The sequence below is a fragment of the Ictidomys tridecemlineatus genome, chromosome 3, assembly GCF_052094955.1.
Source record: "Ictidomys tridecemlineatus isolate mIctTri1 chromosome 3, mIctTri1.hap1, whole genome shotgun sequence".
Lineage (NCBI taxonomy): Eukaryota > Metazoa > Chordata > Mammalia > Rodentia > Sciuridae > Ictidomys > Ictidomys tridecemlineatus.
In genome coordinates, this window is record NC_135479.1 from 200,233,585 (window position 1) to 200,305,673 (window position 72,089).

General features: G+C 36.5%; 1 protein-coding gene across 2 annotated transcripts; it reads right to left on the reverse strand.

The window, feature by feature from the left end:
* Positions 1-22,361: 22,361 nt before the first annotated feature.
* Positions 22,362-55,598, reverse strand: LOC120890441 (uncharacterized). 2 transcript variants are annotated; one of them, XR_005734664.2, is made up of 5 exons: positions 55,289-55,597; positions 39,699-39,753; positions 29,949-29,993; positions 28,696-28,818; positions 22,362-22,729 (listed from the first exon to the last, which is right to left on the reverse strand). XR_005734664.2 is itself a non-coding variant. In XM_078041325.1 (4 exons), the coding sequence occupies exons 1-4, from the start codon at positions 55,345-55,347 to the stop codon at positions 22,640-22,642; spliced, it is 327 nt and encodes a 108-aa protein (XP_077897451.1). In that variant the 5' UTR covers positions 55,348-55,598; the 3' UTR covers positions 22,362-22,639. The 2 variants fall into 2 exon arrangements, 1 of the variants encoding a protein (XP_077897451.1); XM_078041325.1 differs by lacking the exon at positions 29,949-29,993 and having other exon boundaries at positions 55,289-55,598.
* Between the last annotated feature and the right edge of the window lie 16,491 nt (positions 55,599-72,089).

The following is a 72,089-nucleotide window of genomic DNA, read 5'->3' on the forward strand; positions in this document are numbered from 1 at the left end:
GAACCGTGACTTAGTGGGTCTAACGGAATCCAACTTGTAGTGACTGTTTTGGGACAGCTCTTCATTTGATAGCCCTCCCATCATTGAGCATCCCAATGATGTGACAGGACTCAGTAGTATGTCAAAAACTGTCTTTTCAAAGACGATAATTCTCTGCTGCAGATGATAGGCTCTAGTGTCAGAATCCTAGGGGCCCGTGTAGTGTCACTCATATGGGAGCTTGTCCTAAGTTCCATACTGCATCTCTTAGTAATGACATCTCCAGGACCACAAGGCTAGTGCAGTGCCATTTTCTGCTCTACGTCCAATTAAAAGCTGGCAGCCATCTAGGTTTCCCAGAGAAGGATTTATTGTTTCCAGAGTCCAAAGAGTTCCCCCAGGTGCTATGCTTCCTTCTTTGCTGTAGGGGCTGTGAGAAGGAGCAATTGGTCTTCTACTTCTAGCCTAGGCATGCTCCTGGCCACTGGACCCCTAACCATTTCACTGACGTGCCTAGTACCTGCATCTTAGTAGAGTTTGTATCCCATCTTCTGGAAAACACAGTACTTCCCCAAGCGTCCAGTATACTATCCACTTCTTGCTTTTTTGTTCCATGAATATGACATTTATGTGGTGATAATTGTGGTGCTTAGAGGCATGTCTGCACAGCCCAGATCTCTTTGTACCATATAATGACAGAGGGCAGGAGAGTTAACATACCTTGAGGGAATACTGCAAATAAGCAGTGTTATCTGTCCCATAAAAATATGAATTATTTCTAACCCTGTCAAAATTGAAAAAGCAAAAGAATGTGATCTCCTAATCAGTGTCTGCATGTCATCATGTCATGTACCTGAGGTTTTATTAATTTGCACTGGTAATTAAATCACATCCAGCAAAGCAACAAGATAGCTGCTGCTACTTGTTTTACTAGCATCTCTCTGGTGATTTGATTCTACTTTTGATTAACTATCTTTGCTAGTGCCACAAGGGTAGAGTTGGAGTGGGACGTTTCAGTAACACAGTGATTTTGACCTTCCCCCATATGGTAGCTACTTCTTCACCAACAAAAGATTCTTCATAGGGATTACTTACTCCAATCGCCATATATAACAATAATGGTGCATACAGGGACTAGAAATGAGTTCCTAGTGGATTTGCGGATACAATGGGCACACTTTGAGACAGATTTTAGCCAAAATTCTATATATTACGTGGACTCATAGGTTTCTCACTCTAATTGGGGACCATGATGAATCTGTGAACATCCATAAGAGTCCAGGGGGCTTGGATTGTGGCTCTGCAGTAGAGTGCTCATCTAGCACAGGCGGGACTCAGGTTTCATCCTCAGCACCACATAAAAATAAAGGCATTGTGTTGTGTCCACCTACACCTAAAAAATAAATAAATAAATATTAAAAAAATAATTCAGAGCCTGTGTTCAATAGTTCTTTTAATGCTGGTATATTTTCTTTCTCCAACATAAGACTACCCAAGTAAATGGCCATAAGTCCCTGCAGGTGCAAACTCGGGAATAGTCATGGTTCCTATGTGCCATGGTACTACAAGGTCCTTTCCCCTCTTAGTATCTGCTCACCCATTTTTTTTCTTTTTTTTTTTTAACTTTCTTCACTCTCTGCTCCTTTGGTTATTGGTGAGGCCCAGCATCTTGCTGGGCCTGTCTCTTTTGCCTCCAGAGGCACCTTCCTCTGTTAAATGGCTCCACAACTCCCAGGGCTTAAGTCCCCTCAGCAGCTCCTTTGACACTGCTGCCTAGTTTGCTAATCATGACTTCCTGGTTTCTGTCCATCAGGGCTGCCATCTGGTCTCTATTCCTTCAGTGCGCCATGTCTCCTGTGGATGTTAATGATCCTCACGCAGTGACCATATCTCCTATCATCATCCCTGGCTTGCAGAGGAAGCTACAAATAAACCTATCAATTCTGGTGCTCCTCTTGCCAGCATCTTCCTAATGGCCTTGGTAAATGATGTGCCCTCTGTGTCTTCTCCCTGGTAGGTCTTCTGGAATTTCATTATACAGCCACTCCATCCTGCCCATTGCCCTCAGCCACCTTGTTGCCTCCAATAACGTCTTTCAGGGATATTAGACATTTTCATTTCATTTATCTTTGGCTATTATTTCATACCAGAATTCTAAAAGTAATCCTATCAATTAGTTTACCCTACCTCTGGTGTAGTTGGTTGTATGTCCAGTATCAAGTCTTGACAGCAAGGGCCTTCAAGTCAACAAGTTCTTGCTTATTCAGTCTTATATCAAAATTCAATCCCAGTTTATGCCTCTGTCACTGATCAGTATATTTCAGCTAATATCTGCAATTCTTCAATAAATATAGTCTTTCTCCTCCCTCACCAGGACCATCATGTACCCAGCATTATTAGGTTGCAATTTGGCAGTAATCATTGGCCTGGTAGATGGGGTTAGAAGATGTGGGCACCTGTTATATTGTAGTGAAAAGGCTTATCCACCATATTTTAGCAAATCAGTTCTCACCAAGAAAGGATAGACTACCTCTTCAAGACCTGAAAGTTCAGGGAAGTACTCTTAGTAAATATCTCCTGAAGTATCCATTTAGATGTTTCTGTCTATGATTTGGGATTCCAGAATTCTTCCACCAGGCCATTGACCTTCTTAGAGCACCCTGTCTTGACTGTGGGTTCCAACCTCTCTGAAGCTCAGAGACTTAAATAATCAGGTCTTCAGCCTGCAGCAATATTGTATTTGTCCTTCCACTCTAACAGGGAATAAGGTCTCTTATATGAGCTACCAACTAGACTCTGGCTCTCACACTAAGCCATTAACTGCTTGTTGGCAGTTCTCAATTTCTCCTTATCCTTCTGTAAAGAATCAATACACCTATCAGTGGCCAACCCCAAATTTGCCATCCTATTGACATCACAAATGTTGTTTCACCATATTTTTCAAATGATGGCACCACCACATGCGTCTCACTGTTCTGTGTCATCAAGACATCATCCCTGGTCACCAGGGAGTTTCTGTACTCTATCTGCCAGGATGCATCTTCTCATCCACTGAGCGATAGGAAGCAGGTACCTGATGCTCCTCTTATCACTTCTTTTCTCAGACCACATCTAATACCACTTTTATTAGCTCAGATACTCCAAAATTCACTTCCCAAGGATTTTACTAGGAAAGATCCAGTGAGGGGAAAAAAGAAAGAAGCAGAGAGAATGGGAGAGTCATCAGACTCCAGGAAAGCTTGACCTTGAGTAAAGGAGAGGATGAGATGTTTGGGCAGAAGCATCTGAGACTAGTAGGGAGTCTAACGGAAGTTCTGTAAGATCACCAGGCAGTGTATGAGGCAAAGTCATGCAACAAAAGAGTTCTTTGCATCCCAGGATTAGAATTGCCATGGCATCACTGATACAAACCAGGAAAAATTTGATTTCTTTTGAGATAACCATAACTCCCAGAGGACACAGGAAATACAGACATATATATGATTATGAAAAGGGTACCTTATTTTCTGACACCTTGTTAATAGCCTGTCAGAGATTAATAAATCCTGATGGAATCTGATGATGGAAAAATTACCAGTAAAATTACCAGTAGAATCAAAGTAAACTCCTCATTTCTCATAGCTCCTCTTAACACTAAACCACCTTTGAAGAAGGTAGCATAATATGCTTGTCTTGCCATGTATGATCTCCTAGAAATGGGGAAAAAAATACTTGATCTTAAAAACCCAAAACCTTCTTCAGAACATACTTTAAGGAAATCTCAAGTGGTATATAAAAACTCTAATGTAAAATACATAAAACTTTTACAAAGAATATGTTGAAATCTATAATGTCTCATAGAAAGGAAGAAAGATTTTTTTAAGAGGGTAAAGCTGAAAAAAAAAATGTGAGGTCTCATATATAAAGGATGGGAGAGAAGAGCTAGAATTTTGGTAAGTAGTTGAAAAACTCTTACATCTTATTTATTGTGCAATGCAGTAGACTTCAAGAGCTCTTATGTACATAAGTAATACACAGCACAGATTCCATTCTCAAGAGGCTTCATAAAAGTTAGGACACTAAACAAAGACAGGTTGAAAAACACATAAAAATGCTTCCAGAACAATTAGGAGTTCAATAGAACTGAGACCCTGCAGGAAAAGCAAAAGAGGAAACCTTGCAATTCATCACTTGCAAACCAGGAGCTGATTGAACTAGAAGACTCTAGCACATGGACGAGGGCTCTTTGGGGCATGGAAGTTTATTTTATCCTCTTCTGAGAATGGTCTTAACTGACTTAGTTTCCTTAATTCATAGGTTCTCTTGTAGAAGCTCTTTTAAACAGTCCTCCCTATTTATTCACTTCTATGTTATTGGATTGCCATTACTTGGATTTGATCTTGATTTTACTTCCTCTGAGAATCTCAGTTTGGTAGATCATGTGGATGAATGTGTTCCCTATGTTGAAGCCCTAACCCTAGTGTGATGGGTTCATTGGGAAGCCTTTAGGGCTAGATGAGGTCAGAAGGGTGGACCCTCCATGATGGGATTGAGGCCCTTTTAAGAGGAGACATTAGGAGAGCTTGCTGTTTCTCTCTCTGTGTCACAAGAGGGCACAACAAGGTGGCTCGCTGCAACCTGGAAAGACCTCACCAAGGTCTTCTCCCCATGGACCATCTCAGACTCCCAGGCTCCTGAATTATGAGAAAATAAGTGATGATTTGCTTAAACCACCCTGTCAGGTAGTATTTCGTTATGGTAGCCCAAGCTGACAAATACAGGAGACTTCCCCACCATTCCTTTAAAAAAAAATACTTTTCAGATATTCAAGTAATTAGCTATGGTAAAAATAAATGAATATTGATAAAATCAAATCGTTAAAAAGTGTCTGCAAAAAAAACCCATAATTATTGTGTCTAAATTTTGATAAAATTCCAGTCATGAGGGTGTGTCTTGGTCCATCTTTTCTACTTTACATTATATACCTTGATGGTTTGCCAATAGTTAGCAATTAATTGGATATTTGATTTTTTTTAAATAGAGATGAGGAAAAGTATTTCCCTGCATGATGTCTGCTTGTCTTCATTTTCATAAAATGGGAATGATCTGAAGAAACAAAGGTTTCTCTATCTTGGTGTTTCTAAAACATTAATACCATTTTGAAAATTCATCTCAAGAATACCTTTTCTATGCATATCAAACTGTACTTATTTTAGTAGTCAGTATCAAGTCATTTTTTAGAAATCTATTTAAATAGTTTCATGAATATTTTTTTTCTGTGTGTGTGGTAAATGAACATGGCAGGCACACAGGGAGATCTCATTCTTAGAACTTGGGTCTTCTGTTACATGATGAGTTTTTCAATTGTCTTTGATGTGCATCTGGCCACAAAGGCTAGGAACCCTTTGGGGAATAAGCCCATGTTTGTTATACTCCACAGTCAGCTGCTTTCAGTCATCATTTAAGTGTAGAAGAGGCTGGTCCTGCCTACAGGTCTGCATTCACGTATCCTGGCATTTCAAACAGAGCTTAGTTTCCAAAACTAAGAAACTTGAACTGCAGTCTCCAATTAAATGTAGAATAAAACCTATTTCTCTAGTCACGATTACAATTATGAAATAATTATAATCATAAAATTATAATAGAAAAAAAAAGTATGTTTCCAGCAGGTACTTTAGGAGACAATCTGTATGGCCAGTCTTCTAAGTAATTTAAATGTAATCTTTGGGTAAAAACATGTGCCATGACTATATAGGTCAAGCATAGTTCTTGGACCTATAAAAGATAAGGCTTCACTGAACTTTATAAATGTGCTTCTTTGGACTTACTATCAAAGCATACAAAACCGGGAACTGAATTTTTTATAAAATTACTTTTATGAACATTGTGTTTTGCACAACACAACTCTGTAGCTCCAACTTCACGTCCCTAGAGAAATGTATCTGAGCATCTGGGATATCTGAAGCCTTGTAGGCACTAAAGAACTGATGTATTTCCTCCTCTAAAATAGTTATTTCACATTTTCCTGTTCCCTTTGGATTCTAGGGTGCATAGTTAGAATTTGTATTGATGCTAACTTAAAATGCTTGTCTTCTATTGTTTTATTCTTTTTCCGTTATGTTCATTGTGCAATACACTTTTCCATAACTCTCTTTAATATAACCTGAGTTTCAGGTGGCAAAGATTTTCTCCCATTCTGTAGACTCTTTCTTCACGTTATTAATTGTTTCCTTTACTGAGAAGAAGCGTTTTAGTTTGAATCCATTGCATTTATTCATTCTTGATTTTACTGCTTACTCTTTAGGAGTCTTGTTAAGGAAGCCAGGTCCTAAGCCCAAATGATTTAGGCCTACTTTCTTTTCTATTAGGCACAATGTTTCTGTTCTAGTGCCTAAATCTTTGATTCACTTTGAGTTGAGTTTTGTGCAGGTTGAGAGAGAGAGGTTTAATTTCATTTTGCTACATATGAATTTCCAGTTTCTAGCACCATTTGTTGAAGAGGCTATTTTAATCCAGTGAATATTTTCAGCACTTTTGTCTAGTATAAGTGTGTTTCTGTGGGCTTTTCTCTGTCTCTTCTATTCTGTACCATTGGTCTACATGTCTATTTTGGTGCCAATACCATGCCTTTTTTGTTACTACGGCTCTATAGGATAGTTTAAGGTTGATATTGTGATACTTCTTGCTTCACTGTTCTTGTTAAGGATTGCTTTGGCTATTCTGGGTCTCTTATTTTTCCAAGTGAATTTCATGATTTATTTTTCTATTTCTATGAAGAATGTCATTGGGATTTTAATAAGAATTGCATTAAAACTGTATAATGCTTTGGTAGTATGGCTATTTTAGCAATATTAATTCTGCCTAAAGATTGATTTGTTAATGTAGAAAATTTATTGTTTTCCCCCAACTGCCTCACAGTTATTTGCTTTGTTGAGTAGAGTTGGTGTAATAAAAATATATTTTTATAACTTGTCATCTTTATCCATTTTGACAATTTTCCCATAACATCTAAAATGTTGAAATAGCATAGGAGTGATCAGTCAGAGTTGTCTTTCCAGAAATCTGGGGCATTTTGGTGCAGAGCTTTCCTGTACTGACATTGTCATTAAGATTGAGATTTATAGAAAACTCAATATAAAGTAAAAGACTTGAGTTTACTTAGAAGACCTCTGACTGCTGAAAGAGTATTGAGCTCTATGCTCTCCTCTTCATCTTGGTTTGACATCTCTATTCTGGATTTTCTTTCTATTCCCCCCAAATACTTATTCTCTGTGACAAATCCTGACTCACAGATGAGTTCAGAGCCCTTCTCAGCAGAGGAGCTAGCTGCCAGGTGGTGAAGGTTTTTAAATAGAAAGCCAGACATCAGAGAGTTTATTTTCAGAATAGACCAACCAAGCTCCACCATACATGAGAATAAAATAGGCATGGGAGAAACTTTTTTATAATTTTCATATATATTGATGCTAGATGGATGCTTAGATTATATATATATATATAACCATATATATATATATATGGTTAGTGGGACTTAAGGCCATGTTAATTTGATGTAGAAAAATGAATGTGACATTCTTAGCTCAATTATTGTGGGTTAAGTTTAGATATGTGCTTTCAAATCTGGAGCCACATTTGAATTTAATTCAACTTTTTTTTTGGTGGATGACAAGTGCATTCCTAATGATACCATCAACATGAGCAAAGAGCAAATGGAGTAAATTAGTTATAAGGGCTCTAAGCTCCCCTTGGTTTTGGACTCGTTATCATTGAAATAGCCAAAAGAAATTGCAGAAATATTCTTGATTATAGCATTTTTTTAACTTTCCCAAGGAAAAAATCATGATATCTAGTTTATCTTTCACTGATTTTCAGGAGAATATGCAACTTTAACAGAGGAAGCAGAGAATCCCCCAAGCTATTCCCACACTGAAGTCGGAAACTATAATATGGAGACACTAAACAGTTAAGCAATATATATCAAGATTTTAAAAATCTTATTTGTATGTTTTTGCAGAATAGTTCTGCTTTTTGAAATCTTTGTAAAAATTATGCAGAAGATATTATTGCATAATTATTGATATTTGACAATCATTGGGAAGAACATCAATATCCAAAGATACAAAATAAGTACCTACATCATCTAGGGAACTGTTTTCTCCACTTTTTATGTAGGATAACTCTTTTCCTGGATCTATGTTGTTCTCTTTCATGGTTATTCTTCTTTTTTGCTCACTCAGATAGTCAGATATTCCGGTAGCTTTTTGAGAAAGAGTGCAAAGAAAAGATAAAATGATTTTTAAGATTTATTTGTGTGTCTGAAAATAATTTCAATCCACACTTGAATGCAATAGTTTAATTAGATTTTTGAATGTAGACTGCAAGTAATTTTCTCAGTTTTTTGAATGTATCATGCGATTGACTTGCAACTTCAGATGTTGCTCTTGAAAAATCCAACAGCATTATAATATTTCATCATTTATAGGAAACTTTTATGTCCAGAATTCTGAAATTTCACAGCAAGATGCCTTGGTATAATTACTCTTACATTTACTTTGCTTAACTTATTGACAAGTTCTGCAATTTCAGGTCTTTCAGTTGCACAGCGTTTTCTTGCATTATTTTCTAATATTTTCTTTCTCTTTTTCTCCCTCTCTTACAAAGAACATTTGCCTTTCCAGACTGAATATCTAACTTTCTTAACTTTTCTTTACAACTTTATATCTCCTCTATGTGTTATCTGATGAGAAAATTTTATTTTATTAGTTCAACTATTTTATTGAATTTTTTATTCTTGCTATCATGTCTTTGAATTCCCAGGAGCCCTTTCTTTCTTTAAATATCTTTTTATTACTTCATATATTTAATATTGTAGTACTTATATTCTTCTTATCTATGAATTTTTCTTTTATACTTTCCTACTTCTTAAATCAATAGCTATAGCTGTTTTTTGTGCAAATTTCTTAGTATATATGGGATAAAAAGGAAAGTGAACTTTCATCATGTTTATCTTTTCTATTGTATGTTTGGTACTACTTATTAATTTCTGGTCCTTTTCTTTGTCTTTCTATTTATTTTCCTTTTCTTTCTCTTATATTTTTGAGGTGTAACTAATTTAATTAATTAGTTCATTAACATCACCTTTAAATGAACTGATAGTGAAATTAGCTCATTAAATTTCATCCATTCATTAAAAGAAATTCTCCTGATGAAATGCAAATAATAAGAAACCCCAAATTGACTTCAAATACATATCATCACTTTAGTTGATGCAGAAGTGGTGGTGAAATCAAGATGAATCAGTGCTTAAAAATAAAATAGATTTACAAGAAGAAGACAACATCTTCTACCTGGAATACCATATGAATTACCATTTAACAAAAATCTTTGCTAATGGGGATATGTGGAAAGCATATTCTGAATATCAGCAACAATGCAAGAGTGACAACTAGCCCTACTTATATTTAATGCTGTTAGGGAAAGTCAGGGGAAGAAAGTCCTAAAAAATACCAACTGAAGCAGAGTAAAAAGAAGAAAGTCATTCAAACCTTACGCCTTACACTTAAATAATCTGGAAATGGATCAAATGTGTAAATAAACAAAATATAAAATTTTGAAAAATGAGAGTTTCTTTGTGACTTCAGAGTGAAGAAGGACTTTAAGCCTGGGTTTTAAACTCAAGGACAACAAATTAATTAGTAATTTCAACTACATTAAAATAAAAATCTTCTGTGACGTTAAAAAGCATTTGTGCTTCTGGGAGTCTATCCTATGGTGTGTCTGTTCTCCATGTAACATTATGACATTATTCACAAGATCAAGTGATGGACGTATCCATCGATGATGAAATTATCATTAATATTATTATAATTACTGAATAATAGTTAGCTTAAAAAAGAATGTGAATGCTTCCTGATAACATGATAGCCAGGACAATTTACCAAGTGAATAAACCAAGATATAAGACAAGATAAGCCATTTTTTTTGTAGCGCGCAAGAAATGCAAAAATCAAGATACATTTATTTGTGAAATTATATTTCTTACAAATAAACATTGAAAAAATACACAGTAATAAAAGTAGTTCCCTAGAGAAGCTGCAAGAAGGAAGAGCCTAGAAATGGACAGACTTATCAGTGTATATATGTTTATATAGTTTGATTTTTTACCATATAAATTATATCCTACTCATTAAGTAACACCAATACAAATAAAATAGAAGTGCCACTAAAATTCTAACCAATATGCACACAAACTATACATGGAGAAAGTTATAGAAAATATTAAAAGAAATAAATGAGACCAACTGTATTCATGTAAAACTCAGTATCAAAGTTAGTTCTCAAAATGACTCATTAAATCAATTTACTCTCAAAATATAAGTGAAATAAGTGTTTTAGTGGAAAATGTCCAGCTGATTATATCATTATGTGTTAGTACAGAAGTATATAAATAAGTAAGATAACCTTGAAGAATAACAAACTGAGAAGACATGTTTTCTCAAATATGTGAACTTATTTTAAAGTAATAATAATAAATATAAGTAATCTCTGATTTATAATGGTTCAGGTTATAATTTTTTTTCTTACTTCATGATGGTAAAAAAAAAAGTTGTATGAATTCAGTGGAATCCACACTTTGAATTTTGATTTGGATCTTTCTCTGGAGTTGTGATAGGCAGTGTGATTTTCTCTTGATGCTGGGTAATGGCCATAACTAGTGAGACACAGCCTCTTTGTGAGTTGAGGATCATCTAATATGGTACAGTCATAGAGGAAGGACAGACTTATAGACCATCAGAATAAGTAGCAAACCAGAAACACATTATGCCCAGCATGTACTTAGCCTCTTGTAGTGTGGCAGGGATGGTAGGATTCACCAAGCACCATGTACTCCCATTCCTCACATGACTTCACTTTGGCTGAAACCATCTGTGTAGTTCTGACCAATGGGCCATAAATGGAAGTCATGTACCACTTCCACAACAAAGCTAATAGTTAATATCTATTGAACAGGCAAATAAATAAATAGCTAATATCTATTGAACAGGCAAATAAGAGTTTGCTAGGATTTGGTACTATTCAGTTTCTTGGTCTAAAGAAAATGTATAAAGATTTTGTACTTTTGTTTTTCTTTAAAATGTACATATAGCATTTTATATATTATTTTTCTTGGGTATGCTTTTTTCACAATTGTACAGTTAAAGAATAAGTAAGAAATGTTTTTTCACCAATATTCTAGATAAACAAAAATTTTTAAATAAATCACTATTTACACAGTACACTGTCGTATTTTACTACTTAGTACATGGAAAAAAAAATTAAACTATGGTGTTTTCATTGATTTAACCTTCCCTCAATGTAAAATGCCTTGCTTATTCCTCTTAATGATTTTAATGATTTTCAACTTAAAATATTTTATGTCTGATATTATTTTGACCTCTGCTTTCCTTTTTTAGTATTTTCCTAGTAAACATTTAGCTTGTTATCTTATGTCTAAATTGTGTGTATAATTTTAAGTTAAACACATGCTCTAAGAAGTATTTAATATCATTTCAAAAGCCTCACTCTGAAATTTTATTCCTTTAAATGGGCCACATATACCACAACCCAAATTTAATATCAAAACAATATAGTTGACTTTATTTGTCATCTGTCTTTCACTGCCTGGAGTTTTATGCTTGTTTGTTTGTTTGTTTTTTTCTTTTTTTGTCAGTTTCTGCTCTTATAACCTATTTAGTTTACTATTGTTTGAAAGGCAGATGTACTACTCTAAATTTTACAACTTGTTCTTTATGGTTTTCAAATCTGTGTGTGTGTGCATGTGTGTGTGCCCAAAGATGGAATAATAAAATTCCATTTCTTTAAAGGATGAGAATTAAGCAAAGACAGGACTTGGCAAAGAAACAAATACACTAGATAACAAACATGGGCCCCCAAGACATTTCAGTAGATTCCATCATTCAGGGTCTGGGTGAAAATGAGGTGAGCCTTTCGAAGATCCCCTTTGGCTGTAAAATGCAGCTGCTGGATGCTCAACTCTAGAGGCACAGCTGCATCATGAATTAGATGGAGAGTAAAAAAGTCTCTACCAACTTTCTAGACATTATCAGGAAAAACAATATTTGGTGCTTCCAAAATGAAAGTCTAAGATTTCAATGTGCTAATGTGTTTTGGAAGTATGTTAGCTTTCCATTCATAGGCCAGGAATGGGGAGGCAGGTGTACATTGACTGTTTCAAATTCTTCTTCTTTTTTTTTTTTAAGAGCCAAGGAGAAAACTGTGTAGGACCCAGTTGTGGATTCATGTGACTTGCCCACAAACTCTAGTCACCCTCCACAGGGTCTAGAGTGGACTTCAGACTGATTAACCATATTCATGGGAGGAAGAACTCTTCCTTCGGAGTCAGGTTTCTTGGGCTGAACAATTTCTTGTAAAGACATAGTAGAATCAGACACAGGCCCAATAATGAAAACATGCTGATGCAAAAGCATGGAACTGGTGGTGTAGGTGGCCACTGTTTCAAATTTCTAATCTTGTTAAAACAAGAGCGATGCATCTAATATGACTTAGAGAGATACTCTTTGTAGATATGACAGATTTACCCCAAATTACACAAAATTTGTGAACATTTCATGAATTACTTCATGGCAGAAATATTTTCCCCTCTTCAATGTAAATTCTCAGTTTCTGGATTCTTGACCACTAGCATTGACCCTCTGGCTTGCCAGTTGAGGCAGAAATCAATATGGTTTTTCTTTCTTTGTCTGCTATCTTTGGCAACATTAAGTACTTGATAATAAGAAGATAGTTTTTGCTAAAAAAAAAAAAAAACACAGATACAGGAATAACTGGTTTTCTAAATGTTGTTGATGTGGTATTAATACTGAGACAATCTTTCTTCTCTTATTGAACTTCTAAGCCCTTTATAAATGAAGCTCATAGGGTGTATGGCCTTGAAATAATACAAACTGTGGGGTGTAAAACAGACTGTAGACATCCCACTGATAAAAAGCCCAGACTATAGAAGGTATTTCATCACCCCTAGGTTAAAACACTGTTCTCCTCAAAACGAAGGAAAATAAGAAACTTGGGAAGATTTCGGTTGGTATTTTTGAACTCTGAAATTTAGCTGATGATACTTAGGATATTTTATTTTGGATTTTAAGTCCTTTGAATTTTAATGTCTCTGTTCTTTCATTTGCCAGGGGATTTCAACTTTGGAATTTCTCCTTTGGAACTCAATAATGGGAGATGATTTGCCTGGCAACTCTCTAGTTTGCTGGAATTTCCATCATTAGAGCTACTTTTTGCATGCTAGAATCAAGTGCTGCCAGGTCCTTCCCTCTCATTCCAGACAGTTGCTTCTGAATGAGGAGCATGATGATGACTCCAGAGGTTCAAATTCATTGACTCAGTAATTTTTGTTGTGAAAAGAAAGATCAGAAGCATCACTAGGCAAGTTGAACCAGTTTGGTGATGAATGAGGCATCAGCAAAACCCACAGAGAGTGAAGCAGGTATCATGGTGAGTGGGGAAGGCAAATCCACATCCAGAATGAGCTAGAAAATCCTAGAGCACCCACCTTGAGGGAGAGATCCCTGTGTAATCAAACTTCCACCAGTTAAATGGGCTCTGTTATTTGTTTACCCTGACATTAACCTCTGCTATTGGCTATTCAAACAGAACCAATAGTCCTCAAATCTGATTTTAAAGGGTAACACGTGTTGTGGCCATCATTGACACTTTGCTCATGGGCCACTGAACTGACTGATTTGAGAAAAGGACAATTTTGTATCAACACAGCAGATGACCCTGAACATCACTTCACTGAGAAGTTCTCAACACAGTCAGAACCATATGGGATGTATTGCTCTCCTTGGGGCATATCCTTAAAAGTCCACATCCACTTATGCTGCAGATATTTTTATAACAAGCAATTCTTTCTTTACTTCTGGATTCTTAATTATTAGTTAAATGCCCATTAATCAGTACAGCCATTTTTTCCTTTCATGTAAATTATACAGGTAGATGCAAACTTGGAAATTCTGTTATGTCTACCTTCCCTCCTTATGGATAACTATAATTCCACAGAAATCCATTTCTTCTTCAGTTTTTTACTATTTATAAATCAGATTCCAGATTTTTTTTCTCCATCCAGAACATGCAGAATGCATTCCATTCATTCCACAGATGTTCAATAAGAAAGAGATGTAGAATACAGTCTGTATGAATCATCACTTGTGTACAGGATCCATACCTTCAGAACTGGATCTGTCCTGTTTTGTTTATAACTTTCCTCCTTGATGATAGAGGGCTATCTATCACTTCAGGATTATCCTTTTTAAAAAGAGCATCATGGCTCTTTCTTAGATGATAGGAGAGCAAGTTACAAGATATTCTAATAGTATTTGAAAAATTTTTATATTTCTTAGCTCCCTAGGTCTTTTCAAAACTTCCCTGAAGTAACAATCTACTGATTTTCTGATGAAATGTTGCTTTGTCACATATTCTTCTTTCCAAAGAACCTGTTAGTTCTTCCTTTCGAGTCGTTATTGTCCAATTGTATTAATAGAGAAAACCAGCCTGTGTTCTGTAGGATATGAGACAAACAAAGCCCCAGAGAAGTCAATAGTAGTAATAGAGTCAGAGGATTGATGGTAGTCCTAACCAGAGCAGAGAAGAGGCATGGGTGTCATGAACAAATGAAAAGAAATCACTCTGGTAATCTTAGAGTAATTGCTCTAATATTTCATAGCTGATGGACACATAGAACAACTGCCTAGCAAAACTGTCATAGGCATGTAGATTGTTCACAGCAAAAGTTCACTTGAAGTCAACACCTAATTTCATCTAAAGTAAATCTGCTTTTACTCCCTGAGTTGGTTATTTTGAATTGTCAATATGATTGGATTAAGAGAAGCTGATTAAGAGGCTTATAGGTGTGTCAATGAGGGTGTGCCTAGAAATGATTGGCATGTGGGATAGCCAACTGAAATGGAGACCCTCCCTAAGCATGAGCAGCACCATCCAATAGGATGATGGCTTGGATGGAATAAAAGTCAGAAGAAAAGGAAGCAGCAGCAGATGCCAGCTCCGTTCTTCTTGAATAGGTTCTTGATTATTGCTGCCATCTCTGAGGATATAGGACTCTTGCTTCTTCACTCTTCCGAGCAGACTCTGCCAATGACTCTCTAGAAGCCTTCCGTCTCATACTAGGATAACACTGTTCTGGGGCTTCAGCCTCTTAGTCTGTGCAGTTACCACTACTCCCAGCTCTCTGGCCTTCAGACGGCCATTGTGGACTATCCAGCTTCAGGTCACATAAATCAACCTGTTAAATCCCCTTTTTATACTTATATTTCCTGTGGATTCTGTTCCTCTGGAGAACCCTGACCAATACACTGCCCGAGTCACAACTTCCCAACAGTACCTGCTATCTAGGCAAGTTAAGTGAGGATGCATAGGAACCACCACAGTTTCATCTCTTAAGTCTTTGAAGAATGTAGTATTGCTCTTGTTTTATTCATCTTGTAACATGGACAAGAATTCTGTGAACCCTACTACTATAATAGTTGCCACTTCAAGTTTCAAAGAGCCAATGAAGTCTAAGAATTTTATTTTCAAGTGTGTATTCAGGAACTGAGTTCTTCTTTTTGTAGGATATAATGAACAAATTAATTGGGATCCTTTCCTAACTCTAAGATGAACTTTGTCAGAATGCCTATAATATCAACTCTAATTACTGATTTATGATGGTGTCCATATCTACAGAGATGGACACTAGCTCAAAATGAGATACTAGCAATCAACAGCAGTTGGGACTACTTCCCTTCAACACTGAAGGTTTGTTTGCAACCAGTTCTAAGGAAGATCAATAGTATATACACATGACAGCGTCACAAGGTCCTTAAGGTATCTAGATTTCTCTTTATTTAATGTCTCCAGACTTTTTATGTAGTATAAATCTGGTAATTGAGTGCAAGGCTTCTCATTGTGGTTCAAATTTGATCACCATTCAGTATATTCAAAAGTTTCATATTACCAGGTGCTTGAAATGAGACCTTTAGGATAATTCTACCCAATTTGTTTTTTAGAATCCATAATTAACTATTGCCCAAGATCTTGAATTTTAAAACATTGTGATTACCTCTGTGATCTTGCTGCCAACCCCAGCAATTACATCCACTACACCCACTTGTGTTTGATGGCTATGTTGTCACATGCTCCCTTCCATTTCTTGAAAATGTAGAGCTCAATTCAATGGCCATAGGACCCTTCCCAAGGCAGATGCTATCATGTCCAGCCACATCCCTCTGATTCCCAATCTTAAAGGACAAAGGTGTACAAGTTTAGGACAAAGTAAGGTTGGTCACCTGGTAATGATGTTGAATGACTTTAGTGCCCATAGTCCATTTATATTTTCTATCTGATGCATGCATGAGGCGTCATTGTTAAAAGCATTGAATAAAGGTCCACTCTTATCACTTGAATTCTGGCAAAATTTAAGGACAAAATGTAGATTCACAGATAAGACAAACTTCTTTTTGAAAAACAACAGAGAAAAAGTGTGAGTTGAATAAACAAGCTCCTATTGGACTTATGTAAGATCATGAAAGTCAGCAAATTAATGTACAGCTATGTGCCCAGAGTTTTAGAATCCTAGCAACCAAAGGAGATCCACAACTCTTATCAACAGGGTAATCTGATGTTATCAGTTGGCAGGCTTGGCAGAGAGTATAATGACATAAGGCTTCAAAACATCTCAAAGAACTCTGTACAGCCTCAGCTCGCTCAAGAGTATTTTCCAAGGGTGGTGGTGTATTTTGTACAACAGTGTCACAAGTTTCTACAGCATTGCTTGTTCTGACCCCTCCCTTTTGGCATGGAAAGAATATAGTTGTATTATTGTAAATACCTGGAATAGATTTCAGAACCAGTTTACTTTCTTGGTACCAATAATGTAAAAGTGAAATGTTTGCCAATGAAGTCATAGAATTCCAGAGAAAACATGTGTTGGTCCAGCCCTCTAGTTTCAGGCACAAAGATAAGAAAGCATTTCCTAATCACCAGTTGAATTCTGAATCACCTTATCTGTATTTTCCTCATTTTTTGCTTCATGACATAGTTGAGGAAACTAGAAATGTACACAACCAAGCACCAATGTAAGGTTTTATTCATGTTACATCGAGGACAATAAATTGATGGTGATATTGTAGAATCAGTAAAAATGGCACAAAAAATGCACAGGTTATGCAAATAAAAATGATAGGTCACATGAGAAAAAAAATATATGCAGAATTTTGATAAAGTGTGAAGATCATTTCTAAGATGAAGAAGGGGGATTCTTAAAAGACAAGAAGTTCCTAATTCTATTCTGCATTATTTTCTGTTCTGTGTAACAATTTACCGCAAATTTCATTGTTTATAAGAAAACATTTATTACCTTGTTTTCTGTGGGCCAGAAGTCCAGGCATGGTTCTACCAGGTCCTCTGCAAGACTGCAATTAAGGTGCTGTTCAGGGTGAGGTTAGTACCTGGAGCCTCAGGTGGAGAAATATACACCTGAATCTCAACTCAGGTTGTTGGCAGACTTGCTTTCCTATAGTTCTGTAGTTGTAGAACTCAGAAGCTTGCTTTTTCACAATGAGCTCAGGAGGGTGCAATGTCTGATTTTAGGTATCAACTTGGAAAGCATTTTGGAAGAAGTTCAACTATTTTTTTCTATACCATTAAACTCAGGGTCACTTTACTATTGAGCTATATACACTCCCAGTTCTTTCTACTTCTTTAAATTTAGGGATTGGGTCTTGCTAAATTTCCCAGACTGGCCTGCAGCTTGGAATTCTCCTGCCTCAGCCCCACAAGTCTCTGGAATTACAGGTATGCGCCACCACACTGGCTAAGGTTGACCATTGAATTGGTGTATGGGGTCAAACAAATGGCTGTCCTTCCTGAGATTATGCCTCATTCCATCCATGAGACCAAAAGCATCCGCCTTGTCAACCATTGTTTCTCTTGGTCCCTACATCCAATTTGGACTCACTAACCTCCAAAACCATTTCAGCCAGTTCCTAATGATAAACCTCTCTTTCATTTTCTCTCTTGCAAGAGTTATTTGCACAACCAGAGAAGGAAAGAGAGAGGTCTATGTCATACACATCTTAATTGCTTCTGTTTCTCTGGAAAACTCTGACTCATATAGCCACTTTACAGCCAACCAGCCACTAAAATGGAGATATCCATAATGTATGGTAGTAAAGAAAATGACATCTCATCATCTTGGTTATATTCTATTAATAAGAAGCTGGTCCTAGAACCCACCTACATTCTGGGAGGGGGTATTATACAAGGATAAGAACACCAGGCAGTCAAGATCTCAGGGACCAACTTAAAGCCCATGTACAGTAGCTAAAAAGCCTCTAAAATCTACATAACCATGAACTTATATTCAGGGCCCTTGGCATTTTCAGCATGACAGAAGGATCTCTAAAAGAGAGAAGCCTAGTCTGTAGCCTCAATGAAGAACATATGGGATTATGGAAATGCCGGAACTTATACATGAAAATAAGAGTAATCTAGTGGGGAAACAGAGTTAATCTCCCACTGGAAAGGTGTAAAGATGGGGAAGACAAAACAGGGAGAGGGGCCCATCATTTCTATTGAAAAGGAGAGGGGCATTATTACCCTCAGGCCTCAGAATATGAAATTGCTAAGAGGCTAAAGAAGTTCAAGCTGCAGAAAAAAAAGGTGGGTAAAACCTGATAGATATTTTCAGCCTTTAAAGATCTTATTAATGGGTCCCTTTGTTTCCTACCCAGACCAGAAAATAAGAGAATCAGCACCCTCAGCAATGAGGTTCCAGAACAGACTGAGGCTGTGGTATAAAGATGTCCATCACGGGTCAGCTGGGATGTGGCGGTCAAAATAGCAAGAACAGAAGGTGGTGATAATGAAGGATGTCAGATCACCACACCTGGCACTGAGTGTGGTAGCCAAATCCCATCCCTGGGGAAAGAAGGTGTCAGAGGGAAATGGCAGTTATCTAGTATTTTCCAGTGGTTGCTCTCCACAAGACTTAGTTTTGATGCCAATTGTGGAATTACCCAGCTCTCGATTATATTTCTCTAGGGTGATGGAGAATCTGAACCCTTACTTCACAGGATTGTTAAGACATAGCAAGACCAGGTATATGTTACACATTCATTAATACCGTTTTCATTTCCAGTTGGTGAAAAGAAATATTCAGGCGAGTACTGACTTGGTAAACTTAGAGTGTTTTTGAAGTTGAGATTATTTAATTGACTGAAATATTTTCATCTAAAATAGAATCCAGACAAGTTCAGGGAGCCAAAGTAATCTACAGGTTTTTATTATTATTATTATTATTAAAAATCTAAGCTCTCTGCTTCCTGCTTGCAACTGGACGTTGATTGAAAGATATGGCCAAACATGCAAACAGAGATATTTCGGGGTGGGAAGGGGGTTTGTTCCTATTGGAGTAGGTACGAGCTGGAAGGTACTGGTGGTTTGGACCACTGGAATTAAATTAGGTTCAAAAGTAAGTTTATTTCAAAGACTGAATTCAATCTTATTAAAAGAAGTTAAGGCAGAACAGTATTTTAGGCAGACTAGCAAGTGTAAACTGTGACCACTGACCATCCGAGAAAACGTCAGGGGCTAAAGAGAATAGAACCCAGTAGAAAAGTAAAAACCTTTTCCAAAGTAATAACCAGTGGAGCAGTAAAACCCCCCAGAGGGGTCTGGCTTCATGGCTACACCCTCTGCATAAAGTACTTCTGCACAGGGCTCCCAAACACACAAAGGACCCACGCTTGTCTTAATCTTCTAATGCCATTGTCTTAAAATAGCTAATAATTTTTTAAATGAATGACTCCTCATTTTCAGTGAGAACTGGTTTCAGGAAATTGTGTAGCCACTCCTGCCTCAATGTCCCAGGTGAAGGATCACAGAAGGCATCTCCCAGTAGGATGGCCTCAGGGGCTGTTCTACAGAAAAACAGTCAGGTGGAATGTTGGTAGTAGGTATATATGACAATTAACCTTGAGTGACTTGCTATTAAGGGTTCAGGGTACAGAATTTGCCATCCTGGAAGTTTGCAGTCAAAGAATTGTACCCATATTTTTAATTATTATTATTTTTTTTTTGTAGATGGACACAGCACCTTTATTTTGTTTATTAACTTTTATGTGGTGCTGAGGATCAAACCCAGTGTGTCACACATGCTAGGCAAGCATTCTACCACTCAGTGTCCCACGTAAAGGATCACCAGGTGGTCCCCAACCACCCCGCCAATATTTTTTTTTAAAGTGGTTGTTGTTAAGTTATTAAGTTGCATCTTAATAAGTGACTTTGTTGTTATTGTTGTTGTTTTCTGCTCTACCTTTTCTGGCTTCCCATTTACAACTGTTTATTTGTCTTCTTATCAAAGTTCCAGACTGACTAAAAGAAAGAGTTGTGGACACTGTAAAGGGGGGAAACAGGTTTAAATACACATGCACACACACACACTTTTTGTGTTAATATCTCAGAAATAAAATTCTGTTGCTTTCCATGAGTTACAAAAATTAATTTGTATTTAATATGTAATACAACGCTGTCTGTAGATTTGCTCAATGTTTTTGAAATCAAAACTTGCTGTTTAGCTATGAATTTTAAGCAGGTTTCCTGGATGCTTTGACATTGCCTGCCAAAGACGGTAAAAAATAATATCCAGGCATCATGAATAAAAACAAATGAAACAGAGAGTCTTACCTGTTGAATTATTTACCATACAGACAGTCAGTTTCAGTTGGCAATTTGGTTATATGCAATTTATTTTGAAATTTATAAATAAAGTCAGCATTACTATTTTGACGGAAGCATTTCTCCAGGCTCTCTCTCTTTCTCACTCCCCCTCCCTTCTTTCTCCCTGTCATAGTTCCATACACACATTTTTATTGTTCCTCCCTTTTGCCCGTCATGGTCTCCCAGCCGGAGCGCAATGGAAAAATAATAGGAACAAACAGCCCTTCGGCAGGAACCCAGTTCCTGTGTTTTCCATTTGGGGCCAGGAAGTAGCAGAAGACTTCCATGCTGTGCTGTTGATGTCAAATCCCCTAGGTGATGTTCTCTCCTCATCACGTGGGGTAGAGGTGGGTTGTTTGGAATGCAGCATGTCACTGGGCGCACCCTTTCCCTGCAAGTGATCCCACCCAGTGAGGTGACCTGAATTGGCCTCCTGGGACAGAGCAAGGGTGGTTACCTATGTGGTCAGATTTCATGCCTTGATAAGTACAAACTTAATGAGACTCCTTACCTCATCTAATTATTTTTTAAAACCAACAAATATTTTACCTGTTATGCTATCTAGCCGAAAAGAGACAAAGGATTCATTCAGTCTAGATTTTTTTTTTTTAAACAAAGCCTATCACAACCACCAACACAAAACAAAAGCAACGTGTCTCAACCAGAAGCACCTCAAAACACACAGCAGCCATTTCAGTCAGAAGGTGGAGAAGTGCAGCTTGGGCCCTCCAGAGAGTGACATGTGCTCTCCAGGGTCCTCTGCCCTTTAGGGGAATGAGTGCCCTGTAGCCAGCAAAGAGGCTGGGAGCAGGCCTCACAGTGCAGGTGTTTCTTACTCATCCTAGCAACAGACAGTCTACAAAGCTAACCTTGGCCAAGATAAGACTTTTAATCCATTCCTTGCCCTAAAGTCTCTGTTAAGAATGTTTCCCTTGAGCTGAAATCAGTGCATGGTGGTCATTAAATCAAAGAGCATGGATACATCCTTCCCAATGTCCAGGAAGTAGCAGTGCATGAGTATCCAGCCATCTCCGCATGGTCAGCCACCTCTTCCTTTTCCCCTCTTGTTGCATACTCTTTTGAATGTTCTCCTGTCTCATCTCTAATCATTTTGTGCTTAAATTCCGAAATGAGATAACAGCTCACCAGAATCACAATATAAAGTCTATCAGTGCATTAAGAAACTATCCAGTGATGGGACAGGGATATATCTCTGTTGATGGAGCACTGGTCTAGTATATGCAAGTCCCTGGGTTCAATCCCCAGTACTGTCAAAAAAAATATTTAAAAATTATTTATTCAAAAAGAAAAGAGATCAGTAAAATGCAAGAGGCATTATTTCATCAACTGCAGTAATTTTGGAAACATCGTGGTGACCTACAAACTTTCTTTTAGTTCTACAACAAAACCAGACTGAAGATTTTATTTATGTGGTGGTAAGCAATGACTTCATGGCTATACCCATTTTGTTCAGAAGTTGTTTATATTTGGAGTTTAGATGTTTCCAAATTATGAAAGGCAAAAATGGCCATGTTTCTTGTATTTAGTCACAATAAACATTAAACAGTTTGCAATTCTCTCCTTATAAGAACTCGCTCCTCTGAAAACATGACTGCTACAGAGATAAAACACACATGCTCACGGTCACACATGCATGTATATATGTGTATTGTAATAGAATATATATGCAATATATGGCATAAAGGATAGTAATGTCTATAGTTTTCTACATTAGTTTCAATTTTTAGGATTATGTTCTAGAAAAAAAATATCATGTGTGAGATCATAGGTCATAAAAATTGGTCCAGAAAATATTAACCTCTCAGGTGAAGCTCAGCTGGTAGTGTCTAAAAGCCAGGAGTCAGGCTGGGGATGTGGCTCAAGCGGTAGCGCGCTCGACTGGCATGCGTGTGGCCCGGGTTCGATCCTCAGCACCACATACCAACAAAGATGTTGTGTCCACCGAAAACTAAAAAATAAAAATATTAAAAAAAAATAAAAATAAAAATAAAAGCCAGGAGTCAAATTGGTCCAATTTTTCTACGGAACTTGCTATACATTTCCTAGCAGTTAATTAACTTCAGGGCTTCAGTTTTATGGTTTGAGTCAAGGATATACACTTAGCTCGTGTACTTTACAGGATTATTTTGAGAGATCAGGAAAATAATTTATGTGAAAGCATTCTGGAATCTATAAAACATTTCACAAGCATGTGTTTCCATGTCTACGTGATATCTATTGTTTTCAGAGAGAAAGGTGATTGAATTTGGCCTTTAGTTATTCAATAAAATATTTATTTTTCACAATACTGACATATTGATGTGAATGAAAACCAAAAAAGTAGAAAAAAAAGTCTTTCTAATCAAAGGTAGACATAGATTTCTATGTCTTTCTTGGAAGACATAGATTTTAAACACATATTTTGAAGATATAACCATACTTTGTAGATACCTAATAAATATTAGTTTTTAATTTTCCTAAAATAATACCACTTGTAACAATTCTGTTAAGAAATGAAGGCAGTTTTTTTTAAATCTATTTTACCATGACAAATTCAACACAAGGGGGCGTTGCCACCATTTATTTTAAAATATTCCCCCATGTATTCTCTATGCAAAGTGTTTTTCATCATATATAATAGCTCCACATGTGCATGTGACAGAGCACATTTCCTAAAATTTATTCATCCCAAACATCCATGTACACACACTACAATTTTCACATGCTAGGTATAATCCTGGGGACTCTAAAACTCCAATTTTCTTTTTACTTAATAATTCTTCATCACACTTATTGACTTAAAGCTAAAACAATCTAATACAAAAGAATAACAGGTACTAAACAATATGAAAATATTCTGAATTTTAAGATTTTGAGCAATAAACCTATGAAAAGCTTTCAAGTCTCCCTCCCTTACCTGTCTCCACTATTTTACCCAGCTCTCACGAAAACACTCAAATTGTCTTGCAGATTCAGAGGCAACAGAGTTCAACATAAGAAGATGCCTGAGTCCCTGAAAAGGGAATCTGCTATCACAGTTCCCTTAGATTCAGGGAATGTAATGAGCAATTTATTAGAAACCACACCTAGATTAATAATGAAAAACCCCAGATTTATCCTCTGACATACCTCCAGAACTTTGGAATATAGAAAGCACACATTTTAACAGGGAAAGGTAGACTCATGTGAGTTTGTGTGTGTGTGTGTGTGTGTGTGTGTGTTTGTAGTGTGTGATGTGTTGTCAGTAGCAGTAGGGACTGAGAAGTGGTCAAAGGTACAGTATGGTAAGGGGGGCTATTTGGATATATTATTTTGGAAGGCACATTGGAAAAATCTCTTTGATTTTATTTCAGGCAGTGAAAGTAGATACAAAAATTCACAAGTTATTCCCTAAAACACCCTCTCCAATTTATTGTGAATTCGTAGCTGCATATCAGAGAAAACATTTGGCCTTTGCTTTGGGGGAGATTGGTTTATTTCACTTAGAATGATATTCTCCAGCTCCATCCATTTACCAGAAAATGCCGTTATTTCATTCTTCTTTAAGGATGAGTAATATTCCATTGTGTGTATGGACTGCATTTTCTTTATACATTCATCTGTTGAAGACCACTTATATTGGTTCCATAGTTTAGCTATTGTGAACTGAGCTGCTATCAATATTGATGTGAAAGCACCACTGTAGAATGCTGATTTTAAGTTCTTTGAGTATAAAGTTAGAAGTAGGATAACTGGGTCAAATGGTTGTTCCATTCCAAGTTTTCTGAGGAATCTCCATACTACTTTCCAAATTGGCTGCACCAATTTGCAGTCCCACCAGCAATGTATGAATAGGCCTTTCCCCCACATATCCTCACCAACATTTATTGTTGCTTGGGTTCTTGATAATTGCCATTCTTGCTGTAGTGAGATGGAATCTCGGTATAGTTTTGATTTGCATTTCTCTAATTTTTAGAGATGTTGAACATTTTTTCACATGTTTGTTGATTGATTCTGTTTCTTCTTTCGTGAAGTGTCTGTTCAGTTAGTTAGCCTATTTATTGATCAGATTATTTGGGTTTTTTGGTGTTAAGTTTTGACAAAGCGATGTGAAAGGAGGGGAGGGTATAGGAAGAATGGTAGAATTAATCTGACATTATTACCCTATGTGCATATGATATTACTCAACCCATGTCTGTCTACATCATGTACAAATATTTACATATGATGTGTCAAAATGAATTCTACTGTCATGTGTAACTAATTAGGACAAATTAAAAAAGAAAAAAATATAAATTCAGAAATCTTTGAAGAATATATATGTACCCACATAACTGGAGCTATGTGAGTGGGGAGCACCATGGTTGGATATGAAGTCAAGGAAACATTGGGAAGCAAATAAATAGGGTGTGTGCTTCTCTCTAAAGATTTGACCTTTATTCCACATGAAAAAGAATAGAAAATAAACCAAATGAAGGATTTGAGAAGATGAATGACTTGATCTGCTATTTGCTTTTAAAAGTATTACTTTAGATTATGTGCATGAATTGATGGAAAGAACCCTTTAGGAGACTGCTCCAATGTTGCAGGTGAGAAATGGTCTCACATCAGATTACTAGTTGTGGGGTGATGAGAAGTGGTTGAAGTCTAGAGAGAATCAAAGGGATTTCTTGGCAAATTATAGTAAAAGAAATGGGGGAGTCAAGAATGATTGGGGTATTAGGCCCAAGTAGATGGAATACAGAGTTGCCATTAATTGAAATGTGGAAGACTTTTGGAGATTCAAACTTGACGTGAAAGATAAGGAATTTGGTTTTAATAAAATGCTTATGACGTATCAAGTGGAAATCTTATTGGATCTGAATTGAAAGTTTGAGAATGAGGCCAAGCCTGGAGATTTAATAAGGAGTTAGTTGTGTAAAATTGAATTTACAGTCATTAGATTGGGTAAAATATTCTAGATATCAAGACAGAACAGAAAAAAAAATCACTACTCAGATAATAAAGAGAATCCTTTAAAGGAGATAAGAATGGCTGATCACTGAAGTAGAAATAAAACAAATGAAAGACAAGCATGCCAGAGACCAAGTTGTACAAATAATTCTGTGAGTTCAGGGTAATCAGTGGCAGCAAAATTGACAGGCTGGTCAAGTAGATGAGGACTCCCAACTCAGAGACCACCGATGATGGACTTGTCTAGAACAGTTGTGGAGTTGTGGCATGAGGAAATGCACAGTTTTAAGACAGCAGCAAGTTATTTTTCTAGAAATATGGTATAATAAATATCCTGAAAAACTGTCTAATTGAACTAAAATTCAGTCCACACAGACATGCATCGCATGTGCTCTACCACTAAGCTATATCCCCACTCTTAAATTTTGATAAATATGATAATCATTTTTTAAAAATTCATGATGAACTAACAAGAAAGTAAGGGTTTTCTTGACAGTCAAAATTAACACACACACATACACACACACACAAATCAGAGAGGTAAGCAATCATATGCTGAAGACAATAACTCTCTTGGAAACATATATTTATTTACCTTTGTGATGTAGACCTTTGGCTTTAATAATCACACAGGAGATCAAGGCTAAAACCCTGGGTATATACAACGTAGGACTTCTGATCCAAGATTTTTCTGCATAAGACCAGTTTATTGAGGTCTATTTCTTATGCTTATAGTTAATTTTTTTAAAAAAAATTAATTGATTAAGCAAAATAACTGAACAATTTTCTCTGATATTGACAGTGTGTAGTAAGGTGGGGAGGATTTTTCCCCTGAGACTATGTAATTAAAACACAATCCTGAATTAGATTTGAATATTAAATTAGTACCATTTGTGTTGTCAAAAATCCCTTAACCAATACTATGGCACATCCTTAATACCTTCCTTTGAGCCTGGCAGAGTGGCATATGCCTATATAGTCCCAGCTACTCAGGACGCTGAGTAAGGAACATTGCTTTAGCCAAGGAGTTCTGGACCAGGCTGGGCAACACTGTGAGATCCCTTCTCAAGTATAAAGAAATACACACACACACACACACACACACACACATATATATATATATATATATATATATACACACACACACACACACACACACACACACACACATACACACACACACACACACACACACAAATTCCCCTTAGAAAACATACCTTAAACCCAGACTCCAAAGTATTCTCAAAGATATGGAACTAATCTACAAGAACTCATTATAATAATTTAAAAATTAGAAAATAAGATACTATGAGCAAAAATCAGCAGAAGCAATAAACAGCACAATTTGACCCACAAGGACTTCAAATATTAGAATAACATCAATAGATCATAACATCACTATTACTATATAAATTTTATCTAAGGAATTAAAATATGATAAAGAACCTATAAAACATGACAGAATCTACTAGAAAAACAGCAAAATAGGATTCTTAGAAATATAAAACATAAACATCAGAATTAAAATTTGGCAAAAAAATGGATTCAATATCCAAAGAATCTTCTTGGATCAGAAGTCCTACAGTGTATGTACCCAAAAAATGGATTAAACAGAAAATTAGAGGTAGCTAAATGGAGATTTAGTAAAATGGGAAGCAAATCACAAGAAAGCGACTCAAACATAGAACACTATCAGACAGAGAAATGAAAATTTAAAGGAGAAATGACACACATAAAAATCAAATCATGGTCAATGTATGTCAAATTGTAATTCTAGGAAATAATAGGTTAGAAGAGAGGCAGTATTACAACATAACAGCAGAGAACTCTCTAAAATCTATCATGAAAACACAACTTGGAGTTGATGTTTTCTAAAATTGATCCTAATAATTTCAAGCAGAATAAATAAAATAAATCTGCATCAAGATGTATAATAGTAAAACTGCGGAATGCCAGGAGATTGACTTTAGAATTTGCTAACTTGGGAAGTATCTATAATTTCTATTATAACCACTAAAATAATGGAGAATATAAATATTTTTAATGTTAATTATGAATCCACCAAAACTTAAGAATTGGTTAAAAAAAATGTCAAAATGACAACAAATACATTGTTTTTCTTGAAGGGAATGATTGATCTTTACAAATATATTTCTGTAATCTTAGAATAAGACAATGTAAAACAAGAACAGTAGAAAGGTTAAAAAAGAAGAATGAAATTCTATAGAAAAAATGGCAATACTTAAAAGAAACATAGTTTGCTCTGTTATAAACATACAAAATAGATTTTCATGCAGAAAGTAAGTCTAGAGATGAAAAGAAGTTCACAACAAAATCATGATATGATTCATTATGAAGAAATAGTAATTTAAACTCTTACGCAACTAACAGTACAGCTTCCAAACACAGGGAAAAAACTGATAACACCGCAAGAAGAATTTTACAAATTTACTACTATTTTGAGAGATTTTTGACCAAAAAACAAGTAAAGTTATGAAAGATTGAAAAATTATCAACCTTGTAATCTGCATATATATTAAACATGATACCCAATAACTGGATAGCATATTATTTGTTTTTTTTCAAAAATATAAAAATTAACCTCATAGTTTTCACAAATTTCAAAGCCACCTTTCATTCACCCACTTTACATTCGAAGAGAAAGTGAAAATGCTGTGATGTTCAATACTGGTAACAAAGCTATTAAGAATCAGCCCATATGGTTCAAGATTTTAATAAATCATCTCTTTCATGTGAAAGAAGAAATTATAAAATAAATTGGAAAATACTTAAAATTGAAGAATAATAAAACAGTACATATAGGCTACACAGTGAAACTAATAGAATACAGTGAAACTCCTCATTAACTACTCAGGAAAATGGATAATCAAGCATTCAATTTCAAAGTTAGTCAGTTTCTCAACAGGCATGTTATTGGGCTTTGGGGAAGAAGAGTTCTTTGTTGAGCTGGAATGTCCCACGCATCCCAGGATAAATACCAACCTGGCTTTCTTCCACCAGCTGCCAAGACCAGTCTAGAGTTGCTGTGAAAACAGAAAATGCCTCCACACATTTCTGCATCACCCCCCTCTCCGCCTCGTAGGTGATACACCCTCCATTTGAAAACTGTGAATAAGACAAAGAACAAAAGAATAAAAAAAAAATTTAAAAAAAGAATAAGCCCAAAGAGAGAAGCAGTAGATAACAGCCAAAGTAAAGACAAGAGTTTGATCCAGAAAGTGAGAACAATATAATTTGGTCAATGGAAAAATATGTGACAACAGATCCCACAATCATGTATAGCTTTAAAGCGCACACACACACACACACACACACACACACACACACACACACACATACAAAGGATTAAAAACAAAAAATGGTAAAGATCAAAACAAAAAGAAAAAAAAAAAAGCAAAGTAAGTACCTAACATCAAACTCAAGACTAAAAAGATAATAAAATGATAGTGCGAATAACTAGGTTAATAAATTTGAAAAAGCAAATCCAACGGGCAAATATATATGAGGACGCATATGTGCATACACATACACACAGTGTGTGTGCATGTGTGTGTGTGTGTATGTGTGTGTCCTTCAAAAATTTCAGGAAGACATGGAAGACCTGACTGTTTCTAAACTTGACTGAAGCAGTGAGTTTGTATTTGTAATCTTTCTGACCAATGAAATAACCACCTCAGACTGTTTTTAGGCTAATTCAACAAAACATTTAGGGAACAATTACAATGTCTTACAACATCTCTAAGAGGACAGAACACTAAAAAAATATCTCCAACTCGGTTTATAGAGCTGGCATAGCTGTAGAAACAAAGCCAGAAAAGAATAGTGTGAGAAAATTAAATTAGAGGCCAATTCACCCATGACTGTCAAGGCAAAAATCCTAAACAGAGCATTAACAGACCGAGTTGGCAAAGTAAATAAGAAAATACAGGACAACATGGGCTTTAACTCAGTAACACAAGATTGGTTTACCCCTGAAAAATCAATTCCTGGATTTAACCACATTAATAGAATAAAGAGGAAAAGGTGTGATCACTCCTAGACATCAACAAAGTATTTAGCAAGCTTAACATTCACTTTTGATTGAAGTAAATAAGGCCTTAATAAACTAGGCATAGAATATAATTTCTTGAACTTTTAAAAGACTATCTAAAAAGTGTTGCAAATATTGGCCATAAAATTTGAGAAATATTCCCTTTGCATTTGGTCCAAATCAAGAAAATTCAGAACTGTCCTACCTGTTTGACACTGTTATGAAGGATTTAGGCAGTGAGTGAATACACCTAGAAAAAAATGGGTAATAAATGTTATAAGGACTAGAAAAGGAAGACACAAGTTTGCTAGTGGCAACACTGTTCATGCCTGTTGATATAGAATGCTCAAGTGGATTGTCAAAAAAAGAATTCAACAAACATGCTAAAAATTAGATCAATATAAAATTCATGCTATTAAATTAACAACAACAAAAAAACGAAAGTGCAAAGGTAAAGGCCCCTACATTCTCGTGTCTACATCTGTCAATCTCTGTGTCTCTATCACTATATCTCTCCACCTACATCTTTGCTTCACTTTCTTGTTTAGCTATTTTTCAGAGATTAACATTGACCATATTTTAATCATTTTTGTATTTTAATATCTCTCACATTATTTCAAATCCTTTTCACTTCTTCCTTTATTATTTATTTTAAAAATTTGTTGTCTTTTACCATTTTTTTCTCTTAAGTCATTATGTGCTTACGTATCTTCCAACTCCAATTCTGAAAAGTATTTTTCTTTCATTTCTAATATTTTCCTCAGTTCTTTCATCCTGTGTCTGAAGTTTTGCATCTGACCGATGTTGTCCTTTTACCTTTGTGCCATTTTCTTAATTTCCTTACCCATCTTAAATGGGTAGATAATGGTTTGGGAAGTGTCTGTCAACTTTAATTTCAAGGTGCATGAGGACATTCCTTGACCTCTTCCCATCCCCTCACCCCCCAAAAAAAAATCCATGAGATTTGATTTTGAGAACTTTCTGTTGCTCGATTTTATGTGAAATTATGTTTTTCTGAACTTTCAAAAGGAAACAGTGTTTAAGATAACTTTTCTAGTGTAATAAGCTTCCTCTTATGGTGGTTTCATAGAATGCTCAAAAACACAGCAGCTGTTTGTGTGTGTGTGTGTGTGTGTGTATGTGTGTGTGTGTGTATGTGTGTGAAATTTCCTGTCTCCTTCATGCTTTTATCTGTATCTTTTATTTCTCTCCCCATTCTTAAAATGCTGCTCAATTTTTGTTAGACATGGGGTCTTGTCCTGGGGGAGTTCCCTGGTTTGGGGATTTCAGGGATTCCTAGAAGCCAGATGGTGCCAGCTTTCCATCTTTTCATGGTAGCTGGCTGTACTCATGGCTATCTCCCTTGACTAAACCCTTCCTAGTTCAAGGCTCTTTGCAGACTGGCTGTCCCTGCTTTCCTATAGATAACCTGCTGGCTCTTTTCAAATGGTTTTCTTCCCAGGTAAGGCAGACAGTTTTGTTTTTCCATTTCTTTTTCCTACCCAAATGCTGAAACCATGAAGTCTTATTCATTGGTTTGTTTCCTCACGCACTTGTGTTTTGGGGTTATCTTGGCATTTTTATTGAAAGGATTGAACACAGGATTTAGATTTATCATTTATTTGCTCTGTCTGATTTTAATGGAGATTTATGGAAAACTATGCCTCAGTCAACACTGCCATCTACCCAGAATCTTGGGTCTTTAATTTTTCCAAAGAGGAGAAAAAAGAATTTATTAATAGAACTTTATTTTTTTCTTGAGTGTAATAATGGAAATTGGCTCTATTTTAAATTGTGAGCATTTTAATATTGCTGGACTTATATTATTTGGACGGTTTGGGCTATTCTTGGTGAGTGAAAATGGACAGAAGAGCCGAGCTAATTTAAGATGAGAAATAAAATATGGGCCATATATCTTTGGCTTGGATTGCTTTCTAAACCTATCTCAGAAGCTTTAGTGAATGACAACTGCACTGTCATGGTATGCTTTTCCATTCCATTAGTTTAGGAAAATGCAAAGAAACTGCAAAAGTGGTAGGGTGGATCAAAGTCTCCTCATAATGGACAAAACTCTTCAGGCCTTTCCACCTCAGGTTTCCCATTACCCAGAGCAGTGCCAGCTTAATAAACATAAACTATTTATGCTTTTAACATAATCCAAAGACTTACTCAACAACATACACAGAACTTATTGCCGCAGTCCGGCTGCAGCAAACTAACCGGGGGTGGGGGGGGGTGACGAGCAACTTGTGTAGATTGATACAGTATGATACAGTAGGAATGGGAGCCATTTATATTGTAGGACAGGAGAGGTATTTAAACATTCCACACAGCTTATCTAATTAGCATAAACTAGATACAGCAGTCAATCAATATAAGGAATCTTCACACTTAATGGCTCACTGGCATTACTTCACAAACCACTCCCTCTAGCATTTTGCCAGGCGCCATCTTGACTTCTTTTACAGACCCTAACATTTCTCTGGCAAAATGCCAGGGGCCATACCGACTCGGCTGTGGCTCTCAGCAACTTATTATGGACCTTCCATATTTTGATGGCCAGCTTTTAGTTAGTTGCACAAAGTGTCCAAAATTCCATTTATATTTACTGTTTTAATCAGAGTATTTTGTTCTTAAAATTCCGTTCCTCTAGAATCATTCTTGATATCAAAATCTGAATCAGCCAGGGTTCCCCAAACCAAACAGAAACTATTGGTTCTATAGCACAGAATTGATCAGTCCTCTCTCTATAAAGAGATGAAAGGAAGCTAATTACAAGAAAATGGCTAGTGTGGTTAAGAAGCTGGCAAGTCCAAATCTGCAGTGTGGATGGCACGCTGGTGACACAGGAGAGTGAAGGATATAGTTTCAGTCTGAAGGTTGGCAGCCTATACACCCAGGAAAGCTGAAAATGCAGATGAAGTCTGAATATGGTCAGCTAAGAATTTCTCTCTGACTCAGGGAGGCCCATCTTTCAGTTCCATTCAGGCCTTTGACTGATTAGATAAGGCCCATCCACATTGCAAAGAGCAGTCCGCTTCCTCCAAGTTCACAGTTCACCAATTCAAATGGTAATCTCATCCCAAAATACTATCCAAGTTGACCTACCTATTTAACCAGCACATTTGTCTTGGTTTAGAGTAAACTGTTAGACTAGGTATCCTCTCTAGTACCTAACCATAGAACCAATTAAACCAAGCAAAACAATAACTCCATGATTCTTAGAGATAGAGCAGTTTGTATTCCATTTACAGTGGAGCTACTCCTGTGGGGAATCAGGACAGAGGGGTTCTCTACACTGCCCCTGCTCTTCCTCTTAATTCATTATGTAGGTATCTTAGGCTAATGCACAGACACTTTCTGATACATTTTGTGATGATAGATTCACCAGTTGGTAATTATGGATTTTTGTTTCTTGGAGATTGACCTCAAATTAATATTGAATAGTATTATTATGTCAACTACACTCCAGATATCCTTTTTCATGTTTCATGAAATCATATAGAATCATATACTCATATAACTTCTTTCCCTAATTTTTCATAATTTTCTCATTTTATATGTGCATGATTTTGTGAAAAAAAATCTTTAAAAAAATATTCAGAACAACATAGAATTGTGCTTTTCTTCCTTAATTCTGATAGGTTATCACTCTGTAATGAATGGAATTGCCATTCTGAGATTAAGAAGGAAGGATTGACTCCAGTAACAAGCAACATGACATACTAACTTAAAACCTTGACTTAATTTGAACCTCAACTCAATGATTTTCACCAATTCCTTGCACAGATGGTGCCTAATTTGCATGCGTTGATGTGACAGAGGCCAGAGTAGCTTGAGGTTCAGTGTGTACAATTTAGTTAAGTTTCCCACTACCAGTTTTGACCAAAGTGATGGCACCTGCTCCTGCCTGGACAAAGAGAGGACCTGCAGCACACATACCTCTTGTTTCCTGTGATGGTCCCTCAGTTAACTCCATGAGGAGATTCTCTGCAGCCATTTGCTTTTAAAGGGAGAAATTCTAATGAATGACTCATATTAACACTCATTACTAACTCACGGAGCTAACCAGCAATATATTTATTGTGAAACTAAACACCCAGTTTGATTATGGAGTATGTGTATAGAAAATTGTTTAATAACCAAAACATATATTTTTTTAGGAAACCAGTAAGTAGAATAGCTAAAACAAAACAAAACAGAAATTAAAAAAAAAAAAAAGACCCAGTTCATGTGATATACATCTAGGAAAAAAATTACCTACTACAAATAGAGAATTGTTTATGTTTGGGGGCAAATCATAATTTAAAATTTCTGCTCCATTAATTTTAAATGTGCTCCCTAACAACAAACTCTCCAGTGTGCTTTTTCATTGTTTGTCTGCTCATCTCTCTTATATCTGTTGGGGGAAAGATGTATTTAATGTGCTGAGTCAAAATGAACCACTGAGATTAATGAAATTAGTATAATGAATTTATATGAAATAATTCAATTATGAGAAAAGTCTATTTGGGTGAGTTCATGAAGTTTACCATTCATTTTTTTTTAATTAATTTAATGGCAAGAGTGCTTCTTACAAAATGTATGAGACACTTTGGATTTAATAGTTTTTCCCAGTTTCCAAAAATGTAAAGCAAATGTATTTTCCATGAGAAAGTGAAATTATTTTCTTCATTTCAACTTTTTAAGAGTGGCATTTATCAAACTCCATTTTAGAGTTCTACAGCATACTTTATTTCATGAATGCTCTTTATTGAGATTTATTAGCCTTTTTCTTCCTATATTAAAATATTTTTAAAGTGATCTATTTACATAATACAAATTTTTGGTTTAATTCCAAAATTAAAAAAAAATAAGATGGGGTTGCTCTTCATCTTAGTTACTCTAAATTTTGGCAGGACAATTCCACAAGGACACAAATATCCCATTTCAAAGTGATTTTAGAAATGTCTAAAGGATCAGCAGCTATTCCCATTATACAAATCTACATGTTCAAAATGCAGGGACCATAGTTTGGGTTTCTTTTAACCTGATGATACCTCAACAAAACAGAGTCAAAGGTAGCTTTTAAATATTAGTGCCTATTAATGTCATCTAAGAAACACTGCCCAGCCTTTAGGGATGACTGTTCTTAAGTTCAGGCTTCATTAGAAAGGCAGGAGGCAGTTCAAAATTTAAAAACTGTGTTAAAGGAAGGTATTATGTATTTCTATAAACTGAACACTCTTGGTGTTATGATTTGGATCTGAAATGTTCCCCCAAAGCTTATGTGTTGAAGGCAATGCAGTAAGACCAGAGGTGGGGCTTTTCAGAAATGATTGGATCAAGAGGACTCTAACCATATAAATGGATAAGTCCATTTGATGGATTAATAATTTGAATAAACTAATGTGCATTAAATGTAGGCATGTTGATCATGGCCAGAGGAAGTAGGTCACTGGAATCATGCTTATGGGGACTATGTCTTGATGTCTTGTCCCTGGTCCCTTTCATAATCTCTGCTTCCTGGCTGCCGTGAGCTGAGTAGCTTTCCTCTGCCTCACCCTTCCTCCATGACGTTCTTCTCACCTCAGGCCCAGAGCAATAGAGCTGGCCAACCATGAACTGAAACCTCAAAACTGTCACCCAAAATAAATCATTCTTCCTCTAAGTTGCTTACGTCAGGTATTTTTGGTCATAAAATCATTTTAAACAACTAAATAAAACATAGGTCATAGCTCATTAAGGAGCATATTTTAATGATATTTACAACTAACTCTACTTCATTGGCTTTAACTATCTTGTTCCCATTAATTCACTGATTTGGATTTTTGTCAAAGAACTCTTCAATTCTTTCACTTGTCAATCAAATTTTACTTCTACTTTGAAGATTTTGGGTTATCTTTTCCTCAATTCATAGGCTTCTTATATCTCAGTTATCTATTTCTGAGCAACAAATTACTCTAAAACAGTGTCTTAAAATGTCACTTATTATTTCTCACTAGTTTTTAGTGTTTAATGCTGTTGACTGGCATTGCCTAGCCAAAGTGATATTTCTTACCACTAAGTAATAAATAAATTTAGAGTTAATCCCATCTCTGGGGGCTTATCTGGGACTTTTCACACACATGCCTGCCAGTCAACTGGCTGTTAGCTGATCTAGGATGGCCTCAAATGGGAAAACTTCCTCTTCCATGTGGTCTTTTAATCCTCTATTGAGGACTGTCAGGAGACTCCTCCCTAGATTTAATGAGAGTAGAAGGAGTCACAGAACCCAACAAATAGCCATACTCATTGGTATAGTTTTATTAGCAGGAGAGGAAACAAAGCAAAATTTATAAAAGCAGAAGGCACATGGTACAAAATCCTGAGCAACCAGTCACAAGCTTCCAAGGACTAGGATGTGCTTAGTCCCTCCAGCAATTAATTATAGAAACACATTTGCAACATTCTATTAGGGAAGCTCAGTAAAGACCCAGTAGCCATGATTCCTTTTGGGGGCTATTTCTATTCCCATTTACTTGGCTTGTACCACAATTCCAGAATCTTAGAATGAAAGTAGATATTCAACAGAAGCTATAGAGTTTCCACAAATAGTTTAGGCACAGTGAACTATTTTTATTAATTAAGGTGGTGAGAACTTCTAAGTTTCCAGATGCCATCTAAAGAACCCAAAGTTCTTACCAAAGACAGTAATCTCCGGCTGTTGTCTGGGTATTATCCTGAGCTTGTTCTCTGGCTAAAGCAAAGTTATCTGAAGGTGAGGAGAACCACACATGGCCTCTTGAGGCCTACACTGGGAATTGGCACTTCTTCACTTCTGACATAGCCAACTGGCCAAAGTGAGTCTTGCGATTCAAGAAGAGAGGAAATGGATTCCATCTCTTTTTTGGAGAGATTGCTGAATCACTTTGCAAATGCCTTAAGTAGTCATCAGTTGGGTTCATGAAGGCAGTCTGTCTACAACACTTTCCAAACTTTTGTTCTTTGCTTTAGTGAATCTAAAGAAGCTTGTGACTTGTCGTATCCCATCTAGGCAGCCCCATTTCATAATTAGCTTTGCTCATTACTCCTTTCCAATCATGTATGGATAAGATTCTGGCCATCTTTCAAAAGTTACTCCTCAATATCGGTTCATTATGATGTCTCTCACAAGACTGGACAGATCTCTATCAACTCCAGCTTCAGCAACTCAACGTGTCTACGTCCCACTGATGAACTGCAGTCTCTGTCACACCCAAGAGGTTTGAAACCCAACTGGATTCAGTCTTTTAAATAGCAGCCAAATCTAGGACCAATCCCACTGCTGGGAGTCCAAGTCCATAACTTTCCAAGAGCTTGTCCAGAGCTTCTTGGGCGGCTGGTGGAGAATGCTTCAGGGAAAATTCCAGGACAGTTGAATACAGATCCCAAATTGGGGGTTATACTTGGAAATCAGAAATAATTGATGTCTCACGCTCATTCTTCTTGACGTTTTCAGGCTAGCTATGATCAAATCAGAGTGTGTCACTATCGGGAGAACTTTATGGCTTTTCTTGGTAAGATGGTTCAGCTGTACAGTTTCTATTTAGTGGAGTATAGTCTTAATACCCAAAATAGCAGATTTTTAGCGTGGACTTTAAAGGAACATTCCTCTTAGGACTCTTTCCCGGACAATATAATTCCTCCCCACGACATTTCCTTGGCAGGACAAGCTGACCAACTTTGTCTCAGCCCAGACATGACCACACTAACTGCTCTTTCTCATGAGTTAATGAACTGCTTTCTCTGATTTCTTTCTTCCGACATTCATGTGGCCTGACTTTTAAAGCTAATTGAACAATTTTGTCTCTACTATAATGACTTTTGAATAGAACACCATTCCTTTCAATGAAGGACTGCTTGCAGTATTTTTAATTTTTTTTTTTGTTTTTTGTTTTGGTAAGGATATTGAGGCGCTTAAGCACTGAGCCACATCCCTGGCCCTTTTTTTGTTATATTTTATTTAGAGACATAGTCTTGTTCAGTTGCTGAGACTGGGCTTTGAACTCACCATCCTCCTGCCTCCAACTCCCAGCTGCTGAAATTACAGGTATGTGCCACTGCACCCAGCCCTTTGCCGTATTTTTAGAGGATAAAATTTTGGGGTGAATTTTGGAGAAGAAGGTTTTTGTGCTCACTGGTCAATTATGATAAATTTATAATTTAATACCCAAAGTAAAAACACACTATTGAGAAGGTATTTATTTTTAATCAAAATCTCAATGAAGACTTCAATAAGCTTAAAGGACAAAATAAAAACATTCTCATCCAAATGATCCTTTTAACACAATGATTTTTTTTTCTAAAATCACTCAAAAGACTATTTCTTTTTCTGATTGTGTTTGAAGTAAATTATGTTTAAATCAATAAACATCTAGTTTATAGATGAGTACTTATCATGGGAAAGGACTATGTGTATTTGATGATGTATATTAGCCATATATCAAACAGCATTGTTCAGGGACACAATTTTGCTAAGGAAAATCAAAGACTTACAGAGATTTAGGAGTGTAATCAAAAACATATTGAATTTGGCTAGGAGAATTTATATGCATTGGAATTCAGTCATCTGACTCAAGAACATTCCTGATTTAAAATATTCAGTATACTTAGATATATACCAACTCGTGTGTGTGTGTGTGTGTGTGTGTGTGTGTGTGTGTGTGTTTGCACACATGCACATGCACATACATGCTTGTATTTGGTTTTAAATTGGATTTGGACATTTAAAAATGTTACCACCAAAGCTATTCTCAAAACAATATAATTCAAGAATCTAGAAAACTATACCCTTGCTTTTTTTTTTTTATAAACACCCAAAGATGTCCAATTTGAATATTGCTCCAGTGTCTTATAATAGACTTACTGAAAGCTATTAGAAAGTGAATGCTAAGGAAAGTAATAGAAGTATGAGATATCTGGCAAAGATTCTATGATTTATTGTGTTACAGAGATTTTCCGTACTTTCCTCCATCATTACAAAATGAAAGGGGTCCACCTCTTTTTATTACACACATGCAGTTGTGATTGGGGCTCATTTCTCCAGCCATCTCACATTTAAAATAAAGGGTTGCATCTGCCCCAAGCAAGCAATGGCCAGTCTGTTTCCAAGAGTCAGCCTCCTAAGATAGGGACTGGATAAGATAAGGAGGGTTTCTGAATTGTAACAACAGAAACATCAATGCTCAATCACTTGAAATAATGCCAAGAAATAAAACTGCACCATCCTAGAGTGGAAAAAAAAACAGTATTTTTTTCTTAATATTTTTGACAGTAAAATAAAAGAGACTTTAATGAAAACAAAACAACATTAAAAAAACCCACAACAACATTATTTATATATGTAGTGCTTTAATCATGTGCCATAACTAGAAGAAGCCATTTAAATATGTTATACTGATTGTATTCTGGAACGTTCCCTCAGATTCTAAGACTTAAAAGATTGTTGCTAAGATGTTATTTTTTTTTCCAAAATGATAATTCTTGGCAGGCAGAATATGATTTTATTCACAGGAACATTGTCTCAGGGAATTTTTTAGTAGGAAAATTTTGAAGAGAATTTATAGAAAAAAATGCCTAAGAAAAGATTCCAAACAAAATTATGGAGACATTCTTAAAAGGATTCTAATAAATATAAAGAATACACACCATCACTTGGAGATGAATTTAACTTTATTCAATGGAATTTTGTCTAAAGCATAATAGAGATATGCTATTATGGTTTCTTGTTTTTTTTTATGTTTGTTTACTTAACTATTTCTGTCACATTTTATCTATCCTAGTAGTTGGGTAGTGGAAAATCTGAGTAAAAAGGAAAATACATTTTGATTTAGCCAGAATAATTATGGGTTAGTTGGACATAATATGATCCCCTACCAATCAAATTCTGGTTTTACAAAGATATTTTGAGAAGTTAAATTGTCCTAGAGATCAGAGCAGTGTAAGAAGCACCTACCTGAACTGTGTTTTGTCTGTGTGCCATTTGGAAAATCTTCCTCCTAGTCAGGTCCCTGGAAGAAACAGAAGTGGTAAGCCTCAGGAGACACTTTGATTTAGGGGTTGATTTCTCACCATGCACAACATCTAGGACTTAGAATGTTATTTAAAGAAAGACCCTCTAGTGGGCAGGACACATGATGGGACAGTGCAGGGCTTATGGAACAAGGAGTGCAATAGTCCAGAAAGACAGCAAAACCTTTACATAATAAAACTATTAACTAGCATGTATTTGAAACACATTATAATCCAAAAACTGTATTAAACATGTTGCATGTATTGACTTAATAGATCCTTGGAGTACTTTTGTTCAATTCCTCTTATACAGTGTTCTCCAAATCTTTTCCTTGCATGCACTGAACTAACTATTCTACTTCTCAAATAAAACCAGAACTGACTGATGGGACTAAACATACATGCTCAGAATCAACTTGTACTAGAAGAGGTCCAGTACACTCTCCATCACATGTCACCATAGAGCCACCAATGATTCTAGACTGCAGAAAGATCCTCTAGATAAGAAAACAGGAAGAAATTAGGGAGAACTGCAGCCAAATTGGTGTCACTGAAGTGACAATCCATTCAATATGAACTTCATTAGGCCAGAATGAGTAATTCCCTGAGCAATGAAATACTGGGTCTACAACATTTTCCAAATCCTTGCCCATTCTTCTTTATTCGTCAGTGAGCAGCCTGAAGGGAATTCCAGGTTAAGGTTAGAGCTCTCCACACCACATCCATCTTCTCACTATCCTTGTTTCTTATCATTCTCTTCCATTCTCCCTTTTCCTTTCCTAGGAATGGCTCATGTCCTGCCAATTCTGTCTCTTTCCAAAGTCCTCCTCTCCTTGGACCTACTGCCAAAAAAGTATTACCAAATGTGCTTTTCCACACTGGAACTGTGAGGGATACAAATCAGAAGAGTCCCTAGCCAGTATCCTTCCCTTCTGGTATTTTCCTTTGCACTTATGGTGCCTATTTTCAACCTTAAACTTTCCATTACCATTTCCATTCCATTCCTGTGGGAGTCTCGCAACTTCTGCCCATATCTCACCTTCAGAACTTAGGACTTGGAATTAATAATGTTTGAAGAAAGGAGCTTGAAGAAACAATTTATCTGGTAACCTTCACATAATAAATTCAACAATAAGAAAGAAAGTGTAAACTCAATTTCCTAAGCATAACCTTACATTAGGAAAGTCCCATGCAGAGTACACAGGTCTCATTTTGAATACATGTAGGGTGTCTTTTAAAATACTATTCTGGGGGCTGGGGATGTGGCTCAAGCGGTAGTGCGCTCGCCTGGCATGCGTGCGGCCCGGGTTCGATCCTCAGCACCACATACCAACAAAGATGTTGTGTCCACTGAGAACTAAAAAATAATAAATATTAAAAAATTCTCTCTCTCTCTCTCTCTCTCTCTCTCTCTCTCTCTCTCTCTCCCTCTCTCCCCTCTCTCACTCTCTCTTTAAAAAAAAAATACTATTCTGTCAAATGACAACCTGTAGTTGGACAAGTCATTGGAAACCCACATGGAGAACTATGGGTTGTGTTCTTCGCTAGCACACTGCTCCAAATCCTCAATTTGTTTATTTAGATTTCTTTCCTGAATGTGTTATATATAGATATATTTTTTCCACTACTTGGGATCTAACTCAGAACCTTTGCATGAAAGGCAAGTACTCTACCACTGAACTACATTCCCAGCCCATTTGCTAGAAATTATGACCTTGTCTACACAGAAACACTTTTTTCTTCATTTACTATTTGATTTGTAATCCCCAAAGGCCATGTGTTTAAAAACTATGTTTGTAAAATTCTTTTAGCCTTTGAGATTTCCATTTTTTTTTAATTCTCAAAATGAGTAGCTTACATTGGCACATTGCAGATTTAGTAGCATAGTTCATATACAAGGCTTGTGAGATGTTAGAATGATAACATTGAACTTACATATTAAGAAAATACGTATATGAAAAGAAGAATTCATCCTCTTAAATGGTTATGTGTGCAATTACAGCACTTCAGGCTGCTCAGACAACTCAGCAACTGTTCACTTTGTATGACTCTGAAATTTTTCTTATGAATACGTAGCTAAGAAGTAGGTTTTATATGCAAAACATAAATACATACATTTAGAATTTCAATGCAAATATGTAGGGAGCTTAAGTGTTTGGAGTTCAATTTCTCTGTTCCTTTTCAGAACTGAACCTCTAAAAAAGTTAGACTTCACACATTCACACCTCAATTTCTTCTTATTTTCCCAAATATTACGTAATTTTTTAAAATTCTAAAATTGATTAATTAGTTAATTCTTCTGGAGCTTCTGGAAATCAAACCCAGAGCCTTGTGCATGCTAAGAACATGTTCTACCACTGAACCACTCACTGTTAAAAAGTTATTTTGTAACAGTTACTTAAAATCTGAATGTTTTAATTATTAACTTGCTGCAGAAATTTGTTTATTTTTAAGTATAATTTTACATAATTTCCCCTGATATGCATTTCATGCTGATTTTATAGCTATCAGATTCAGAATCAGCTAGTTATATTCAAGGATCAAGTAGTGATTTGCTTCTCTGAAACCATGGACCTGTCAGTTGCTAAAGCTCCAAAATTTGCCATGTAATGGGATATTTAAACATAATGAATGCAGTATTATAAAAATCAAAGATTCCTAGTGTAGAAATTTTCTCTTCTACATTTTGATCAATGACCACGTTACCTGTTCCAGAATATTTCTAGAATATCATTATTTGAAATAGTCCTAATTGGTAGGGTTTTTCTTTGAATTGAGGACTACATTTCTGTGGTCCAAAATTTACCATCCAGTTGAACCCAGAAAAAGCCTAGTGATTTTTAGCCAAGATAATTTATCAAGTACTTAATCATAGTTATTCTTTATAGTTTTCTTTACAGAATATTTGTGTAAACCCAAATAAATAAAAACAAAGAACACTAAAGACATGTGATTTGTTTAGATTCATGTTATTATATTTCATATCTTGGAAAGAAAAAATGAAACTAAATATTAATATGAGGACAACATTACTGTAAACAAAATACACTTTGAATTTTAAGGTCAAATTTCTTAATTAAAATTTGGGATATATCATACATCTATGTCCAGTATTTTATAATGTAAAAGTCTACAACATAACATTAACAAAATCAAAATATTCCAAAATAGTTTCTATTTTAAAATCATCTAGTAACAGGCTTTATTTTCAGTATAAAATATCTACCATATCATTTTTATCTTTATTGATATAACTTGAGACATGGAACACTGATCCATTGTTTTGCAAAAATGATTTATTTATAAGATTTGAGTGCTTGTTTAGTTTAGTCTAAAAATACCAAAGCTAATCTTAAAGAATATAATAGAGTATTCTACTGGCTTTACTACAGCAAATGGAACAATATATTACCTAGGATGTACTTGTTATTACTGAACAAAGCATAAAGTTAATGAGATGTTCTCCTTAGAGATAAGTATGGCTCTCATAACAGTAATTAATTTAGATTTCAGTCTCCCTGCTTGACAGACTATCACATCTTAATTTGTTTTGATTTTGTGGCTACTTTCTTATGAATTATTCTATGTGACAGGTAATTTTACACAAAAGTATCCCTTGACAGATTAAATAACCTAGAAATGTAATTTCTGTGCCTTTTATTTTTAAAAGGTGGGCCCCTTAGATCATTTCTGCGGATGAAGTAACATCAGCAGAAAAATAAATGTTCTTCCTACCCTTCAAAGTTACTTAACTCCATGAGAGTTAAGTTACCAATGTATTATTTATGTTGTTAGCAACCTTGACCTTATACACTGTCTGAACTGATCTACAACTTTGAACCTTCATCTCAAAAGCCTCTAGTGTGATTTCTTTCTGTTTTCCTTAAAAATCCTTTTCTATCCCAACATGTGTTCTTTTTTTTTTTTTTATCTTATTAGCTTTATTTTCACATGTCCTTTTAGGCTGACTGCTAACGTTTGTGGTCTACGCAGTTACATTTTTTTATACTGTGTTTTCACGTTTGTATTCGGCCCATGATTTACATAATTGTTCCTAGCTTGTGTTGCCTTAACGTTAGCAGTCAAGTTGGCGAAAGATATTATCAACAAAGTACTCTGCTAAAAGTAGATGTCCTCAGTCTGGGCCAAATGCTGGCCGTCAGTTACTGTCACACGCAACTTCAGGGTCAGTTCCTGCCCTCTTTTTCTTACGCACAACTGCCATAGACATCAGCATCCATGCAACTGGAACTGAGTGTGAGTGTCCAGGATAGGTTTTGGCATGGAAGTCCCTGACAGCAGGACTTGGCTCGGGATTTGTTTAAATGCAGGACCTCACTTTGGACTACAGGAAAGGGAGGATGGAGAAAAGAAAGAGAGTTGTCTGCAAGAACATAATGCTTAAAGCCTGGTATACAAAACAAATAGATATATTAAAAGAGATTTTTAAGATGTGATATTAAAACACATGATGGATATGATTTCTTAGGATGAAAAACAACCAGTAAAAATAAGATAGGGCAGCAAATTAATGGTTTTGTTCATTTCATAACTTTCTCTCCTGCTTCCAAACTGTCCTTGGCTTTATGCTTGATTTATTTTCCTTTCTATTACAGATATAAAGGTGTCTTTCTTCCCATATGAGACTCGTCACATAATACGCTTTTGATCTTGTCCTCTTCCAAATCTTCTCGGCATGGCTCTCTCCGTCATTGTACCTTTTGTCTTTCTTCCCCCCCCCCTTGTTTTGCTGTTGGAGTTTTAATAGGATTGTGAGTATTGAAAACAGAGACTCTCAAAGGAGAGCTTAAGAACAGGTAAGGCAGCCAGTAGGATCCTCACCTAACTCCTTCCAGAAGCTGGAAGGAGTCCGACAAGCAAACCCTGATCCCAGAAGTAGGAGGGTGTGTACTGCCCTCGGAATTCCAACAACAGCTTCATATGCCCACTCTGTCTGTGCTCCCCATTCAATTTTATTATTATTACTTTTTTCATCTTTTTATTCTCCGGGGCTCTTTCACTATTCTGTGAGCATTTTTTTTTCCTCCCAAAGCTGCTTGCTCTTCCTATGGCTTACTCATAGTTTTCTCTTGCAAGAATGACTCATCTTCAAGCACCCATTCACCCTTTGATCCCATTGCTAGCCACAGGATTCCCTGTGCATTCTTAGTTCAGATATTAGAGAGTGAGAATCTCTCTGACGTCATTCATCCCTTCTTAGACAGAGGATTTTGTCCTGGATGTTTGCCTCAGGGGCTACAGGTATCTGTTCAATGCTTGCATTGGTTGCCAGTCTTGGTCCAGTCATGAACGGACTGGATGAACAGGATTACAGAACAAAGGCATGGACAGCAAAGGCCATCAAAAGCATCAAATAGCTTCATTTAGTCTGTTCTGCATTTCCAGGCCAGTTTTTGAATGGAAGTTTGTTTTCTCCTCTCCGATCAGAGTCACTATTTCCAACAAATGTCTCTCTCACCTTGAGATCAAAATAGGGCACACAAACTTCATTAATCAAGATACTATTCTAACACAATATTTTTAAAAAATTAAAATTAACACAAAAAATTCCACAGTGAACAAAATGCCAAAATGTATAACTGGTATTTCCTTTTGCCTCATATGTCTTGGCATGGACTAGATCAAGAGAATGTTGTCCTTGTTAGCTACAGTTTTCATTGATTCATTCTTTCTTTTTCTTCTTTTTTCTTACCAACCTATTCTTTCTGGATGTCTGTTTCTCTTGAATCTGTATTGAGATGCCTGTATTTGGAAACTTAATTCTATGTGGTTCTCAAGGTGAGGGAGACACTGGTTAGGAATGTATAAATTTGATGATCGATGAGAAAGTTAAAAAAAAAATTATGCTCAAAAACTGACCTGAAAATACTTACTGACCTGATTAAAATAACTATTTGGTTCATTCCGGGGCCTTCCATATTGATACTTATTTTGCAACTCCTAATTCTGAGTCGAACTGATTATAACATATAGCTGGGAAAATTCTCTCTAGATAGACTTGCCAAAATGGGGGGCAGAGGTGGGGAGGTGCAAATAAAAGAGAGACCAGTCAAACCACAGGAAAAGCATTAAAAAATTGAAACAGTCATATAAAAGTGTATTAGGGAATCAAAATAGGACTGCTAAGAAAACACAAGTTTTCTCCTGTAGTGTTCCTTCCCCCAAGGTATGGACTATCTTTGAGCCCTCTCTATCATTCAGTGATTTAGACTGATTCTTCCTAGTTGAAACCCTCTTTGTTTTTTTGTTTTGTTTTGTTTTTGTTTGTTTTGTGCAGGAGATTGAACTCAGATTTGCTCAACCACTGAACCATATCCTTCAACTTTTTTAAAAAAAAGTTAAATTTTGAGACAGGGTCTCCCTAAGTTGTTTATGGCTGGTTTTGAACTGGAAGTCCTTCCTGCCTCAGCCTCCTGAGCCACTGAGGTTACAAGCATGAATTCCTTTTCAGAAGCTGAACATTCATCTCCTTTACTGCCATTGCTTCCCTCTCCCTCTCTTCAAGAAAGGTGTCATGCAAGGATATGTCTTGGAAAATCTTGGGTTTCTTTTCCATCATCATGACAATCTCACTTACTCTTAGCAGTTTAGTTTTCATGCTCCAGGAAATGCATCTCCAATCCTGGACTTCTCCATTGCTAGAAGCTTCTGTGTCTCTCCTTTTTCTCTCTCCCACTACTTTTCTCTCCTGCACGTCCACATGACCTCCCCTTAGTCTTTTATTTAGGTAATAAAGAATGTGCAATTGGTTCCAGTCTTTTTATTCTGTTGAAAGTTTATAACTGTTTTATTTTGTTTGAGAAGTTAATTTATATATTATTTTATTTATATATTTTTTATAAGAAAACAGTAAACTAAATGGATTGTCTGCTCAAAGTCCTAAATCATTATGAATGAAAAGCCTGTGATAGGAACCTCTGCTTTCTAATCGCCCCTCCATCTGTTAGAGGAATAAAAAATGTAAGCATTGTGCCTTGAAGAAAACTAGCAGATACTTGGGGAAATTTCTTTCACAAACCTCAATCTTTCCTTTTTTTGAAATTATTTATTTTGGAGAATTTAAACTCTCTAATATATACAAATGAGTCAATGAGTTCACTTATTAACTTATTTGATTCAATTGTGTTAGCAATTGTGGACTGCTCTGATTTGAATATGTTTGTTCCTGCCAAAATAACTTATTATGGTTTGGTCACAAAGGTAACAGTTCTGAGAGTTGGTGGGAACTTTAAGAGGCCATTTGGGTGATGGGCCCCCATCAGAAAGGATTCGTGTTTATCTCACAGGAGCAGGGTGGTTCCTGTGCAAGTCACTGTTATAGAACAAAAATCTTAGCCTCTCCTGAGCACTTGCTTCTTCCTTCTCTGTGCAATCTCTCTCTCTCTCTCTCTCTCTCTCTCTACCTCTCTCTGTCTTTCTTATATATATTCTCTCCATCTGATTCCACCCACCATGAGAGGAGGATCTCGAAAGGCAACATGATGTAGACCTCCAGAACTGTGAGCTAAATGAACCGCTTTCCTTTATCAGGAAAGTACCCAATATCAGGAATTCTGTCATAGCAACACCAACTTGACTGATTATAACTTTGTTTTATTAAAAAAATGAAGAGATTCCTTCCTGTGCTTCCTTTCTACTGCAAATCTCTTGATCTATTTGTAGCTCTCTCTTGTTGGCTGGGTCCTCTTGCCTGAGCAGCTTCCATGTGATCCAGTTATCACTCACTCTCTTTAGCTCTCAACTTCAAACCCCCAGTCTCAGTCACCTTTCATCTTCTTTCAACTGCTCTAGTGGCCCATTATCAACAATCTTATCACAGACCCACTTCAGGCACAGTGCCTGGGTCTAGTGTGTGATCTTCTCGTCATAACAAACCATCTAGAATGCAGTGCACTTTTAATCAAGCCCTTTTATAAACTCTTGTTCAGGCGTAGTTCTCTCAGTTATTGTCCCAGATGCTACCTAAATTCAAATGTAATTTTATTTTTCAGACACAGGCTGGTGAGATTAAGGACATCAGAGCTGCATTTCTTTCTCTTAGTCCTTTTACCTGGGAATGAAATGAATGACTTGATGTCACAAATGCTTTTGTCCAATACCTATTTTGGGTTTTTTTCCCCCACTATCAGTTTTTAAAACTGAAAAACAAGAACAGCTATAACAGCAACTCTCAAATTATCCATTAACTTCAAAATTGATTTCTTGAATTACTAAACAAAGAAATTATAGCAATGAAACGTCCAAACCATTACCCTCTTATGCCCATTTCTTTTTCAATCTTTTTTTCTACCCCTTTTGGCATACACTGCTTGCTCCACCCAAGAACTCTGCTGCCTGGCTTTCCTGTTGTCATGTGGTCTCACACCTTCTAACACCCAATCAAGAAAATGATTTTTCATGTAAATCAAATAATAGAGAAAGATGGATTAGTGCACTCAGTTGGATGATAATTCAGGGACTCCGGTATTATGTTGGCAAAATGGACAAGTTAAAGATGTGACCCCCCTGCCTTCAGCTCTCTTCCGTTGCTGGGGTATAAGTGGAGTGGTTTTTGCTTTGGGTAAAATAGGACTCTTAAAAGAATTCGTTAGGACCTGGTGAGACCTGAAGTAGAACTGGATAGGCAGGTCTTGACACCATCCAGCCTTTAAAGAGAACATCCTTGTAATAAGAATGCCTTTTCTAGCTTGTTTATTAGGTAGAGAAGCAAACATAGGAGAGAATAAATTCAGTGTTTTAACCAGGAATAGTGTATATTTGCTAATCTGTTTTTTCCAATTTATTTATTTTTTTCAACATCCAATAAGTATTTTTCAGTGTATTCTGAGAATCAGAAAATGTACTTAGACACTGGGGCCTGGGTGGGATCTAGAGGACAGTGGTGAAGGGAGGAGTCAAAGGTGTTACCTTAATGAGTTACATTTCAAGGTAACTCAACCATATAATATATTAGATGGAAAAAAAGACTGAAGAGTATAATAAACCAAGAAGGGAGATGTGGACCAGTATAATAAACCAAGAAGGGAGACGTGGACCAGGGAGTTCATAATGTTAGTTAAGATAACCAAGATGGCGATCAACGACAGATGAGCAAAGAACTGTAGGACATGAAAGAGTTTCCCACGTAGAGGTTCTAGACTAAGCAAAGACCCTGAGGAGAGAGCGTGCTTGACATGTTTGAAGAATGCAACTATAGCAACTATAGTGGCGTAGGAAAAAAGGAGAATATAGAGATGAAATCAGAGAAATAATGAGTGGAGTGGTCAAGTCAAGCCTTGCCTTTTACTTTGAATGAATTGGAGAGGAGGATTTTTGAGCAAAGAAGTGAAAGGATTTGACTTACATTCTAACAGGATAATTCTGGTTGCAAAATTGAAAATCATGCCTGGTGGGACCTGAGATAGGACAAGAACTAGCAAATGCATGAGTGTGTGTGTGTGGGGGGGGGGTGCAGAAGTGGAGAAAGGGAGACCTATTAGATTCTCTTGCAATAATCCAGGTAGCAGATAGTGATGGCTTGGACTAGCAGAGTGTCAGTAGAAATTGTAACAGTGGGTGGAACTGAAAGTTTTTTTTTTTTTTTTTTGAAAAACCTTTTTTTAGTTGTTGATAGACCTTTATTTATTCATTTATATGTGGTGCTGAGAATCGAACCCAGTGCCTCACACATGCCAGGCAAGTGTGCTGCTGCTGAGCCACAATCCCCGCCCCACTGAAAGTTCTTTGAAGCAAAAACTGTAAGAGTTACTGATGAGCAGTTGTGGAGAGTGAGGAAAACAGAGGAGTGAAGGGTGACTCCATGGATTTTGAACCAAGGATTTGGGAAAAGGAATTTCCTGAGATGGAGGAAACTACAAAGAGGATGCACTGTTTCTTCTCCTTCTTCTTTTCTTCTTTTAAGTAAAAGTGGTGTTTGGAGGAGAAAGGAGACCCGGAATATGGTTTCCTGAAGTCAAGTCAAGACACACTTTCAAGGAGAAAGTAGAGACCCTGGGTCAAGTTCTGCTGATGAACAACTAAAGCAAGGGCTGGGAAGTTCCGCTGTCTTGTCTATTGGTTTTATCTCTAGCACTGTTTATGCAAGGGTCAGGAGAACTAATTGGGATCCAAGGGATGAAGACAGTTTGTGCATCTCTTTGTTGTTACCTGGAGGAATATATTCATCTTATCAGGTAAAGCTACCTAAGGATTTCCTTATTCACAGGTACTCCCTGAGGAACCCTCCCCATGTTCAGTTCAGGATGGTGCCTTTGTCCTGCAAAGAACTTCCTTTGGGGAGAGGATACATTTCTCAAACCAACTCAGAAAATCCACGGTTGGGGGAGCAGGATCTCTTCCAACCTCTCTCTAACTTCTCAACCAACCAACAGGCCTCTATTGGGACTTAGAAGATGAAAAACTTCTAAAACAAATAAATAAATAAATAGCAGGAGGAATTGTGCATTCATGCTTTTTCAAGCTGTCATAAAAATAAAGAAAAAAAAAACAGCAGATAACAAGTGACTAGGAAGCAATCACAGGCTGAAAGTCATCTCCTATCAAATCCGGGCTATGAAGACAATGGGGACTGTGTAAAGACCAAGCAGCTGCCATACCCTTCCCAGGGAGCAAGGCCGGGTGTGGCCCACAGAGCAGGGCTGTGAATTGTGAGCACCATGCTGTGAGGGTTGGAAGGAGGCGGAGGAGAGGATTCATAAAAAAGTAGTGGGCAGGCTGCCAAAAGAGTTCTTTCTCTAGAGATAGCTAGAAAGAGAACATAAATAACAGTGATTCATTCTTTGTGATGCTACAAACTGTGTCCTGCAGACCTTATTTACGTAGGAGAGAAGCCTATGATGACTCCAGTTGTTTGTGAGAACATGGAAAAATGATTGCATTGAGCTCTAATTTGACTCTGGTTACCAGGCCTAAGATCATCCGTTTTATTTTCTCTGGGAAACTTTAAAAAAAAAAAAAAAAAAAGCTAAATACGTAGACAACAAGCAGAAACTAATAAGAGATGATGGCAATATCCAGAATTTGGTATTTAAATTTCAGGGAGAAATCAATTTCTAGATCTTTGAAACACATGGTATTTCAAAGCAAAGACTTCTGGGCAAAGAATCTGTCTCTTCTATTCACTTAAATAAATCATATGGAAACTCCATGATAAAGGGCACTCTGTTCTCAATATAATAAGCTACAACAATATATTCCACTCACCTCTCTCTCTCTCTCTCTCTCTCTCTCTCTCTCTCTCACTTTCCCCCTCCTCCTCTCTCCATATGTCAAAGATAGACGAATATTTTACCAGTTTCCTGTATAAATAAATACAGCATATATTTTCACTTGTTTCAGAGAATTTCCATAAAATTATGTCAGAAATATATCCTTGAGTTTGTACAAGTATGAAATCACGTCATGAAGGCAAGAACACTTTTCTATTGATACTGATTCAAAGCTTTCATGGGGTAACATCCTTAAATGACAGCTTTTCTTCTTCCAAACTAATCAAACAATATTCCTTCTTTGATGTAAATCCTATCTCAAACAAGTACTGGATTTAAGAAGAAATAAGTCACAAATGTGCCCCAAGGTGTTCTCATTAATACACTAGTTTTGGACCAATAGTGACAGACCTTTCCTTCCTTTGGGCAGGGACAGAAACTTGGAATGACACAACAGTGAAAGAAGAAACTCCAACCATTGGAAGAAAAGGTTCTTTTGCAGGAAAGAAGCACAGCAAAAACAAGGACGTATGTCATTCTGATTTTGTCCAGAGTTGGAATATGAATCTACATAGAATGACTTCTGTAGTCTACCCCCTCAACTGCAACCTGATGTCTGAAGTTCCACTTAGATATTATATTAAATATGCACAGATAGTTTTAAACCCTGAAAAAACTGATGGCTTCCTATTTTCTTGATTATCCTTTTATTCTTATAGGACAATTGCTAGCAAGATGTATTATCTCCACTGCCTACAAGGGATAGTGCAGGGATTTAATATTGATTTTAAGAAACTGTAGCCTGGGAATCCATTCCCTTAAGTTTCATCACTTGTCACTTTTTTTGTGTTGAACACCTGACCTAGGATTACCCAGACCCACCTGAAGACACTACACCGCCCAGGCAAGCACACGGATTCACCCAGACACACAAACATACCCATAGCCTTCTCTCCACACACCTTCCAGAAAGGTTAGCCACTCCAATCAATTCACTGGTCCTGTGTCCATTAGCTCCCTGTCCTCAACACTGTCACCCTGCCTGCACTATGGCTAAAATGTCTGATTCCAAGAGTGAGATGTGTTTGCCCCACCTTGGGCAGGATGCTTCCATTTTCTGTTCTGCTAAGTGTTGTTAAGATTAATGTCTCCCTGAAAGGATTTGTGAGGATCAAGATAATTCATGCAAAGGACTTAAGACAGTGCCGCTGCTCAAGAGATACCACCTTCCATTATTACAGAGAGTATTGATTTCCTGTGACTACTATAATAAATTTCTATAAACTTAGTGGTTTTAAAACAACACAAATTTGTTATCTTACATTTCTGTAGGTGGTAAGTCTGACAAACGTCTCCCTAGGCTAAAAGTGAGGTGTTAGCATGGTTGTATTCTCTTCTGGATGTTCTAGAGGAGAATCAGTCTCCTTTTGTTGCTCAGCTTCTAAAGATGGCTTACATTCCTGATTCACAGTGCTTCCTCCATCTTCAAAGGCTTCACTATGGCACCTCTCTGACCTTTCATCAACTGTTGCATCTTTATCTGACCACAGCTGTTGAAGTTCTCTGTTTTTTTTAAGAACTCAGGTAATAACACTGGGCTCGGGAGGATTATCCTAGATAATCTCAAGGTCTATAACTTTAATCACATTTGCAGAATCTCTTTTTCCTTGCATAGTAACATGTTCATAGTGTCCAAGTGAGGAACATGGACTTCTGAGAGGGAGGGTACTCTTCCACATACCACAAGGGAAGCTTTTAGAGATTATAAATCCAAATGAGAAATGTAAATGTATTCCTATTACATGGATGGCCTCCTTTGTTTCTACCTGTTCATTTTCCCATTAACATTACATTCTAGGGGGCCAGACTCTGTGGTAGGTATTTCTGTGCCCTCATGGACCTGATGATCCTTTAAGCTGCACAACCATCTTGGTCCAAAAGGTATGGCCAATTATTTTAAACTCCCTTTGATATGGAGCAGATACATACCTTTATAAGATCTAGATATTGCACACTCACTTATTTGTTCAGTTAATCACTCAACAAATATTTACAAAGTGCTTGACATGAAAAAGCCACTCCACAAAAGGAAATCTCAATTCCTGGCAAGTTTTCAAAGCGACAAACTGTGACATCATTCTATCTCAAACAAACCAACTTCTATAAACATCCTAGAAGAGGCTTTATGAAGCCTGCTCTAGAGAAGGTTCTTAACCAAGGACATTTCGGAGGCTCCAGTAGTCTGGGACTTCTTGCCAATTTCATGGAAAATTGGACATGTCTGTTGTGTCTGCATGTTTGGGGACAGGGGAGGGTAGTCCACTGATCTTACCTTTTTCACAAAGGGGTCAAAAGATCTTTGGGGCGCCAAAGATCTTGCTATTTAGTTTCTGCATCTGGCATTGGGAGGAATTTCATGGAATAAACTAAATGACACTGTTGATTATTTGGGCTCACCTCTTGAGTCGCCCACCCAGCGTTATCTCTGTCTTGATGAATTCTCTTCTGCCCATTCAGATCTTAACGCTGTTACCAAGCACAACTACCTATGCCAAGCCTCGTGCCATAGGACAAAGGAAAATTAAGAGTTAGACAATGGCAGAACTTGAAGATCAGCTCTGGAGGATCCTTTCTTATTCTGATTCTAAAAAAATTGTCCTGGTGATAGTTGCATTCCATCAGGTATCTACATCCAGTTATGCACTATAGCTCATGTGTGAAAAGAAGAATCCCAAGAGCGATGGGATAAGGATTGTATTTAAAGCAAAGACCTGCCTTTCCTACATTAAGAAACTAAAATCAATTGGAGACAGAGATAAATTCTATGAATTAAATAAAGAAGGCTTGTCTTCTATCACCCTCTTTCAAAAAGCTGTATGCTAGGGAGAAAAAAAAAATCATTTCTTTGTTTTTTCTGAGAGTATATTTGATTCCTGTAGGTCAAGGTCAGCCAGGTGGGTTGTGCTGTGCTCAAATCAAGGAATGTCTGCAGCCCCAACTCTCCAGACCCACTGCTTTAACTGTTCACTCCACCCTCCTTCCCTCTGATTCTAAGAAAGGCATAGGATACAACATCGATTCTCTTTTCTGAAAATTTCAGTTGTTTTCTATTGAAAGAGATACCACCCATTCCAGGCAGCTCTTTTTCACATATTGCAGAGCAGCAGAGCTCTGACTGGCTTTTACAAGTCATTCCCAGGCTCTGGGACAGCTCACCCTGTGGGTGGCAGGTGGGTGATGTGCCTTATGTAGATAAGTAAATTCGTGTCCTCATGCACATGACCCACAGGTGTGATCTGAGCCTATTTATGGCTTTGGTATGTATTTTTTTATTTCTTTAGTTAAAAGAGTTCCCTTGTCTCTCCTTTGAATCATGCTTTCCTCTCTTGCTCATGACAGCATTCTTCATATACCTAATCCCAACTACTTGCATTTCCTGTGCATGACATGATCAGAGACTATGTCATCATCTATTGTTTTTTTTAAATATTTTTTTATTTGTAGTTGGACACAATGCTTTTTTTATTATTTATTTTTATGTGGTGCTGAGGATCGAACCCAGCACCTTGCACGTGCTAGACGTGCACTCTGCCACTAAGCCCCAGCCCCAGCCCCCATCTATTGGTTTTATGTCTTATAATCCATCTTATTTTGCTGGGCTGCTAATATCCGGAACAGACAGAATAAAGAAAGCAGGGAGACTTGAGGGATCATCAGGTGTCAAACTAGAACTTAGTTTCTGAGTAACCCAGTTGAAGATGAACAGAATCAATTTGTAGACTATCTGTGATTTTTACAGCATTTGGGTATCATAAATACAAAAGTGCAGGCTTTTACCTTGCATTGTTTTTATTCAGAATTCAGTTTCCCTGGTTTTTTTTTAAATATAGGACTCTAAATCCACGTGATCTCTTCTTTCTGCCCATTTCTGACTCTAGGATCACATGATCACTCATGTTACTTTCATTTTAATCCACTTGGAAATGTTTCAGGACACTGAGAAAGAGAGAAAGAGAAAATACTAATTCAGGAGTTTACTTCATAATATCTCATTTTGATATCCATAGAAAATGGTCCTATGGAAATGACCAAGTAAGTGCACACCAGGTCATGGTCTGTTCAAATTCTGTTTTCTCATTAGGGACCTTCTCAGGACAGAGCCCTGGAAAAGGATTGTACTTGAGTGAGTTTCAAACATCACAACATCTGCAAAGAGCCAGAGAGACTTGAGAAAACTACTGCAAAACAAGGATGCAATTATCTCAAATTAAAAGCAGTAACATGATTAACTTGGTGTCTTGCTTACCACAGCCGCAGGACATATTGGAAAGTTCCCGATGATTCATTAGTGTTCACATGTTCCATCCAAGTGACAAAAAGGTTAGAAAGAAAACGTTATAGCCCCATATTTTAGAGCATTTTTATTCTACATTGTTCAGTTCCCGATTTGAGATAATATAAGGAAAAATAGTCTCAATGGAAACTGAATACACTGGCAAATGAGAGATTATCAAAAGAGAGAAAACGGGAATTTTTCAGAGGCACTGGAGGGGAGGATTGTGCAACTTCCCACTATGCAAACTTTTGTAATTGTAAATTCTGCTACCTTTTAAGGAGAAAACACCATCAGCCTGCAACTTGAGAGCTTTTATGAGAACCAGGAGAGGGCTTTTCCTTCACTCACATCTGTCTTCATTTGCTACAAGTATGCTGCTGATTTCACGCTGCTTAGCAAAGTCTAAAAAGTAGAAGATGAATTACTTAAATCAAGCAAATGCAAGTGTCCTTGGGCCATAGTAAATTTTAAAAAAGCACATGAAAAGAGGCTTACTTTGAATTCTATGCTCTCTATTATTTGTGTTCATTGTTCTCAAGAAAAGATGCCAATATATGAAAGTTCATGATTTTAAATAAAAGTTTGGTCTGTTTACACAGGTGAGACAAAGGATCATGTTTCAAGTGACATTTTTAAACAATTTCATCACATTTACATTTCTACATAGCTGAATAAGTACTTTAAAAAGTGTGTGCATTTTATTTCTTCTTCTTCTTCTTCTTCTTCTTCTTCTTCTTCTTCTTCTTCTTCTTCTTCTTCTTCTTCTTCTTTTTCTTCTTCTTCTTCGCTTTTTTTCCAGCTCCTTTCATACTCAGGCATTTAATATTATGAAGTTATAGAAATTTGGTCTTAGGATATTTTGCCAAGATCTCAAGCACATTTTTGATAACACCTTTTTCACTATTTTCAGATAATCTACACTGTAGAATTTGCCATTTTATTTTTTTGTTCATCACTATCAACCAAATTTTCTCAGCTTGTAACAGTAACAGTATTTCAACAGGAATCATTTTAACACAGGATGCATGGCAGGTTGAAAGTCATAACCACATAGTGTATACATATAGACTATTCTCTTGGGTACTCTCCCCCCTAAAAAAATTTAAACCATATTTAACATGTTAGCCATTAGAAAGAAAAATGAAAACTTGAATAAATGACCAATCAGCCAGATCTTGGGAACAATGATGATTCAATCAGAGGTGTCTAGGGATTGAAGGCATGTTTTTGTGGGAAACTCTGTTGTGTGGGGGAAGTAGCTCTTAACTATGAAGAAAGAGAATATAATTTTTTGTAGAAATGAAATGTCATGAAGCATAATTGGCAGTATGAGTCTTGATCAGGTCTGAGTTACACGTATTTTATTTCATTTTACTTTACTGTTATATGTGTGTGTGTGTGTGTATTTATTTTGTGCTACTCTGAATGGAGCCCAGGGATGCTCTACCGCTGAGCTACATCCCCAGTTCTTTTTCTTTTTCTTTTTACTTTTTTTTTTTAATTTTGAGACAGCTTTTTCTAAATTGCTTAGCTGTCCTTAGCTGTCCTCTAACTTTAATCCTCCTGCCTTAGCCTCCAAAGTTGCCAGGATTACAGGTGTGGGCCACCATGCCCAGTGATTGGAATGTTTTAATTCTATTAACATTTTTATGTATGTTTGAACCAAATATATAGAACTGAAGAAGATCTTGTATAGTTCTCAATTTGGCCTAGAACCTCTTTAATTCTGGCATGTAAGAAATATCTTAGAATATTTGTATAATTCAGTGACCTTATTAAGCATCATACTGGTAAGAAGTCCAGCCTGATGTCCAACTGCCTTGCTTTCCTACACACATTCCTGCTAGCCTCCTCACCCTTGTCTTCTTCCTTTGTCTTCTAGGTATAACATAGCCTATTCCTTGGATGCTTTGTGAATTGGTGGGAATTTTTTTGTTTTCTTCTAGAACCAGTGAACCCTTCTTAATCTAGGAGGATGCAGTAGGGGCTTGGAGCAGCAGAAAGTACTGTGCACCTGCCTTTGTCCATCTGTGAATGGATTTTAGAGGTTGCTTTTATAGTAACCCACAGCTGTCCTTCCAGTTTTCTTTTCCTGTATTGCCTTATTTTACTGTTTCACACTTTTCCACCAATGTCTTCCCCAACTGTAGCAAAGAATTTCTCATAAGAAACAAGCCAACATAAGTGCAAAAGAGAATAATAATTTTTGGAGGGGTGTATTTTGATCAAATATTATTTTTTTTCCTCTGTAAATATAATGTCTGATATTTTGTCCTCTCAAGTTTTCATTTATTAAAAAAATAGCATCAATTGCACTTTTTTCTTACTAACCACAGACAGGATTTATTTAGTGTTTCAGTTGCTGAGCATTTAATCCTCATATAGCCTTAGGAGATAAATATTGTTACTGTCTTACTTCACAGATGAGGAAACGGGGGCTTGCACCAGTTAAATCTTGCTTGAGGTAGCACAGTTAGCAAGAAATGGAGTTCAGAATCAAACCAAGTTATTAAACAGCTGAATCTCTGCTATTAACCGCTACCATTTGGCAATGACTTTCCCAAGATAATGGAGTGTTCAATAGCTTATAATTCATATCAGGCTCTCATTGCAAGAGTTTCCTTCCAAGTTCCTGAATTTGAGGCTTTATCATTATTTACTGCACAATTAATGATTTAGTTCCTTTTAATCCAAAATGATCAAATCAGTAGTAATTCTATGGGCCTTTGATGCCACCCAAAGCTCTCTTTAAAGACCTTTGGTTGGGAAATTGTGCTGTGAATCTCTTGGATTCCTTCCCTGTTTGTAGGGAGCTAACCTTTTGTGAAGCACACTGAAGATTTATAGTTACATTAGCAAATTACTTCCCAGAGTTCTAAAATATGATGGTTTGAAATAATCAGTGTGTTCAGTTATGGCCCATCTGCTTCATTCGACTCTGATCCCTGGTTGAATATCAGACAAGAAGGGAGATCTTAATAAATAAGTGCCAAATAAAAGAGCTGACTCAGACGCACTCAGCAAAACACTTTTGGTGTGCATCTGAGTGGTTATGTCACTAGCAAACCTAAGCTCTGGGAAGAAATAAAATAAGGTATTATCAAATGAACATCTAAGCATTTGCTGTACAGCTGTGCATACCGTTCATGATCATTTGAAGGACCAACTCACTTCCTATTCCACTCCATCTTAATTGCTTTTGGTCTATTGACTTGACCCACCTTTTTCAGTTGGCCAAGGCAATATAATTAATGTCTCAAACCCCTTCTCAAAAGCAGAGGTGATATTAAAAATATTTGTTAATCAATACAGGATGTTCCTCAACCAGTCAGAATGGGTGCTGGTGTTAACAACCTGTGTAGCTGTTCTGAGGCTTACTCACTAAAAATCAGCTCTTCCCGAAAGTCCTGCAATCTCAAAACTTCCTAGAGATCCGGGGGCTTCTAAATGGCTCTTCTCACTTTCTATTCAAAGATTTAGCCCCTAAACACATTTTCTTAATCACCATTTTAGAAAAAAAATTCCTGGGAAATTTGTCAGAATCTGTGTAATCATCATTAATTTAGCAATTCTCAAAGGTAACCCAGAGTTCATCCAGCTGCAGTTTATTCCATTGATCACAATAATCCACCCCACCCAGAACTTTCCTCATGAAAGGAATCTTCTTGGAGCGGACATCTGGATCGTATTATCCCAATCAGAGTGCATGGAGCATACTAGGTGCAGACACTGTTTCCACTGAAGAGAAAGGCCAGTTCTTGGATGGGCTTTCACCTTTCCTTCCACTTCTGCCTTTCTTTCTTTCTTTTGTCTCCAATGATTGGGTATTTGATGTTTTTACTGACACTAAAAAAAAAAAAAATAAGATTCCAATAAATTTTAGTTTCTCTGAATAAAGCACATGTCTGAAACCTGCCATCCCCATTTATACACATTAGGGAGAGAGGGTGGCTTAATTTGAAAAGGACAATCTTCCCTTTTGCAGATAATCCTGGAGTTGGGAAAACCTTTGGCTCAAGCTTAGAGGTACCAGATCACAAACCAGTGGCCCCAGATGTATCTTAATGCTTATACTCTGTGCTTGATTTCTAGGAATGTTTACACACATATCTACATACTTCCATCTGTTCAGTTTGAGTAAAAAACTTTGATTATCAACAAAGTATAATGAAAGTGCAAAAAAATAGGGGAAACAGGAGCCGACAACTGGGGTATTAAAATTTTTCTTTCATAGTGTTTCTAATTGAAAGCTAAGCCTTTTGGATTCTCTACTTGTTTATAACTCAGGTAAAGAATGAAAACTAACACTTACCGGGTATCAAATCAGTTAATAGTTAAAATATTTTTATCCTCGTATCGATTTCCCTGCAATAAAAATGAAAAGAAATGAAAGACAATAAAAACCTAAATATGGTATTCAGTTCTTTGAAATTAGTACTTTCCCTTTAGGGAACCCTGGGTAATTAATGAACATTTGATCTTTGCTGTGTACCAACAGGATGAATCAATAAATGTTGGGGACTCTTTTCTGTCATTCTGTCACTAATTGAAAAAGAGGAAGTCGAAATTCTTATCACCTAAGAAACAAGATCATAGCATATTTAGAATAGAATACTAAGTTCCGAACATCAATTGAGAATCCAATATGTTGTAAATAAACTGAAAACAAACAAATGGTGGCTTAAATAAGTAAAGCATTTTTTTCTCATTTGCCAAACAAAAAGTCTAGAAACTGGCAGTTCAGGGTTCTTGCAGAGGTTAAGGATACTGTCGAGGAACAAGTTTCCTTCACCTGCCTATACCGCCTTTGATCTCATGGTCACACAACGACGGTGACAGTTCCAGCCGTGGCATTCTTATTCCAGACAGAAAGAATTGGACAAACTTAAGGGACCAAAGCTCTGCACCAGGAGGCTTTGCCGTTCTCCTTTGAAAAGAATTCTGTGGGTGTCTTTGACCAAAACCATTTTACGTCTCACCTGCCCCCACCCAACAGCAAATGAGAATGAGAATTTTATTTTAGATGTTGTGAAGAGGAATGAAGGGTGTTGGGACAGGGGTTAAAGATGAGCTGACTCACAATACTTGCCACATATGTTTCTGACCAACAAATAGTCAGCTCTTTATGGATATAACATGTGTTTCCTCAGACCACACAGCTTTGGGGGCAAAATATATGAGTCACCGTAAGTCTTCCTCAGGGTTTCTCTGAATCCTTCTCCACAAACTCTTCCAGACCTACAGGAACCTTTACTATCCCTCCTAAATAGTTCTGTAATTCCCAGAGGATATCTTCTGAGTATTCAAAATTGTAGCTCTGAAATGTATCCCCTGTGTCTGTTTCCATCTTTTCTTGCCCTGACTTCACAATCAGTGGTCAATGATGTTGACACATTGAAAAGTGCCACAAGCTGCTAACACCGTTGCTGATTGTTGCTTCCATTGGTGAGATTTGCCTGTAAAGGAGCTACTCTGCAGAAACTGTTCCACAGCCCCCCAAACCACCATCCAGCTAAGAGCCATTTATCTGTTTTCCTTGCCCAAGGCCATGTGGTGAAGACATGCCGCAGATGAACTCACCTTTTGAGTTCCATGGGTCGTGTCTTCCTCCTTTGGGCTCCCTATTCCTTGCAAAGTTTGGGTTGGAAAAGTTGTTTCCATTTCAACTTATGCAAAAAAATAAGATTACATAAGGCTTGGCAATGGGACGGTACATGGGTCCTGCCATGATCAAATTGACCTTTCCTTCAGTTCATGGGACGTTTTTCTTGGACCAAAATTATATGCTTTGAATTTTCTTCATGGACGTCATTTTTTTTTCTTAGGAAGCTCTCATAAGCCTCATGCATGCTTTGCAGGGATGGCTTGGCACAATCTCATTTATCCAAACCAAGGGGTACATTCAGTTGAGGATGACAAACTGTCACTATTAGAGCAAAGGTGATAAATGCTAAGTGCAGTAGATCTGTCTTCATCTGAACTCCATCCATAGCCCTTCTCACCTAGCCATATTTTGGGTTGTCAATATTCAAACTGGTTTCACTATCCAAACTCTAGGCTTCACACCTGTTTACATTTAATTTTGCATACCAACTCTTACTTTTTACATCATATATGTGTGTGTCTATATTGATGGGTATATACATATGTATATGTGTGTAAATATATACACGCATATATGTGTGTATATATATGTACATAAATATATACAATATTTTTGAAATTATGAACCCAACAGGTCATATTATACTCACTTACCCAGAAAATCAGTATTATTACTTTGGACTTATTTATGCTGCTCAACATAGAGAAGAAATTTGATGGGTTCTTAGTTGGATCATCTTGGTCTTTAATAACAGACTCCAGCCCTCAACAGGAAGGTATTTGCAACGCTATTTTTCTTTCTACCACTAAACCTGGATTTGAAGTCTCTGGCAAAATTTCAACTTGGGGTGGGGAAAAGTCTGGTGTTGAAACAAAGCTAGAAGCCCAGAGACAGTAAAAGGAGGGAAAAGTAGCCAGAGTAACATTGTTCGTCAGGCCACCTACAGCGTGACTATAAACTAGCTGGTTGTGATCACTGTTGAATAATGACTGCCTCACAGCCATCGTTAAATCCAGATACGAGGATCTAAATTAAAGTTACAAATATGCACAGTAGAAATCTGAGTACAATTTCAACAGTGACAGTTATGATCACAATATTCAGAAAGTGCCCCACCTCCATGTGTAAATCGGATTTCAGCCTTTCTGGAATAAGGGACATTATATAAGAAAAACTTATGCCTGGAATAAAAACAAATGACAAAATAGCTTTAAGGACTATTAATACTTAAAGACTATAAATACTCTTGAAAAAAATAAATGTTTCATTTCTGCTTGCAATCACCTCTAGAAAAATCAGAGAATATATGGGAACTAGTAAACCAGGACACTATTGCATTTATGAGGACCTGGGGCTTGTGACAACACCTTTTAAATAGCTCTTGTAGTCTCAGCAGATCCTTGACACACTAAGTGCAAGCAAGGCAAGCACTCTAGTCCTTCCCATTTGACTTCAGTGTGGTATTGTTGAGACCCGTAAGAAATCAAGTTTCCAAGCTTGGGTTGGATACCCTACTAGGTCAATGGCCACACCCTTTTTTTCCTCTTCCACCTGAGCTAAATTATTTCTTCTCAGAAATAACTTTTCCTGTTTTGGCAAGTAACTTTCTGTGATGCTCAAAGGAACTGGAACTTTAGAATAGATAATTCACCTCAGATGGTTTATGCTATTCATTTCCAGAAACAAATTTAATATTTTTTATCCACTCTTGACTATTGGGTCCAATCCTTATTAATAAAATGTGCGCCACTGGAAGGGAAAGACACCTTTGTTACTTAATCTGTGAGCAGCCGTTTATATTTGGCCTGCATAAATGTCATGAAGAACAGGGAAAAAGTATAATTCATGAGAAAAATTCATTTTTATGCTTACTTGCCTATTGCCAAATTAAGTACTATGGTTGGAAATGCAGGGTGGAGGCCCACTTTGGAAAAAAAGAAACGAATTAGATTATCTGAGTTTGCTTTCATCATCAAAGGGTATTCAAGGCTTTGGATGGACCGTCAATTCCTAACTTGCTACTAGAGAATGCTCTCACTTTGCACAAATAGTGCAGAATTCTAATAAAGCGTTCTTGGGATTCCTTCTCTTGACTATAAAGTTCTTTAGCATTTTTTTTTTCAACATTCAATTTTGAGGTGGTCAAAAGAGGATGGAAAAATACACCATCTACGTTAGAAACTAAGTTTTCCTGAATGTACCTAAATGACAGCCTCTTGATGAATTTGCTTTTCTGTTCCAAATATATTTATGAAAGATTCATTAACTTCCAGAGTTTAAAACAGAGAGGAAAATTATAATAGTTTATTTCTTAAGAGATTTTTTTAAAAAGTGTCTGAAATTGATTTATCATTGGCTTTGTTATAAGGCTAGTGTTTCGGTCACAGCCATTTAAGTTCTGATCCTAGTTTCTCACAATCCTGATGGAAATTCCTACTTAGTTCTAAAGCCCAAAGGCAGAGAAGGGGGAAGTAAAAGGAAAATTGACTTTGTATTTATAATTTTTTTTCCAATGGGTGTATCAGATACTAAATTTGTTTGTTTGTTTAATTTGGAAAACAAACTTACTTGAAACACATTCATTTTCTAACTGAAGTGGAAAATAACAAAATAGAAGTCATTAGCATTTCTTTACTTGAAGCAGGCTTTCCCTGATGTTTCAGCATCCAAGGTGCTGAAGGTTATTTGTCACACCAAGCGGGTGAGTAATAAGCACACCAGACTTCATTTCTGTGCATGCAACCTATGGTGACAAAATGTGAGGGAGGCCAAAAAGAAATATTTACTAGATTTAGTAAACTTTGTGTTTAAGTTGCTGGCCCCCAAGAGTGGTGTTCTGCTCAGAACGTCATATGGAATTTTCTTTGGCGAATATTCAGGATAAACACAGTTTCCCTACTTTTCACATGCGTTTTTCCCAGGTATGTGTAGACTACTGCTCCCTTTACAAGCTCTTTAAAGGATAAAATGCAGTGGTGTCAGGCTGGGGTTGTGGCTCAGTGGTAGAGCGCTCACCTAGCATGTGTGAGGCCTTGGGTTTGATCCTCAGCACCACATAAAAATAAATAAATAAAGGTATTGTGTCCAACTATAGCATATATATATTTTTTAAATGCAGTGGTGTCAAATTCATCATTGCTCTTTCATGTTGTAGATATTCATTTCCACTTACTTTATGTCTAAGGTCAGAGCCATCCCCACTGACACTCCCTGACTACCTGCCAAAGTACAAACTCAAACCATTGCAAGATCCTGAAATGTGTGCCGCAAACATCTGGCTGATGCTGGCTCTTCTTCCCAGTTGTGCTTGTCACTCACCATTCACATAATCTCTGAGCAAGTTTAGGTGACATGTTGACTTAGAGCTTTTGTGACATGTGTGTGTGTGTGTGGGGGGGATTTTTGCCTGAGTTCCTCACCACAATCCTGTATAAGAAAAATAAATTTTTGTACCTGAAGTAAAGGTACGGTTGGGCTCATTTAAAAAGAGAAAGAAATAAAAAGGAAAAAAAAAAGAAATTTAAAATTGCTGTGGCTCTGTTTTTCTATTAAACATGATAGTACCTGCTTTAATTAAAATCGTGAGAATAAAAGTAATTTTTTTTAAAAAAGGAAATATGTGAAGAAAAATAATAATAACACACTAAGCAAGTTCATGCATGGCTTACAAAATTGTATCTGATTTGCTTGGCAACTGAATGTGATCATGTTTTTACCACCAGAACTCTCATTGTCATGGGTAATGTAATCCAAATATTTTAGTTCCCAGTGAGAGTCAGGAATAAATAAGACAAGCTCCGCATGCTAATTCCGGCCATGGGGCCTGAGTATAAGAGATTTTTGAATGAGGAAATGGGATTTGGTGTCAAGCTTAATAAAATGAAGAGATGTTTGTTGATGGGCAAAAGGAAGAGATGGGTTGAGAATATGTTGTGTTCCCTGCTGGGAGAGTAGTTTGACTTTGGACAAAATAATATTCACAGTTTCTCTTTGGATTCATTATTGCTCCTGGACTCTGTCTGATTTGAACCTCATAGGGGTCATCTGTGCCTCTGTCATCTCTAATTTTCTCCACTTCAATGAATCATACTTCAGACTGCCAGGATGACCACCCAGAAAGTCCTGTTTACGTAGGACTTGGCTTCTTCGGAAGAGTTCATCTGAAGTCCTGAATGTCTGAGTTGGGAGCCTACAATGGTCTCACGGTTGTTTCTGTGCATAGAGGGAAATAGAGTCATCTATAAGGCCCAGTAATAATCTGAGAGTTAGTCTGTTGGAATTCTCATTTTATAATTGCATATATGGGACTTTGTTATAGATTACCACTTTTATTTAAAATAACGTGTACCTAAGGAAAGTTAGTCTACATAAGAATAAGGAAGTGGAGATTATGAGGATTCATCTAGCGAGTTATACCTTATTAACCTGTTGCTTTTTCTCCTTCTGTATGATTTTATGATCTTATAATTTTAACCACTAAAATATTAGAAAACCAAGATAGGCTTTCTTAATTAAATCAATAATAATGTGTTTTTTTTAGACCTGGGGAAGATTAGGGAAGATTTTATAATGGGTAGAAGAGATTATCGAATACCCATTTGATGATACACAAGAGCCATTGAAGTGATCCTACAGAGGTGATTACCTTTATCTTTTAAAAGGCTTTCTATCTCTGTAGAACTAAAAATCAACTGACAGAAAATTGATAGAAATGGAAACGTTGCTTGTCCATAAAAATTCAAATTGTGTCCCTTTTTCCCTGTGGATGTATTTATGAATTCATTTCAGAATTGTTGCCATAAATATATAGTCCTCTGAGTTCTTTGAACTTTTTTGAGTATCTCATTGGTCCTCTCATTAATTAATGACTTCCCTAAAATGTTTGGACACGTGTTCACTTTACAGATTTGTATGGGGGTCATGATTTCTCCCTTTTTAAAAATTCATCCTTTAGCAAGATATATACAGCAAGCTCATCAATAGCTTTCTGCAGAAGCTAGTAAGTTATTTGAACAGTTGTTTGATAGGCTTAGGATGAGGATCAAGATAAATATCAGGGAGCTAGAGATGAAAGGAGAATAACTTGACATCATCAGGCATGTGTATCAGGAGGCCACCTTCATGGGCAGAGATAATGAAGCATCTAGAATCAATATATGGAAAATTTAGGGCCCCAAGGGAGTGGGATGGAGTAGTAGTAGACACTAATAAATTAATAAGGTACCCAAAGTAAACTCAATTTCATAATATGGCTTTTATCAGAACCCACATATTTAAGCTGGATATTCATTTATACCAAAATAAACAAAATTTTAAAATTTATTTAAATTAAATAGTTTAAATTTATTTAAATTGTATTTCTCCTGTACAATTTTTGGGATCACAGATTGCATTTTCCCAAAACACCTGAAAAATATCTCTTGTTTCACACATTCTATGTACAATGTGATGTCTACATTCATTCTACATAAAAATGAATGGGGAAGGGGTGGGGAGTCTATCTCCCCTCTTGCTCTTTGAATCTGGGTAAAGTGATGCTATATTACTAAAAGACTAGGTCATTAATGACATTTTCTTGGGACCATTGCTGTGAAAACACAATTCCCATGTGGTGAGGAGCCACACACAGTTGGAAGAGGCTTACTTGGAGGATCTCACATGAAAAGAAGAGCAAGCCACAACCTCAGAAGAGCTCGAAACTGACAGCCACCACCAGGTTCCCAGTCCTATGGGTCAACCATTTCTGAAAGTGACTTCGTGGGTCCTAAGTTCAAATGTTTGTTCCAGGTGATATCTCATGGAGCAGAGACAGAAGCTTGTCTTACCAAGTCATGTGCAAATTGTGTTCTTGAGCTAAATAAGCAACTGTTGCTTTCAGGAGGTATGTTTTCAAGTGGTTTGTTTGTAGCAATAGATAATCCATGTCTCCTTATATTGGGTGTTGCACTTCAAATATTTCTAATGAATTAAACCTTTTCTAATTAAGAAGTGTTAGGAAATGACTATATATGGAGAGATTTAGGAAACCCATATAGCCTGTTTATTGGGTTCATTTGGAGCTCAGTAAATGTGTTTTGCCTATAGTTATATGGTCATTTCAAGAACAAATTCAGGGGAATTGTTTCCAATAACCACTGTTATTCATGAATAAAGATTTAGTGGAAAATTCTGTGTGTGTTTGTGTGTGTGGGTGTGTATCCTCTGAGAGCGTATGCTACTTACTGCAATGTGTATTTTGGCTCATTTGTTTCTTATTGGCTCAGGATACAGACGCTATCATTGTTTTGAGACCCTCAAGTTCTTATTTAACAGATCTTTCTCCATCTACTATCAGTTTCAGTTATAAATTTTCTTTGTTTAAATCCAGTACTTCTATGCCAAACTCCGATAATTACTTATTTTCTTCAGACCTTCCATCCCCATTTCAGGCTGCCTACAAAAGAGGTCAATTTCTTAATCAAGGTAAAATATGCAGAACACAAAATATACCATTATAACCATATTAAGTGTATATTTCAGCAGCATTAAATATATTCACATTATTGTATATAGAACTTCATCATCATCATCTCATATAAGTAAAATCAGATAACATTTAACCATTTGTGTCTCTCTATTGCACTTAGTATAATGTCTGCAAGTTTCACTTATGTTTTGCATGTAGAAGAATTTCATTCTGTCTTGCTGAATAATATCACACTTGTTTATCTGCTCATTCATTAGTGGACATTCAGATTATATACATCTATTTTGAATAATGATGCTATGAACCTTGGTGTATGAATATCAGATTGACTCTGAGCTGTCAGTTATTTCTGGTGCATACCCAGTTGTGACATTCCTGGTCCTTATAATAATTCTAAGGTTAAATTTTTGAGGAACCACACCATACTTGAAAAGGGGTACTTTAAAGGGGGAACAGCCTATATTGATGAGTATATTATTTGGTGCCATAAAAATTATGTAATTTATCCTTTTTATTAAGGGTGGCATTTCTTCCATATTATCTTACTGGGTCATTTAAACTAGGTCAAGCCACCACTACCTACATTAGATTTGAAGAGCATTTAGTTACTGGTTTCCATGTCTAATTAGCTTGTTTCTGATCATGCTTTGAAATTTTTCCATTAGAAAAAGAAAAAAGAAGACAAGAATAAACTGCTTAACAAAACACATCTTCTGTTTTCCACAAAGATTTATTTGCTGTCTTCACATACCATAGTATTATCTCTAACAAACTAGTTCATTGTGTGTGTGTGTGTGTGTGTGTGTGTGTGTGTGTGGTGTGTGTGGTGTGTGTGTCTGTACAGATATACTTAAGGATTTGCCCACATGACTGTGGAGGCTGGCAAGTCCAAAATCTTCAGGGTTGGCCATTGGGTTGAAGACACAGGCAAGAGAAGACTTTGCAATCCAAGTCCACAGGTGGTCTGCTAGCCAAACTCCCTCTTCTGCAGAGAGACAGGTCTTTTCCTTATGAACTTCAACTGATTGGATGAAGCTCATAAACATGATGGGAGGTAACATGCTTTACTGTTAGTCTACTTACTTAAATGTTAATCTCATCTAAAAATGCTTTCACAGCAGTATCTGAGGATTTGACTAAATATTTTGATACTGTTGCGCAGTCAAGTTAACCATCACAACAATGCATTTCCTTTAAAAAAAAAAAAGACAGCTTTATACACAGCTTAAATTCTGCAACTTATTTGGTTCCTCCTTTTCTATACTTCATTTATCTAGTTCATTAACATGGCTTCGTATTACTTAAGTTATTTTCATGTACTTCCAAATATTTTTGAGTGGAATTTTTTTTTCACTTTGAAGAATTGTATTGAGGCTTCCAAGAAAATTGTGAAACTGAGCATAAATCCCTGCACATCAAATTCTATTTTCCTTAAACCTTGGACATATTATTTATTTAACATTTTGACACCACCATCTCTGTAAGCACTCAGAAAAGTCAGTGTTCAGCAAATGCAGATCCAGTGCTCCCTCACATTGCCTCTGGAGCCTTAACTGAATGTGGATCTCCTTCCTGGTATCAGCTACACACCTCTCCTTTTCTTTCAGGTTTCTGTGAAATCCTCAAGTCTTTACGGTTGCCACCATTTTATTCCAAATCCAATATGGCTTAATTGGCCAGTTTTGAAATGTTTCTCTTATGACCTCCTTAAAAGAATCCTCTGTCCTAAACTCATCTGTACCTCTAAGACCTTGCTGCAGTTTCTGCTGTACCTCTAGGAATGCCATTCTCAGCCTATCCCAGTCCCACCCGCTGGGTAGAACATAGTTCAAATTCCCTTCCCTCCACAAGGCTTTCTCAGGCTGCATGACTCACTGCTGCCCATTTTATCTGTAATCCTTAATGTTGGTGGCAAAGTGTGAGCTATAATCTGATGTTTGGAGGTCTCATCTGGGAAGTAGGCATCCGAAAAGGAGAACATAAAAGCAGAGACATTTACACTTTTATCTGTCTCCCCTTTCCCACAGAAGTAAACCAAAAGATCTAAGTTCAGAGATAAATCAGTGAGTCTTTTTAAAAGAATAAATTGATAAAAACATAAGAGGATCTTGTTCAGTGTAGCTCAATCCTGTATGTTGTCAGAATTTACTGCTGGTTTGTTATCAATGGGTGCATCTAAGTAACTGTTTCGGACTTTGTTTATGCATGACTTTAAAAACAACAGTTTCTCATTTTGAATTACTAGCATCTTAATGATTATGCCCAAACCTAATCCTTTGTGCATTTTTTTTCCTGCTTGAATTCAGAACTATTTCATTGGAGCACAGTGTTTACCAAACCAAAGGGTCCCACATATTCTTGGAGAATCTCCTAACAGATTTATCTATAAATGATACCTTGGGGACAATCTTTACAAACTCAGTCTGCTTTTCCTCATGCAGTGCAAATAAATAAAGCCATAAATTAAAGTACATGGAAAAACATGTGAGCTAAAACATTTCTGCAGCTAACTCACATACAGCTGTTTAAATCTGTGCAGAACACTAGGTTTTATTCACAGTCCTTCCTATTATGAATTTTTATAGGATTAGCCATTTCTTCCTTTAGCCATTCCTTCTTTTCTACTTGGTTTCATATTTCTGGCCATTACAGTGTTTTTCATGTTGTTTGGGACCAAGATAGTGATATAATACTTCAACACTGCTTTCATGTCCCTGTATGTCAAACAATGTATAAATGTCAAGTATTTTTAGTCTCTGCATCATGGCTGTTACTGGATTCCTGATTCCCAGTGTGCACGCTGTCCCTAGGGTACAAAATATCAGTGAGTCATTTCATTTGGGAATAAAAGAGCTTTCCATCCAAATGCTGTTATCATTTTTATACTTCGAATTGTGTGTTAAGAATCTCTAAGTATTTATAGCCACAACTGGCTTTTCAAATTTTATACGTAATCAATTTCGTTGTTTAGTGTTTAATCTTAAAAATTATACTAAAAAGTTAACAAATATTTAAGAGGTAAATAGTTATGTTTTTCAAGTTATTAAAAGCCCTGTGTTTTCTAGGGGAGAATTTGTTACTACTTGATAAAAAACACAGCGAGCAGTGATGGAACATTTCCCACTTAGCTCCACTAGAGGTCTCAGTTGTGTGTGTGTGTGTGTGTGTGTGTGTGTGTGTGTGTGTGTGTATTTTTATTTTTTTTTCCCAGAGAAAACCAACATACTGTTATCGTGATGATCTGATAGCACAATATTGCCAAAAAGTATAGTTATCATAGGAATAACAAAAATTTTCTAATCCAGTATAAGTAAAAACAAATTCTAATACTTTTCCAAATGTTTAAACTTTTGTTGTACATTTCCTGTTACAATGTCATAAGAGTCTTTATATACATAGAGATGATGTTTTCTTCAGGTGGAAAAAAATAACGAAAAAAATTATAAATGTGAAAAAAATTTTGGGTTATTTCTAGTGAATTGTTTTTTTAAAAAACTCTCTAAATGCTTAATCTCCCTTATGACTATGACTTCATATTTTTATAAGCCTTGATTTTTCCATCATGCAATGTATTAATCAAAGTGTGTACTGATGATTTTCTAATTTATTCTGAAATGTGAATCAGTGAAAGAAAGAAGGTGGGATTTTTGTTTGAAGAACTTGGACCGTAGTTCGGGACCCTGGTTCTAGGTTAGTCATCATCACCATCAAAACTGTCTTACTTAATTTTAACAAAATCAAAATTCCCCAAGAGCATCCTCATGTAGTTGGGGATTAGTTACGTTTAATAATTGAAAAGGATATGTATTTATTTTTACATCAGAAAAGCACTTTATCCTTTACAATGGAGTGCTGCTTGCCACTATTGCAGTACCCTTTAACATGTGGAAAATTCCACCTGTGTAAACTTTTTTTTTTTTTTTTTTCCTGAAGGCCAATTGAACTCAGATCAGTTTTTACTACTAAGAAACTTTCTGAAGTAGCTGAGTTGTATCCATAAATCACAATGGGGTTGGAGACTTGTTGAATCATCCAGAAAGTGACCATACTCTGCCATTTGTTCTAATTATTAATATCAATAACAAAAATGAATTTATCCAGTGTGCTTGGATTATACAAATAATATCTCATTTATTTTAGAGTAATCCTTGGAAGTATCTCCTAGTTTTACAAAAGATAAAACAGAAACTCAAAAAGATTAAGTAAATTGTCAGCTCCCAAAGAAACTTACCTCTATAGATACAGTAACTTTGGTAGAAATGGCTCTATCCCCCTGGAAAGGTCCTGTAGCTGTGGTAACCGGCCATGATTGCTTTTTGCAGGGAGCCCATATGTTTGTCAATAAGGAAAATTTTTATTGAGTCTATACTATGTGGGAACTGTAATTCGAGGAACTCAACAGAAAGAAACATAAAATCTACTTACAGAGATAAGGAAACAAAGGAGTACAGAGTTGCAATGAGTACTTAGGGAATGCTTGTCTGCTGGAGGATCTGGCAGATAAAAACAATACAGCTCAATGCAAAAAACATTCAAATGAATCTATGCTAAATAAGGATCATTTAAACCAAATATATGAACTTTTAGTAAACAATTAAAATGACAGCATGATGGCGGAAATTGGAAAAAAAAATCATGTTTTAAAGGAAATTGCCTTGGCTACAATGAAGATATCTGCTTTTGTGTCAGTATCTGTGAAG

Coding starts and splice junctions, on each gene's coding strand:
- LOC120890441 (XM_078041325.1), bottom strand. CDS start 55,347: ATGGAACATGTGAACACTAATGAATCATCGGGAACTTTCCAATATGTC. Junction 39,754..55,288: donor CAATATGTCCTGCGGCTGTG/GTAAGCAAGACA, acceptor TGTTTCTTCCAG/GGACCTGACTAGGAGGAAGA. Junction 22,730..28,695: donor AGCTGGTGGAAGAAAGCCAG/GTTGGTATTTAT, acceptor TTTATTTTTTAG/TTTTCGGTGGACACAACATC.